Source organism: Anopheles arabiensis, chromosome 2, assembly GCF_016920715.1.
Source record: "Anopheles arabiensis isolate DONGOLA chromosome 2, AaraD3, whole genome shotgun sequence".
NCBI lineage: Eukaryota > Metazoa > Arthropoda > Insecta > Diptera > Culicidae > Anopheles > Anopheles arabiensis.
The window spans coordinates 60,385,301-60,457,389 of NC_053517.1; the positions used below are offsets into that span (position 1 = coordinate 60,385,301).

General features: G+C 42.8%; 1 protein-coding gene and 1 long non-coding RNA gene across 2 annotated transcripts; both read right to left on the minus strand.

The window, feature by feature from the left end:
• Positions 1-27,700: 27,700 nt before the first annotated feature.
• LOC120896917 lies at positions 27,701-27,989 on the minus strand. The gene is made up of 2 exons (XR_005738474.1): positions 27,919-27,989; positions 27,701-27,853 (listed from the first exon to the last, which is right to left on the minus strand). It is a non-coding gene; the product is annotated as an uncharacterized LOC120896917 (long non-coding RNA).
• A 24,074-nt stretch (positions 27,990-52,063) lies between these two features.
• On the minus strand, positions 52,064-53,356 carry LOC120908824. The gene is made up of 4 exons (XM_040320220.1): positions 52,926-53,356; positions 52,756-52,863; positions 52,539-52,694; positions 52,064-52,476 (listed from the first exon to the last, which is right to left on the minus strand). Exons 1-4 carry the CDS (start codon positions 53,005-53,007, stop codon positions 52,064-52,066), a joined length of 759 nt encoding a protein of 252 aa, XP_040176154.1. The 5' UTR covers positions 53,008-53,356.
• Between the last annotated feature and the right edge of the window lie 18,733 nt (positions 53,357-72,089).

Genomic DNA, 72,089 nt, shown 5'->3' on the forward strand with positions numbered 1-72,089 from the left:
CGCGAATGAACTGAACTGGAATTGCGCTCATCATGTTGATCCATATTTAAGTAGTTTTTTGTAGAATCCTTGAGTGTGTATAAGGCATAGGGTACAATATATGCTGGAGACATCTATGCTCGTATTAGTTTTATACATGCTAGTTTTTGGTCGGTTTTTCGATAGCTAGCCAGACAGCAGATGGGCCGAGTGTTTAATGTTTTTAAATTATTGGTGTCAACCGCAGAATGAGTACTTCTTTGGCTACAGTATGCGGTTATGGCGAAATACATTTGATTGTGCGTTTCGAAATACTTTCCCTCCATTCCCTCCTTTCCCTCTTTTCCCTCCTTTCCCTCCTTTACACCATTTCCTTTATTTCCCTCCTTTCCCTCCTTTCCCCCCTTTCCATCCTTTCCCTCTTTTCCCTCCTTTCCCTCCTTTCCCTCCTTTCCCTCCTTTCCCTCCTTTCCCTCCTTTCCCTCCTTTCCCTCCTTTCCATTATTCCCTCCTTTCCATCATTCCCTCCTTTCCCTCCTTGCCCTATTTTCCCTCCTTTCCAACATTTCCCTCCTTTCCCGCCTTTCCACCTTTCCCTCCTTTCCCTCCTTTCCCACCTTTCCCTCCTTTCCCTCCTTTCCCTCCTTTCCCTCCTTTCCCTCCTTTCCCTCCTTTCCATCCTTTCCCTCTTTTCCCTCCTTTCCAACCTTTCCCTCCTTTCCCTCCTTTCCCTCCTTTTCCTTCTTTCCGTTTGTCGCTTACGATAATTTAGCCTTAAAAACAAAGCGTTGCTAGGTAGCAATACTTGCTGAATAGCTACGTTATGCAACGCGCCAGCGATGCGCGCTTTTTTAACGATTTTGTGGAAAACATAGGCTAAGAAGAAACTGCTGATCGACGACGGTCAGCATTTTTAGAGTATAAATTCAATTGAAAAAATTAATGAAGGCATTATTTGCCAATAGCCATTTGGTGCTTTTATTATTGTGCTTAAGTCGGCGTGTACTGTGCCTGTCTTGGGCTGCAGCTCCGAAAGACACTTTCGTGTGCGCGACAAATGGTGGCTCCAGAGAGGATGCATTAACCAACGGATCGGCAAGTAGTCCAATGCCCTTCTTTCCCTCCTTTCCCTCCTTTCCCTCCTTTTCCTCTCTTCACTCCTTTCCAACCTTTCCCTCCTTTCCCTTCTTTCCTTCCTTTCCCTCCTTTCCCTCCTTTCCAACCTTTCCCTCCTTTCCCTCCTTTCCCTCCTTTCCTTCCGTTCCCTCCATTCCCTCCTTTCCCACCTTTCCCTCCTTTCCCTCCTTTCCCTCCTTTCCCTCCTTTCCCTCCTTTCCCTCCTTTCCCTCCTTTCCCTCCTTTCCCTCCTTTCCCTCCTTTCCCTCCTTTCTCGCCTTTCCATCCTTTCTCGCCTTTCCATCCTTTCCCTCCTCATTCCTTTCCCTCCTTTTCCTTCTTTCCGTCTGTCGCTTACGATAATTTAGCCTTAAAAACAAAGCGTTGCTAGGTAGCAATACTTGCTGAATAGCTACGTTATGCAACGCGCCAGCGATTAAGCGATTAGTGGCTCCAGAGAGGATGCATTAACCAACGGATCGGCAAGTAGTGAAATTAATTTAGAAAACATAAATAGGCTGCAAAAGCATCTGAAAGGTTAAGCACTTCGTGCAGTTAGCGGGTCAATGCTTAACCCAGAAAACCGTTGCGCTCGTAACAACCAAGCTCGACAAAATGGTCGGGAACCCTGAAAGCATTTACAAGTCTTTACTGCTAGAATTACTAGTGAAACATATAACGACAGATAATCCTTCAGCATTTTTAGAATTTCCCAACGCTTTGCGCAATCTCATTGACAACATGGTGTTGTTGAAGCAAGAAGGATTTTTGAATGACCAAAGGCTGCTAAACGATTTAACATCAAGGTTTTCAACCGAACTTCGGAACGAAAGGTTGAACGAGAATCGAACCGTTCGAACAGTTCGGTAAAGTGCACGAACGAACGAGATTCTTAACAAAAAACGACCAGGACTTTTGGAAGAAACTGACTACACCGAACACGTTCGAACGTTCCGTTCATTGTTCGACGACACACATAAATGTGGTAATGAAACGTGCAAAATCATATTGTTTTCTCGCTCTTGCTCGCACCGTGCGAACGGGTCGTCAGAGATCAAAATGTACCCTGTTGGTGTTGAAATCGTACCCATACAACTCAATTCCTCGAACGCCGTCGAATTTGTCAGGCAGTGTTCGATACGTGTGCTGTTGGTTTGGAAATCGTATCTATACGACTGAATTCATCGAATGTGTTCGAACTGGTGTTCGATCTGTGTTCTGTTGGTATGTAAATCGTACCTACACAACTGAATTCATCGAACGCGTTCGAACTGGCTCATTTGTGTTAGATCTGTGCTCTGTTGGTGTGGAAATTATACATATACAATTCAATAGATCGATCCCGTTCAAACGGATTATTCATTATTCGCGAATGAACTGAACTGCAATTGCGCTCATCATGTTGATCCATATTTAAGTAGTTTTTTTTTATAGAATCCTTGAGTGTGTATAAGGCATAGGGTACAATATATGCTGGAGACATCTATGCTCGTAGTAGTTTTATACATGCTAGTTTTTGGTCGGTTTTTCGATAGCTAGCCAGACAGCAGATGGGCCGAGTGTTTAATGTTTTTAAATTATTGGTGTCAACCGCAGAATGAGTACTTCTTTGGCTACAGTATGCGGTTATGGCGGGTAAATGAAAAAGATAACGAACGTTCTTTGTAAATAAAAACCCCATGAAAAAAAGAACAAAATAATCGTCGTTCACGTACGATTCTTTTTGGTGAGCGAACTAGTTCGTTCGCGTTCGGTCAAAAGAATCGTTTTGCCCTTGCCTAGTTGAAACTCACGATAAGTACGAAACAAGATAACAAGAATCTTACGCTACAAGACCTAGCAGAATGGCTGAAACCCTCTGAAGAACTAGCCATTATGCGGCCGCGAACGAAGGAGTATCCAAGCAAGAAAGGTCGAAACATCAAAATATACAGCATCGTCACAAAGGGCCAGAAAAGGAAACAATATGTATAATTTGTGGATTTCCTCACGAAACCACTCGTTGCAGGCAATTGAACGGTAAGACACCCAATATAAAATTAACTCTTTTTATTCGGCATAGAATTTGCACCAATTGCTGCAAGTACAGCAACCATAACACCAAAACTGTCGCCTATCAGCACAATGTAGCGTGGTACGGTTGCGGCAAAACGCATCATAGTATCTGTTGTGTACTGGATTGCCAAACTACGATGAGTTTCAATCGATAGGTTTATTCAAACTGAACGTGTTATTTGCATTCCCTACTTTTTATAGTTCAGAATGTAACAACGTGAACTATGATCAATTAATAATAATTACATGTGTGCTATGATCCAACATCTCCCCCCTTATAACCGCAGGACTCCACACAGCATTACACGGAGCGCAACATAACAACTGACAGCTGCTTAACGCTTCAGAAAACGCTTTATTGCCGGTACCATGTTATGAATATCCGTAGTAGGCCGCTCATTTCTCATTGAAAAGCTACCAACCTACTGCGATTACCGACAATTAATGAAACGCTTTACCTCCTTTCCCAAGCGTTTTCTTAAGCGTTTGGCAGCTGTCAGTTGTTATGTTGCGCTCCTGCGGTAACTGAATGATCCAACATCTCTCCCCTTAATTGGTACTTCTGGAATGAATTGAATGTTCGGTAGCTGTTTGGTAGCTCGGAGATGCCTAATCCCGGAAACAATGTTTGAAGGTGTATATTGTGGATCTGGTGGTTAAAACATCTGTCTTCAAATTCAACCAGTTGGTGTGTGCTCGTATCGATTCCGGCTCAGCTCCTCCGTGCTTACTTGGGCTGAGAAGCGACGAAACAGTTTGAAACGGTATGGAAATATACCTGCAGTAACTTTTTCGTCCCAATTGGTGGTTCGAAATACATTTGATTGTGCGTTTCGAAATACTTTCCCTCCATTCCCTCCTTTCCCTCTTTTCCCTCCTTTCCCTCCTTTCCCTCCTTTACACCATTTCCTTTATTTCCCTCCTTTCCCTCCTTTCCCTCCTTTCCCTCCTTTCCCTCTTTTCCCTCCATTCCCTCCTTTCCATCCTTTCTCTCCTTTCCCTCCTATCGCTCCTTTCCATCCTTTCCCTCTTTTCCCTCCTTTCCCTCCTTTCCTCCTTTCCCTATTTTCCCTCTTTTCCCTCTCTTCCCACCTTTCCCTCCTTTCCCTCCTTTCCCTCTTTTCCCTCTTTTCCCCCCCATCCCTCCTTTCATTCTTTTCCCTCCTTTTTATCTTTCCCTCTGTCGCTGACGATAATTAAGCTTTAAAAACGATAGCTACGTTATGCAGCGCGCCAGCGATGCGCGCTTTTTAACGATTTTATGGAAAACATAGGCTAAGAAGAAAATGCTGATCGACGACGGTCAGCATTTTTAGAGTATAAATTCAACTGAAAAAATAATGAAGGCGTTATTTGCAAAGAGCCAGTTGGTGCGTTTATTATTGTGCTTAAGTCGGCGTGTACTGTGCCTGTCTTGGGTTGCTGCTCCGAAAGACACTTTCGTGTGCGCGACAAATGGTGGCTCCAGAGAGGATGCATCAACCAACGGATCGGCAAGTAGTCCAATGCCCTCCTTTCCCTTCTTTCTCTCCTTCCCTCCTTTTCCTCCTTTACTTCCTTTCCTTCCTTTCCCTCCTTTCCCTCCTTTCCCTCCTTTCCCTCCTTTCCCTCCTTTCCCTCCTTTCCCACCTTTTCCTCCTTTCCCTCCTTTCCCTCTTTTCCAAACTTTCCAAACTTTCCCTCCTTTCCCTCCTTTTTAACCTTTCCCTACTTTCCCTCCTTTCCCCCCCTTTCCCCCCTTTCCCTCCTTTCCCTCCTTTCCCTCTGTTGTAACCGTTGTAAGGTTCCGCCGAACTGTCAGCCAAGCGCATCGCGGATAGGACAAAATAGTTTAAATAGTAAAACGAACTCACCGAGAGAACAAGCCACAAAACGCCTAAAATAAAAACTATTTTTTTGGCACCACGCCTAAGCCTAAAAAATTCGGTTTCTTTGTTAGTTTCTAACACCCTCCTTTTCCTCCTTTCCGTCTGTCGCTTACGATAATTTAGCCTTAAAAACAATCGTAGCAATACTTGCTGAATAGCTACGTTATGCAACGCGCCAGCGATTAAACGCGCTTAACGATTAAATGGAATTTAACGATTCAATGGAAAACCTAGGCTAAGAAGAAAATGCTGATCGACGACGGTCAGCATTTTTAGAGTATAAATTCAATTGAAAAAAAAATAATGAAGGCATTATTTGCCAAGAGCCAGTTGGTGCGTTTATTATTGTGGGTAAGTCGGCGTGTACTGTGCCTGTCTTGGGCTGTTGCTCCGAAAGACACTTTCGTGTGCGCGACATATGGTGGCTCCAGAGAGGATGCATCAACCAACGGATCGGCAAGTAGTCCAATGCCCTCCTTTCCCTTCTTTCCCTCCTTTCCCTCCTTTCCCTCCTTTCCCTCCTTTCCCTCCTTTCCCTCCTTTCCCTCATTTCCCTCATTTCCCTCCTTTCCCTCCTTTCCCTCCTTTCCCTCCTTTCCTTCCTTTCCCTCTTTTCCCTCTTTTCCAAACTTTCCCTCCTTGCCATCTTATCCCTCCTTTCCCTCTCTTCCCTCCTGTAATGAGTTCGGACGATAGCTACGGTCGCCATGTAATGCGATGATCGTACAACTGTACTTCGAGTACCGTCGCGGTAGGTCAGTTTTTACTGACATGAGCCGAGGTGGATTAAAACTTCGAAGCGGACGTTCGACACTTGATCGTCCAGGCGATCATAGAAACCTTTAGGAGGTTTCCCTTACTAGAAACGTTGGAGTTTAGAGGCCTTACCTTGGGTAGGGGGACATAACTAAACTCTTTAAATGAGAAGTCGATAGATGTAGGATGGGCATAGTCCTATCCTGACGTTGCGGTGCTATGATATGATCTGATTTACTGAATGTGTTATAATGAATGTGTTACAATGGTGTGGTTTGGCTTTCTAAAGTGTGTTACAATGTGTCTATAGCTGATAGTGTGTATTATAATAAGTTTTGTATAGCAGATATGCTACACTCCTTTCCCTCCTTTCCCTCCTTTTCCTCCTTTCCATCCTTTCCCCCCTTTTCCTTCTTTCCGTCTGTCGCTTACGATAATTTAGCCTTAAAAACAAAGCGTTGCTAGGTAGCAATACTTGCTGAATAGCTACGTTATCCAACGCGTCAGCGATGCGCGCTTTTTAACGATTTTATGGAAAACATAGGCTAAGAAGAAAATGCTGCTCGACGACGGTCAGCATTTTTAGAGTATAAATTCAATTGAAAAAATTAATGAAGGCATTATTTGCCAATAGCCAGTTGGTGCGTTTATTATTGTGCTTACTAGTTAAGGCCCGGTAAAATCTACCGGATGTCCTCAAATTAAGAATTATTTTCAAACTCTACACGTTCAGTGGCAACAACCATAACTCAAAGACCTATTTGTTCTTATGCGTTACACCACAAATGTGTTAACCTTGTAACTTCTTGGACAGTTACTGTACTTTGCAGGAACGTTTAATATCGTTGAGGCTACTTTTGAGCCAAGTCACGCAATTTTGTATTTTCGAACTGATACGTTCCATGCCTCTGTTGACACAAATGTATAATTTTTTGATTATTATTTTTTAGTTATCGGTGTAATTTTATGGAAAGCATAGCTAAGTAGTAACCTCAACAACGCGTTCATTGAATAACGTATTGATGTGCAGTGGATTAAAAAAAATAGGATGCCGCTAATACATATATAACATGTTTAGATCCAATCCCAATTGCGTACTTAAAAACATACAATTTTTGAAATGCTTATTTCTGCTTCAATCCATTTTGTGTTTTTTGTGCCCATAGATGTGAGATTGAACTATAAAAATATGATATTGCACGTGGTTCGAATTCCATTTCTACTCTTTTTTTTCGACTTATGTTTCATACGTTAGGTAATACGTAATCGATGCTTAGAACATTTTCAATGTAAATTTTCCCGGTCTTAAATTTCAAAAAGGTCATTTCCAAAAACGCCGTCAAAATTTTATTTTATTATCCTGAAACTGGGTTTGAAGTATTCAATGGAATGGGTATTTAGGTATGAGACAATTGTTATCGTTGTGCCAAATATCAGATTTCGACAACATATCCCCTCATATAACCATTCCAAATGTGTAGTTCTAATATTCCGATCTATACTTTTATAGAAAAGAATATAGAAATGGTTCAACACTGTTATAGCCTTTCCAGATCAATTAACTAAATTCACGTTTACTTGCAAACTACTTTATTTACTCTTGCCACCCCACATCTTTCAGATTTTGCTTCTAAATTGACATGTCCTTGATTATAACGTGGTTGTTCTTAATCAACACCATAGTACGGTGATAGCATCACATGATAGATATCGCCATCACTCTTGATAGATACAGTCAGAATCTTTTCAGCCTTCTTGGGCACGTTACAGTGAGCATAGTTTCATTGTTGATCATTCTGTAGTTGATGCTGATCCGGCTAAATGCAGTGCGCACGGTTGTCTCACCTAACGCGCAGTGTATTGCAGTCATGTTGCACAATGAACCATCTCTCCCTTTAGTGCTTTGTTCCGGAGTGCTTTGTTTTCAAACATGTTTTTTTTTTATATTGCCTTGAATATCTTGATTAATAATGGGAAGGGGTATGAGATGGGACACTTTATCATCAGGTGGCTAATTTGCAACTTTAATTATTAAAAAAATCATTAGGGGAAGGTAGGTAAAGACGGACACTGCGGGTAAGATGGACACTTTTCATAAATGCATGAAAAAGGTAATTTTGCAAAAATCAACAATGCAGTATTCTAACTTAAAGTTTAACAACATGTTTGAGAACATTTTTACATAATATATGCAAAATTGGTTAAATCCACGAACAAAATAAATTTTCAATCGTGTGCACCCTTGTGGATCTAATATGACTACTACGGATCTTAAGCTCTACAACTTGTATCGTTTATATTTCCGGAAGTTTTATTTCATGAATGAGTTGTCGTGATCATTAATGAAAAAACTGGCGAAAGAACGAGAATGAAACCAATGCAAAATATGGTTTTCTGGTGGTTTAAACATCCTGGCACCAAAGCGGGAAAGACGGACACTTTGTTGTAGGGAAAGATGGACACCGAATTTATTGATTTATTTTACTTCTTATATCAATTGGTGATGAATAGATTTCTTCAAATACCTTAAATAAAGGTATTCCAAAGCTATACACCAATCAGCAACTAGATAAAGTATTGAAATTAACGAGAAATGAAACAACGGTCAAAATAGTAGCCATTCATTATGCTATTACTCGCTTGACGCTGAAGAGGCGCTTCAAGAAATCCAATATCTTGTCACGACTTGGACAACTTTAAGCAATAAAAGATGAGGCATCGATACGACATCGTTCAGGAATAAATGAGAAATTCTGTGGGATTACAAATATCAAATGTTGAATTGCGACATGGATTATGGACATGGAAAATTGATTAAACTATTAACAAGTCCCTCAAAAATTACTGGGGTCATGGTCTTTTCGCGGAGTAATTTCCTTAAAGGAAGTTCTAGGCAGTTGTTCTGTAAGCTGGAGCAACGTCAGCTGTAAGTGCGCGATATTTCAATAATGCTTTAGATCCTGCATTCTACGATATATTACAAGCGCCGTTTACAATTCCTAAATTCATGGCTGAATGAATCGCCGTTGCAATAGACCAAGAATTGGTTTATAAACGTACCAGGACGTGGAAAGCGATAGAATTTGTTAAAATGCTGTAAAACTCTTCATTTTCTAACCTTTTCTACAGGTGTCCATCTTACCCTTGATGGTGTCCATCTTTCCCATATCAGGTGTCCGTCTTACCCGAACATTTAAAACCGCACGAAAAAATCATGTTTTTCATTCATGAAAAACGCAAAATCGATGGAAACTTAAAAGTCTCAACACATTTTCTGATAAAACATGAGTGTAAGATAATGTATGCACATTTTCATGGTCGTTGAACTTATATATCCCAAGATTTTTACCATTTCCCTTAACGTGTCCGTCTTTACCTATCTTCCCCTATATCCAATACCATGTGTTTTCAAATCGGTTTGTGTAAACAAAAAATCTATGTAACCATTGCCCTCATTACTTGCGGCCTAGCAGTGGTGCATGCAACGCGCGTTGCTTAGAGAGCTCTGCTCTCATCTCTTTCTCTCTCTCTCTCTCTCTCTCTCTCTCTCTCTCTCGCTGAATGTTTACTCTCACGTCATTGTGGCGATTTTCGATTTTATATATAGTGAGAAGCCGGCGTGTACTGTGCCTGTCTTGGGCTGTTGCTCCGAAAGACACTTTCGTGTGCGCGACAAATGGTGGCTCCAGAGAGGATGCATCAACCAACGGATCGGCAAGTAGTCCAATGCCCTCCTTTCCTTCTTTCTCTGCTTGTCCTCCTTTCCCTTCTTTCCAACCTTTCCTCCTTTCCCTCCTTTCCCTCCTTTCCCTCCTTTCACTCCTTTCCTCCTTTCCCTCTGTTCAGGCACAGCCCTGTCACTTCATATCGTGCTTAACGAAACACGAACATTCTTCGTTCAATTTCGAGTGTTCGGCTCGATCGAGTAGTTTATAAATAACAGTGTATGTCGCGAATAAACTCTCTCTTCCAATTTTGCTGCACAACGAATAACTGCTGGTAAATATTTGTTGTCGGCGGAACTCGGGCCAGGCCACGCGAAGGAAAGGCCTTCAGTGTCCTGAGATTCAACCGAAAACAAATTTATATAAAGATGCCCGAAAGGAGTTACCAAAATAAATTGTACATTAAACCTTCGGCTAGTGTTCGCGGTTCGTGGGAACCTATGCTTCGAAAGTGGCACAATTCATTCAATAACTTTTCGGATGGGGGCAGAGGGACCCGGATGAGACCTAAAGAAAAAAACTTAGGAAAGACCAAGACGTTCAAAGAAAATCGAGACGTTTTCCGTTCCGTTTCTAAATTAGATCTGCTGGTTTATTTGACAAAATTGGTTCTTATATGCTAACATTTTTGATGGTGTTAAACGTGTCCGTACACGTCGTTTAATTGTATTGGTGCCAGTGTGTGAAAGTACCGTGGCCCTTTTTGTCAATGCATGCAGCAATTTGTTTATAATCTTTATGTTTTCGTATGGTGTTTTGTTTATACTTCAAGTCTACGCCTTCTAGATTGATCCTACAAACACTTGACCGTGGCCCTTTTTTGCAATGCATGCAACAATTTGTTTATAATCTTTATGTTTTCGTATGGTGTTTTGTTTATACTTCAAGTCCACGCCTTCTAGATTGATCCTACAAACACTTGACCGTGCACGTTGTGGCTTATGCTTATCGATGAACTCAAGAAACGGGCCGTTCCAATTGTATGTTTAGGCCAGCGATCTCGTTCTCATACGATAAGTTACAATAGCTTCGAATTTCTATCCAAACTTAGCCGTTGCAAATGAAATATTTGTTAAACTTTTGAATCGTACCAACCTACCCGTTGCTGTCGCAACAATATTAAAGGTTTGAAAGTTACACCGAAACGCGGAAAATAAATTATCCGAAATAGTGAGATTAAACATTGGTGCCGTGACCAGGATTAAGACGAATCTGGTTTTCTGAATCTTAATTATTCTCGCGATAATCACTGTTTGCGCGCGTGTAACTGTGCTTTAGTCGCCTCACAATCGACCAAGTTCACTGTGTCCGCGAAATTTAGCGTTTTTGTCAAACCGCACTATGACTGCTCCGATAAACGTTTTGTCGTCCAGAAGGACAGTTTTACTAGCAGTATTGGCTAAGCACGAACAATTTTTGGCAGAATTTGACCCGGAACGGGATGCAATCGAAATCAACATTCGCATTGCAAAGGTCCAGAAGCTTTCCGTTGATTTGGAAGCAATTCAGGCCAAATTGGAAGATGCGGCGGCCACCGAGGAAGTGATAAGTCACAATGCCGCGTTACGAGACGATTTTGGCTCGCGTTTGATACGCCTTGAAGCCCATTTGAAGGCTAAACGGGTGCACGCTCCGCGATCCGCAAGCACAACACCAAACACTAACCCGTTGGCAGGTATAAAGCTTCCCACCATCTCACTTCCTGAGTTCGATGGTGATTACATGCAATGGCTCACGTATAGGGACACTTTTGAGGGATTAATTCACGAAAACATGGAACTACCACCGATACAAAAGTTTCATTATTTACGAGCTTCCATGAAAGGCGAGGCCGCAAAGGTGATCGAAGCAATCACGATCAGCGCAGCCAATTACGAGCTAGCATGGCAAATGCTCACCGAACGATACTCGAATGAGTATTTGTTAAAGAAACGACATCTTCAAGCACTTTTGGTACGGCCACCGTTAAGAAGGAGAGTGCATCAACCCTTCACCATCTTGTGGACGAGTTCGAACGTCACAAGAAAACGCTCAATCATCTAGGCGAAAAACGGAGGCATGGAGCTGCTTGTTAGAACACTTAATGTGCACAAAATTGCCTACCTCCACATTAAGAGATTGGGAGGAAAATGCCTCAACTAGCCAAAATCCTAGTTACGAAGGATTAATCGCATTTTACAGCGCCGTTTGCGAGTGTTGGAAACCCTACAGGTAAACATTACCGAAGCTCCCCTACCGTGAACCAAACGCACTACGCACATAAACATGCTCCGCCTATGCGCTTAGTAAGCTTTCCGTCAACATCACACGACACACGCACATGCCCTTTATGCCACTCCGATTACAATTTAACGAAATGCCCCCGTTTCATGCAAATGTCACCGGAGGAACGGTACCGAAACACAATGACACTGAAATTGTGCTTGAATTGCTTGCGCGACAATCACCGTGTGCGTGATTGCTCATCGCAATACAAGTGCAGACACTGCAATTCAACACACCACTCGCTTTTACACTCTTCACAAAATTACGGCACATTTTCCACTGCGAACACGTCAGCTGCGCAAAATGCTTCCGTACGCAACACACACAACACAGACGATCACACGGCAAACACGCAACGCACTTATGCAGCAGCTTTGAGGCAAACTACGGAACAAGTTCTGCTTCAAACTGCACTTGTAAACATTGTTGATGCACATGGCATAATGCATCCTGCACGCGCACTTTTAGATAGTGCCTCCCAGCCAGATTTGATGAGTAGCCATTTTGCTAACCGGCTAGGTATCAAATCGGGCACGGTCGACATCACGCTGATTGGTGCTGGTCAATCGTCCACCCCGGTGCGGAAATCGATGCGCACCACGGTATCATCCAGAGCGAGCCCTTATGCTATTAACGTTGAGTTTTTGATAGTCGAGAAGCTTATTGCTGATCTGCCCGCACATGATGTGCCCACCAGCGGCTGGAAATTACCGCCACATATTATATTCGCCGACCCCCATTTCGAGAAGTCGGCACCGATCGACATTATTCTCGGTGCTCGGCACTATCACACGTTCTTTGTAAGCGGGGCGCAATAAAAATGTCATCGAATCTACCAGTCCTGATGGAGAGCGTATTTGGCTGGGTCGTGAGTGGATCAGCATCTACCTCTCAGCCAGCAACATCCAATACTTTTCACACTTCATCCGTGGTGTGTATGGTTTCACTAGAAGAATCAATAGAGCGTTTCTGGAAAGTAGAAGAACTACAGGTTAACGATGGCTATTCTCCTGAGGATCGCAAATGTGAGCAATTTTACAAGGATACAACACAGCGAGATGAAGCTGGTCGTTATATGGTACCCCAGCCGCAAAATCGGGTTTTCGCCGCGATTTTCGACCAAGCGAAAATAAAAATTATGCCATTTGTATGGGGCGAACACACACACACACGAATTATGGTTGTTGATTATGGGTGGGAAGATTATGGTTATGACTTTTGTTTCACTCTCGCTCACAGACGATGATGTCCCGTCGCTTTCTCACCAAGTTATTGGCGCAAATCTGTGGTTGTTGCTGCTCTTTCTCACACGTGAGGGAGTTTTCGGCACTAAACTTGCTGTTGGGATATTGAACAGTAAACTTGAAATGCCGTCGGGGGCCCCTTCGATCATCAGTTATAGGTTCTAAAATTTTTGCTGACGGGGGTGGGGGGGGGGGTTCAAATGATTCGCCAGCCTCGGGGCCCCAACGGCCATCCTTCCGGGTGCCTCTCTGTCCATACGGCATACTATAGAATGGCGATCTACGGGGCCCCTAAATTGGCGGGGCCCCTAAATCGGCGGGGCCTCAGGCGACCGCCTAGTCCGCCTACCGTTAGATCCGCCACTGACTGGTTAATCCGCCCCTGCCCGCATCTTACTATTGTTTGCCTTAAGGCTTTACAGTTTACAGTTTACTTTAACAAAAATACAGTTTACATTTGTTATTCTAAACTATGCTAGCATTATTGAACAGCAATATGAATGATAACGAATGGGGAGGAAAGAAGGGGAAAGGGAGTAAAAAAATGGGGAGCTAACAAAAGCGGAAGGGAGCGGAGGAGCAGGAAGGATGATAGTCGAAGAGGTGAGATGAGAAGATCAAAGCGGGGATTGCGTGTAGTAGCGTTTACTGTTCCGAAGCGACGATGGGTTCTAAACAATGGAGGACGAAAGCGAAGCGAATTGGAGGGAGCATACAGGAACGGGGAGGACATACAGGAAGGGATCAACATGCATTTTTTTAAGTCGATTTTCTTCCTTCTGTATTGTCCACATTGTACACATCAATCAAAGCTTTTTCTTATTTGACACAGTAACCATTGCTTTTCTGTCTGCCTCAACCACTCCTTTCTTCTTCTTCGCGCAACGACCTACGGTCATGCCGGATAGTTAACCGTTGCTACGAGAGACGGTCCATACGAGGCTTGAACCCATGGCGAGCATGTTGCTAAGTCGTGCGAGTTGACGTGACCTGTTACTAATTGGTTTACCCCTAGCGAGATAGGCAGTCCTGGGCCACTAGGATCAAACGGGGCTTGAACGCAGGACGGTTATGTTGTTGTGTTGTGTTCGGGTAGTACGACAACGAGGGGCAGCCAAATCCAGCCAAGCCATCCATAAAATGCGGGGGCGCGTGGAGCAGCTTTGCGAGTGAAAGGACCGGCTGCATCACCGGCAATTGAGGCTCCCGGGTGCCAGTCGCCACAGCCAATCCTCGAGCGCAGCCGCAGTGCTATCGACTATGCATGCAGCATAAACGCCACTTACGCATCCTGCGTCAGGCGAGAGTTGGAGCAAGCAGGGCAAAGCGAGCGAGGCCAAGCCGGGGCGGTTCGCTCCTCGCTTACAGCATCGAGCGAGAGGTGTTACTGTTTCTCTTCCGAACAGTAGACCCCGGTAATTAGGATTAAAAGGGTACACCATGGTGGGTAAATCCTAACCTTCAATCCGTGGGAGGAAGAGAGGAAGGGAGGAGGGGTGGGAGAAGATTAGAGGGTTTGTACATTATTAAAGAAAAAATAATGGAAAGACAATATGTGTTCAATGCTATACCTCATTTTAATATTTGACCTTCCTTTGGCTTTAACTAAGCATCGGTTGGCTTAACATGAGCGGACTAGTTCATTGAATGATCTTTTGTTTGAAATGTTTTTTTTTTGCTCAAGCGCAACTAACTGCACTAGCAAATGACATAAAACCAGTACGAAGCATGCATTCATTCGATCCGGAAAATAGCTCGAACGGTAAATCGATTCCATCCACACGACAACTTGCGCGTTGATCAAATCCAGATTCGAACGACGGCGCTCTAGCCAACGCGCAATGCATCAGCAGCCAAAAAAAACGGGAAGGAAAAAAACAATAACCCCAAGTCAAGCGCGCTCACACAAGGTCAAGCATTTGCCAATAACTGCTGGGAAAACGAAGGAGGTGGGGAAGGACGTCACAGAAAACGCGTATGATCTGGTAGAACGGATAAAGAAGACAGCAGATAAGCGATATCACTCCCACCACCATCATATGAACAGCTGGTGTGATCGCAACTACCGACCAGCAAGGAGTAAGGGGGAGGGCAAGATTCTTTTTTTTTCTAGCCATCCATAAAATATATTTTTTGTGGCTGCTATTCGATACAACAACCCTGGGAAATCTGCCACAATTTTTGCCATAAAACCCGTCTAAAAAAGTTCGCTTGGTCGAGTAACCTCTTAAACCGGACGTCGTGTGGACGTCGGGTGGACGTCCACACGACGTCCACACGACGTCCGAAATCTTCAATTTTGCGGCTAGGGTATGCTTACCTTGTAGTAGGTTTGGAGATAGCTATGGTCGTCATATAGTATGTTCGGTTTTTGATACGGTCGCCATGTAATCTGATGAGCGTACAACGGTACAACTGATCAACGCGTACCATTGCGGTAGGTCAGTGTTTCGCTGACAAGTATCGAGGTTGAATAACACTTTGTTCGAAGCGGACTTTTCGACACTTGATCGTCCAGGCGATCATAGAAACCTTTAGGAGGTTTCCCTTACTGGAAACGTTGGAGTTTAGAGGCCTTACCTTGGGTAGGGGGACATAACTAAACTCTTTAAATGAGAAGTCGATAGATGTTGGATGGGCATAGTCCTATCCTGACAGTCCGAACGAATCTGACTTGCCATGGTCGGAATTGGTTTTATTTATACTCAATGGGCTTCGTACATTTGGTTTTGGAATGTGTTTTTGTCCTAATTAAAGGTTATTGATATGAAGTACAATTCATACATTGTATTGGAGTGAGGTGTCTATCAATTTGTGCCTATGTTGCGCTTTTAGTGTTTTTACAAAGGTTCTGGAAAGTTTCAACTGTTCTAGCCAAGGAACGGGTGCGTTGGTCGATCTTTGCCTACACTGCGCTTTTTAGCAATAAGTTGCTATGCGTTCTCTGTTTGTCCACTTTGCCGCAGTAACGCTTGAATTGCTTATGTTGCGCGTTTCGGTTGTTTTCGATAAATGTGTCTCAATTGTTTTTCTATGAACGGTATGGTCTGGATGTGTTGCTATGGTGTGGATTGATTTGCTGATGTGTTATAATGAATGTGTTGCAATGGTGTGATTTGGCTTTCCGAAGTGTGTTACAATGTGTCTATAGCTGATAGTGTGTATTATAATAAGTTCTGTATAGCAGATATGCTACAACCTAAACAAGCAGACTTCGATGATAAGCTTGGCCTTTTGAAGGCAGCAGCATTAAGGCGGTTTAGTTTGCTAGAAAAGAGGTTAGAACGAGATCCAAACGTAAAAGCGGCGTACCATGATTTCATGCGTGAGTATCTGGAGCTTGGGCACATGTCACGCATAAAAAATCCCTCCGACGACGAACGCGCGTATTATCTGCCTCACCATCCCGTGTTCAAAGCCGCTAGCTCCACAACAAAGGTCCGTGTGGTATTTGATGGTTCAGCTAAGACGTCCACCGGCTTTTCGCTAAACGAGGCGTTATGCGTCGGCCCTGTCGTGCAGGACGATCTGTTCGACATAATTTTGCGCTTCCGCACATATAAGGTAGCCGTTGTTGGAGATATTGCGAAAATGTATCGACAAGTATTGCTCCATCCTAACGACCGGAAATTTGTACGCATTTGCTTTCGATTTTCGCCTCACTCGCCAATCGAATATTTTGAGCTGAATACGGTTACTTATGGCTTAGCCCCCTCATCATTCTTGGCAACCAGAACATTGCTGCAGCTTGCAAACTATGAGGGCACCTCTTGTCCCAATGCTGCAGCTGCTTTGAAAACTAACTTCTACGTTGACGATTTCATCGGTGGTGCTGATTCCATCGGAAATGCTCGCCAGTTGCGAATCGAGCTTTCTCAATTGCTCGCCAAAGGCGGCTTCGAGCTGCGAAAGTGGACATCCAATCAGCTCGAGGTGCTCGCCGGTTTAAATGCGGATCAAATCGGCACACAGTCAGCGCGGCAATTCTTACCACACGAGACGGTAAAGGCTCTTGGTGTTTCATGGGAGCCAGAGCATGACGTTTTATCCTTCGAACCGCAACATCCAGTGATGTGTGCATTCCGACAAAGCAATCCATTCTATCTAACGTAGCTCAGCGAACAGCAGCACAGCACCCCGCACCTTTAATCGTCACACCCGAGTACATGGAAACAGCAAACACTGTGTTAAGCCGCCTAGCACAGCAGGATGCATTTTCAGCTGAACTCGGGCAGCTCAAAAAGGGATCGAAGTCATGAGGCAATCACCTTTACGTGCACTAAGTCCATTCCTTGACGAACAAGGGATTATCCGTGTAGGGGGACGTTTACGGCTATCTCAACTTCCCTACCAAGCGAAGCATCCTGTTTTGCTTCCCAAGAAACATCCGTTCGCGCAATTGATCGCAAAGTATCAACACGAGGAGCTTCGTCATGGAGGAGGAAGGCTGCTCTTATCTCGAATTCGCGAAGAGTTTTGGCCGTTAGATGGAAGGCATCTTGTTAAGCACATTGTGCAGAATTGTTTTCGGTGCATTCGACAGCGACCGACACTTGAACAGCAACAACTTGGACAGCTTCCAGCGCAGCGCATCACTCCCAGCCGGCCTTTTAGTGTTACCGGAGTGGATTACGCCGGTCCATTATACCTGAAGCCAGCCCATAAACGAGCCGCCCCGGGAAAATGCTACCTCTGCGTGTTTGTTTGTTTTCCCACTAAGGCCGTACACTTGGAGCTGGTAAGTGATCTAACTACTGCTGGTTTTTTAGCTGCATTACACAGATTCACAGCAAGACGCGGTTTACCGGCACACATACATTCGGACAACGGGAAAAACTTCGAAGGCGCGGCGAGGGAGCTTCACGAGCTGTTCGAAATGTTTCGCGATGAACTGCAGCTACATCTAATTGTGACAGATTGCACTAACCGCGGCATCAATTGGCACTTCACCCCTCCCAAGGCACCACATTTCGGCGGATTGTGGGAAGCAGCTGTGAAGACCGCCAAGCGACACCTTTTTCGGCAGTTAGGCAGCACGCGACTATCCTACGAAGGCTACACAACTGTCCTACATCAGATTGAGGCGGCGATGAACTCGCGTCCTCTCCTACCTATGTCAGACGACCCTAACGATCTATCGGCACTTACCCCAGCGCATTTCCTCGTGGACACATCGATGCATGCTGTCCCCGAGCCGGACTACACCCATCTTCGTTCCTGCACCCTCAGCGACTTGCAGAAGTGGCAAGTAATGGTGCAGCGCTTCTGGAAGCACTGGACGACGGAATACCTGCAAGAGATGCAACGCGAACACCATGGCGAAGAGGAACGACAGCATCTTACCTGGCAGACTGGTCATTCTAAAGGACGATTTCCTCCCCCCAACCCGTTGGCCACTCGCACGTATCGTACATGTGCACACCGGAGACGACAAGCTGACACGGGTAGTAACACTGAAAACATCAAAAGGTATCGTAACTCGTCCGATAACAAAAATTTGTATCTTACCTGTGGCAGAGGCCGACGAGAGCACATGCACATAATTTCTGTTTATTTTGATTGTTTTTGTTTTGTTTGTTGACTTGCGTCAAGGAGGGGAGGATGTTCAGGCACAGCCCTGTCACTTCATATCGTGCTTAACGAAACACGAACATTCTTCGTTCAATTTCGAGTGTTCGGCTCGATCGAGTAGTTTATAAATAACAGTGTATGTCGCGAATAAACTCTCTCTTCCAAATTTGCTGCACAACGAATAACTGCTGGTAAATATTAAAGGTTTGAAAGTTACACCGAAACGCGCAAAATAAATTATCCGAAATAGTGAGATTAAACACCCTCCTTTCCCTCCTTTCCCTTCTTTCCCTCCTTTCCCTCCTTTCCCTCCTTTCCCTCCTTTCCCTCCTTTCCCTCCTTTCCCTCATTTCCTTCCTTTCCCTCCTTTCTCGCCTTTCCATCCTTTCCCTCCTTTTCCTTCTTTCCGTCTGTCGCTTACGATAATTTAGCCTTAAAAACAAAGCGTTGCTAGGTAGCAATACTTGCTGAATAGCTACGTTATGCAACGCGCCAGCGATTAAGCGATTAGTGGCTCCAGAGAGGATGCATTAACCAACGGATCGGCAAGTAGTGAAATTAATTTAGAAAACATAAATAGGCTGCAAAATCATCTGAAAGGTTAAGCACTTCGTGCAGCTAGCGGGTCAATGCTTAACCCAGAAAACCGTTGCGCTCGTAATAACCAAGATCGACAAAATGGTCGGGAACCCTGAAAGCATTTACAAGTCTTTACTGCTAGAATTACTAGTGATAAAACATATTTGTCAGGCAGTGTTCGATACGTGTGCTGTTGGTTTGGAAATCGTATCTATACGACTGAATTCATCGAATGTGTTCGAACTGGTGTTCGATCTGTGTTCTGTTGGTATGTAAATCGTACCTACACAACTGAATTCATCGAACGCGTTCAAACTGGCCCATTTGTGTTCGATCTGTGCTCTGTTGGTGTGGAAATTATACATATACAATTCAATAGATCGATCCCGTTCAAACGGATTATTCATTATTCGCGAATGAACTGAACTGGAATTGCGCTCATCATGTTGATCCATATTTAAGTAGTTTTTTTTATAGAATCCTTGAGTGTGTATAAGGCATAGGGTACAATATATGCTGGAGACATCTATGCTCGTATTAGTTTTATACATGCTAGTTTTTGGTCGGTTTTTCGATAGCTAGCCAGACAGCAGATGGGCCGAGTGTTTAATGTTTTTAAATTATTGGTGTCAACCGCAAAATGAGTACTTCTTTGGCTACAGTATGCGTCTATGGCGGGTAAATGAAAAAGATAACGAGCGTTCTTTGTAAATAAACACCCCATGAAAAAAAGAACGAAATAATCGTCGTTCAAGTACGGTTCTTTTTGGTGAGCGAACTAGTTCGTTCGCGTTCGGTCAAAAGAATCGTTTTGCCCATGCCTAGTTGAAACACACGATAAGTACGAAACAAGATAACAAGAATCTTACGCTACAAGACCTAGGAGAATGGCTGAAACCCTCTGAAGAACTAGCCATTATGCGGCCGCGAACGAAGGAGTATCCAAGCAAGAAAGGTCGAAACATCAAAATATACAGCATCGTCACAAAGGGCCAGAAAAGGAAACAATATGTATCGATTCCATCCACACGACAACTTGCGCGTTGATCAAATCCAGATTCGAACGACGGCGCTCTAGCCAACGCGCAATGCATCAGCAGCCAAAAAAAACGGGAAGGAAAAAAACAATAACCCCAAGTCAAGCGCGCTCACACAAGGTCAAGCATTTGCCAATAACTGCTGGGAAAACGAAGGAGGTGGGGAAGGACGTCACAGAAAACGCGTATGATCTGGTAGAACGGATAAAGAAGACAGCAGATAAGCGATATCACTCCCACCACCATCATATGAACAGCTGGTGTGATCGCAACTACCGACCAGCAAGGAGTAAGGGGGAGGGCAAGATTCTTTTTTTTTCTAGCCATCCATAAAATATATTTTTTGTGGCTGCTATTCGATACAACAACCCTGGGAAATCTGCCACAATTTTTGCCATAAAACCCGTCTAAAAAAGTTCGCTTGGTCGAGTAACCTCTTAAACCGGACGTCGTGTGGACGTCGGGTGGACGTCCACACGACGTCCACACGACGTCCGAAATCTTCAATTTTGCGGCTAGGGTATGCTTACCTTGTAGTAGGTTTGGAGATAGCTATGGTCGTCATATAGTATGTTCGGTTTTTGATACGGTCGCCATGTAATCTGATGAGCGTACAACGGTACAACTGATCAACGCGTACCATTGCGGTAGGTCAGTGTTTCGCTGACAAGTATCGAGGTTGAATAACACTTTGTTCGAAGCGGACTTTTCGACACTTGATCGTCCAGGCGATCATAGAAACCTTTAGGAGGTTTCCCTTACTGGAAACGTTGGAGTTTAGAGGCCTTACCTTGGGTAGGGGGACATAACTAAACTCTTTAAATGAGAAGTCGATAGATGTTGGATGGGCATAGTCCTATCCTGACAGTCCGAACGAATCTGACTTGCCATGGTCGGAATTGGTTTTATTTATACTCAATGGGCTTCGTACATTTGGTTTTGGAATGTGTTTTTGTCCTAATTAAAGGTTATTGATATGAAGTACAATTCATACATTGTATTGGAGTGAGGTGTCTATCAATTTGTGCCTATGTTGCGCTTTTAGTGTTTTTACAAAGGTTCTGGAAAGTTTCAACTGTTCTAGCCAAGGAACGGGTGCGTTGGTCGATCTTTGCCTACACTGCGCTTTTTAGCAATAAGTTGCTATGCGTTCTCTGTTTGTCCACTTTGCCGCAGTAACGCTTGAATTGCTTATGTTGCGCGTTTCGGTTGTTTTCGATAAATGTGTCTCAATTGTTTTTTCTATGAACGGTATGGTCTGGATGTGTTGCTATGGTGTGGATTGATTTGCTGATGTGTTATAATGAATGTGTTGCAATGGTGTGATTTGGCTTTCCGAAGTGTGTTACAATGTGTCTATAGCTGATAGTGTGTATTATAATAAGTTCTGTATAGCAGATATGCTACAACCTAAACAAGCAGACTTCGATGATAAGCTTGGCCTTTTGAAGGCAGCAGCATTAAGGCGGTTTAGTTTGCTAGAAAAGAGGTTAGAACGAGATCCAAACGTAAAAGCGGCGTACCATGATTTCATGCGTGAGTATCTGGAGCTTGGGCACATGTCACGCATAAAAAATCCCTCCGACGACGAACGCGCGTATTATCTGCCTCACCATCCCGTGTTCAAAGCCGCTAGCTCCACAACAAAGGTCCGTGTGGTATTTGATGGTTCAGCTAAGACGTCCACCGGCTTTTCGCTAAACGAGGCGTTATGCGTCGGCCCTGTCGTGCAGGACGATCTGTTCGACATAATTTTGCGCTTCCGCACATATAAGGTAGCCGTTGTTGGAGATATTGCGAAAATGTATCGACAAGTATTGCTCCATCCTAACGACCGGAAATTTGTACGCATTTGCTTTCGATTTTCGCCTCACTCGCCAATCGAATATTTTGAGCTGAATACGGTTACTTATGGCTTAGCCCCCTCATCATTCTTGGCAACCAGAACATTGCTGCAGCTTGCAAACTATGAGGGCACCTCTTGTCCCAATGCTGCAGCTGCTTTGAAAACTAACTTCTACGTTGACGATTTCATCGGTGGTGCTGATTCCATCGGAAATGCTCGCCAGTTGCGAATCGAGCTTTCTCAATTGCTCGCCAAAGGCGGCTTCGAGCTGCGAAAGTGGACATCCAATCAGCTCGAGGTGCTCGCCGGTTTAAATGCGGATCAAATCGGCACACAGTCAGCGCGGCAATTCTTACCACACGAGACGGTAAAGGCTCTTGGTGTTTCATGGGAGCCAGAGCATGACGTTTTATCCTTCGAACCGCAACATCCAGTGATGTGTGCATTCCGACAAAGCAATCCATTCTATCTAACGTAGCTCAGCGAACAGCAGCACAGCACCCCGCACCTTTAATCGTCACACCCGAGTACATGGAAACAGCAAACACTGTGTTAAGCCGCCTAGCACAGCAGGATGCATTTTCAGCTGAACTCGGGCAGCTCAAAAAGGGATCGAAGTCATGAGGCAATCACCTTTACGTGCACTAAGTCCATTCCTTGACGAACAAGGGATTATCCGTGTAGGGGGACGTTTACGGCTATCTCAACTTCCCTACCAAGCGAAGCATCCTGTTTTGCTTCCCAAGAAACATCCGTTCGCGCAATTGATCGCAAAGTATCAACACGAGGAGCTTCGTCATGGAGGAGGAAGGCTGCTCTTATCTCGAATTCGCGAAGAGTTTTGGCCGTTAGATGGAAGGCATCTTGTTAAGCACATTGTGCAGAATTGTTTTCGGTGCATTCGACAGCGACCGACACTTGAACAACAACAACTTGGACAGCTTCCAGCGCAGCGCATCACTCCCAGCCGGCCTTTTAGTGTTACCGGAGTGGATTACGCCGGTCCATTATACCTGAAGCCAGCCCATAAACGAGCCGCCCCGGGAAAATGCTACCTCTGCGTGTTTGTTTGTTTTCCCACTAAGGCCGTACACTTGGAGCTGGTAAGTGATCTAACTACTGCTGGTTTTTTAGCTGCATTACACAGATTCACAGCAAGACGCGGTTTACCGGCACACATACATTCGGACAACGGGAAAAACTTCGAAGGCGCGGCGAGGGAGCTTCACGAGCTGTTCGAAATGTTTCGCGATGAACTGCAGCTACATCTAATTGTGACAGATTGCACTAACCGCGGCATCAATTGGCACTTCACCCCTCCCAAGGCACCACATTTCGGCGGATTGTGGGAAGCAGCTGTGAAGACCGCCAAGCGACACCTTTTTCGGCAGTTAGGCAGCACGCGACTATCCTACGAAGGCTACACAACTGTCCTACATCAGATTGAGGCGGCGATGAACTCGCGTCCTCTCCTACCTATGTCAGACGACCCTAACGATCTATCGGCACTTACCCCAGCGCATTTCCTCGTGGACACATCGATGCATGCTGTCCCCGAGCCGGACTACACCCATCTTCGTTCCTGCACCCTCAGCGACTTGCAGAAGTGGCAAGTAATGGTGCAGCGCTTCTGGAAGCACTGGACGACGGAATACCTGCAAGAGATGCAACGCGAACACCATGGCGAAGAGGAACGACAGCATCTTACCTGGCAGACTGGTCATTCTAAAGGACGATTTCCTCCCCCCAACCCGTTGGCCACTCGCACGTATCGTACATGTGCACACCGGAGACGACAAGCTGACACGGGTAGTAACACTGAAAACATCAAAAGGTATCGTAACTCGTCCGATAACAAAAATTTGTATCTTACCTGTGGCAGAGGCCGACGAGAGCACATGCACATAATTTCTGTTTATTTTGATTGTTTTTGTTTTGTTTGTTGACTTGCGTCAAGGAGGGGAGGATGTTCAGGCACAGCCCTGTCACTTCATATCGTGCTTAACGAAACACGAACATTCTTCGTTCAATTTCGAGTGTTCGGCTCGATCGAGTAGTTTATAAATAACAGTGTATGTCGCGAATAAACTCTCTCTTCCAAATTTGCTGCACAACGAATAACTGCTGGTAAATATTAAAGGTTTGAAAGTTACACCGAAACGCGCAAAATAAATTATCCGAAATAGTGAGATTAAACACCCTCCTTTCCCTCCTTTCCCTTCTTTCCCTCCTTTCCCTCCTTTCCCTCCTTTCCCTCCTTTCCCTCCTTTCCCTCCTTTCCCTCATTTCCTTCCTTTCCCTCCTTTCTCGCCTTTCCATCCTTTCCCTCCTTTTCCTTCTTTCCGTCTGTCGCTTACGATAATTTAGCCTTAAAAACAAAGCGTTGCTAGGTAGCAATACTTGCTGAATAGCTACGTTATGCAACGCGCCAGCGATTAAGCGATTAGTGGCTCCAGAGAGGATGCATTAACCAACGGATCGGCAAGTAGTGAAATTAATTTAGAAAACATAAATAGGCTGCAAAATCATCTGAAAGGTTAAGCACTTCGTGCAGTTAGCGGGTCAATGCTTAACCCAGAAAACCGTTGCGCTCGTAATAACCAAGATCGACAAAATGGTCGGGAACCCTGAAAGCATTTACAAGTCTTTACTGCTAGAATTACTAGTGATAAAACATATTTGTCAGGCAGTGTTCGATACGTGTGCTGTTGGTTTGGAAATCGTATCTATACGACTGAATTCATCGAATGTGTTCGAACTGGTGTTCGATCTGTGTTCTGTTGGTATGTAAATCGTACCTACACAACTGAATTCATCGAACGCGTTCAAACTGGCCCATTTGTGTTCGATCTGTGCTCTGTTGGTGTGGAAATTATACATATACAATTCAATAGATCGATCCCGTTCAAACGGATTATTCATTATTCGCGAATGAACTGAACTGGAATTGCGCTCATCATATTGATCCATATTTAAGTAGTTTTTTTTATAGAATCCTTGAGTGTGTATAAGGCATAGGGTACAATATATGCTGGAGACATCTATGCTCGTATTAGTTTTATACATGCTAGTTTTTGGTCGGTTTTTCGATAGCTAGCCAGACAGCAGATGGGCCGAGTGTTTAATGTTTTTAAATTATTGGTGTCAACCGCAAAATGAGTACTTCTTTGGCTACAGTATGCGTCTATGGCGGGTAAATGAAAAAGATAACGAGCGTTCTTTGTAAATAAACACCCCATGAAAAAAAGAACGAAATAATCGTCGTTCAAGTACGGTTCTTTTTGGTGAGCGAACTAGTTCGTTCGCGTTCGGTCAAAAGAATCGTTTTGCCCATGCCTAGTTGAAACACACGATAAGTACGAAACAAGATAACAAGAATCTTACGCTACAAGACCTAGGAGAATGGCTGAAACCCTCTGAAGAACTAGCCATTATGCGGCCGCGAACGAAGGAGTATCCAAGCAAGAAAGGTCGAAACATCAAAATATACAGCATCGTCACAAAGGGCCAGAAAAGGAAACAATATGTATAATTTGTGGATTTCCTCACGAAACCACTCGTTGCAGGCAATTGAACGGTAAGACACCCAATATAAAATTAACTCTTTTTATTCGGCATAGAATTTGCACCAATTGCTGCAAGTACAGCAACCATAACACCAAAAACTGTCGCCTATCAGCACAATGTAGCGTGGTACGGTTGCGGCAAAACGCATCATAGTATCTGTTTTGTACTGGATTGCCAAACTACGATGAGTTTCAATCGATAGGTTTATTCAAACTGAACGTGTTATTTGCATTCCCTACTTTTTATAGTTCAGAATGTAACAACGTGAACTATGATCAATTAATAATTATTACATGTGTGCTATGATCCAACATCTCCCCCCTTATAACCGCAGGACTCCACACAGCATTACACGGAGCGCAACATAACAACTGACAGCTGCTTAACGCTTCAGAAAACGCTTTATTGCCGGTACCATGTTATGAATATCCGTAGTAGGCCGCTCATTTATCATTGAAAAGCTACCAACCTACTGCGATTACCGACAGTTAATAATTAAAAGTTAGAGTATAAATTCAATTGAAAAAAATAATGAAGGCGTTATTTGCAAAGAGCCAGTTGGTGCGTTTATTATTGTGCTTAAGTCGGCGTGTACTGTACCTGTCTTGGGTTGCTGCTCCGAAAGACACTTTCGTGTGCGCGACAAATGGTGGCTCCAGAGAGGATGCATCAACCAACGGATCGGCAAGTAGTCCAATGCCCTCCTTTCCCTCCTTTCCCTCCTTTCCATCCTTTCCCTCCTTTCCCTCCTTTCCCTCCTTTCCCTCCTTTCCCTCCTTTCCCTCCTTTCCCTCCTTTCCCTCCTTTCCCTCCTTCCCCTCCTTTCCCTCTTTTCCCTCCTTTCCCTCATTTCCCTCCTTTCCCTCCTTTCCCTACTTACCCTACTTTCCCTCCTTTCCCTCCTTTCCCTCCTTTCCCTCCTTTCCCTCCTTTCCCTCCTTTCCCTCCTTTCCCTCCTTTCCCTCCTTTCCCTCCTTTCCCTCCTTTCCCTCCTTTCCCTCCATTCCCTCATTTCCTTCCTTTCCCTCCTTTCCCTCCTCATTCCTTTCCCTCCTTTTCCTTCTTTCCCTCTGTCGCTTACGATAATTTAGCCTTCAAAACAAAGCGTTGCTAGGTAGCAATACTTGCTGAATAGCTACGTTATGCAACGCGCCAGCGATTAAACGCGCTTAACGATTAAATGGAATTTAACGATTTAATGGAAACATAGGCTAAGGAGAAAATGCTGATCGACGATGGTCAGCATTTTTAGAGTATAAATTCAATTGAAAAAAATAATGAAGGCATTATTTGCCAAGAGCCAGTTGGTGCGTTTATTATTGTCGGCTTAAGTCGGCGTGTACTGTGCCTGTCTTGGGCTGCTGCTCCGAAAGACACTTTCGTGTGCGCGACCATGGTGGCTCCAGAGAGGATGCATCAACCAACGGATCGGCAAGTAGTCCAATGCCCTCCTTTCCCTTCTTTCTCTCCTTCCCTCCTTTTCCTCCTTTCCAACCTTTCCAACCTTTCCCTCCTTTCCCTCCTTTCCAACCTTTCCCTCCTTTCCCTCCTTTCCCTCCTTTCCCTCCTTTCCCTCCTTTCCCTCCTTTCCCTCCTTTCCCTCCTTTCCCTCCTTTCCCTCCTTTCCCTCCTTTCCCTTCGTTCCCTCCATTCCCACATTTCCTTCCTGTCCCTCCTTTCTCGCCTTTCCATCCTTTCCTTCCTCATTCTTTTCCCTCCTTTTCCTTCTTTCCGTCTGTCGCTTACGATAATTTAGCCTTTAAAACAAAGCGTTGCTAGGTAGCAATACTTGCTGAATAGCTACGTTATGCAACGCGCCAGCAATTAAACGCGCTGGTTTAATTTGCAAATAGCCAGTTGGTGCGTTTATTATTCCCGCTTGGCAAAATGTCGCGTGACATGCATGCTTGAAATCGATGTTTGTTAACATTTTATTTCAAGCATCGTGAGTGTCCCAGCGTGAGCGCTGAGCGCACCTCCCTCATTCTCAATGGCGCGTTTTTGGTTAATCCTCGCTCCCACCCTTTCTTTCCTTCTCCTCAACGAACCCACCATTACCGCGAGCGTAGACGCTTCAAAAAATTCCAGGATATTCCGACAGTAAGTGTGCAGTTTTTTATTCACAGTACTGTTTGGCAAAATATCAATTCTTGATGGCGCGTACTGGCGATCAAATCGTTGGCTGATTGCTCCACCGATAGCGCGTGCTGTTGGAAGAGAAACACTTGGTGTTTGATGCGTTTGCCTGAGGAATGAAAGATTAATCGAGCATTAGAATGGCGAACAAAACTAGTACTGTTTATAACTTACCGATCAAGAAGATATTTAATGTTAAATGGCGACACTGTATGCCCGATCCATCTGCTTTGATCTGTTATCAGGAGCTTTGACAATGAAATAGCTAGGTGTGATGGAAAATAATAGAAGAATAAACAAACATTAAAAGCAGTACGATTGTTAGAACACAAACATCATTTGCAAGATTCTTCTTCTTATGCATGCACTTACCCGTAGATCATGTAACAAAACAAACTGCATTTACGCCTGCGTTGACATCTTTCACGATTTACTTAACCACTTTTCTATTCACATTTAATGATTTTCGCTGCATCTTCCAGCACCAATCCTTCCCAAATGAAAATTGCATTCGTTCTGGCAATGAGTTTCGAACGATCACAACACAGCGCGAGAGTGAAGAACACAAAGTAAATGGCACTATGTACAAGTGTTGATCATATGGTCAAAATAGAGTATAATGGAATTTATTTTACTTCAAATGAATTTAATTTATTCTGATTTACATTTCAACTATTGTTATCAGCCTAGTTGTTAATGTTTTAAATTTTGATGAAGTGAAAACATCATTACCAGATAAATGAAACGATAATCGACGCTGTTTGACCATATCGAATTATGATCGTCTTTACACATAGTGTCATCTCTTGCGCTTCAGGGTCTCACGCTCAGAGCAAAAATTCTCGCAACTTCGCAACGGTGGGAGCGATCGGCTATGGAGAGGTGGAGGAGTGCGAGTGTGTGTCTCATGCACACAGCGAAATTTTGGTCAACACCTCGATGGTGGGAGCGTTTTTCCATGGGGGTGGAGTGCGAGTGTGTCGCATGATTCCTTCAAAACTAAGGCCAGGGGTAGCGAGAGGCATTAAAATGAGTTACTCTTTGCCAAGCGGGTTCATTAGAAATATGATTTCATGCCGGAGCGCAAACAACACGAAAAAAAAAGGAATCTGTCGGAGAACAGAAAAGAAAAAAATGGAGAAAGGGTCAGATGGGTTTAGAAAAAAAAAACAAAATGGGTGGACAAACAAAAGAATGAGCACATGTGCTAATAATGTATAATGGTTTCAAGGAATGGACACTTGGAACATTTCTCGTTTCTTTTTTAGGTCAATGGATCGGAATTCTATCAAAAGCGAATGGGTTAAGTACAAAAGAAATTTTGACTTCATCATTGCGGCAATCGAAGAGAACAACAGAACTAAGATACGGAACATTTTTTTGGCAAAGGCGGGACCAGATGTGCAGGAAATCTTTGCCACTATACCAGGCGCGGATGTAAAGGAAGACGCGAGCCAAGGTATCGATCCTTATCATGTGGCTATTCAAAAGTTGGACGAATACTTTTGTCCCAAGCAGCACGAGGTTTTTGAACGGAATCAATTCTGGACGCTAAAGCCGGAGCAGGGTGAAACGATTGAACAGTTCACGTTCAGGTGTAAAAGTTTGGCCCAAAAGTGTTGTTTCGGCAAGACCGAAGAGGAAGCTAGAGCGAATAGTGTCATCGATAAGGTAATATTATTCGCGCCAAATGAACTAAAAGAAAAATTGTTACAACATAAAGCGATGAATGTAGAACAAATGATTCAAGTAGTTAGCTCGTACGAATCAGTTACAAGGCAGGCACGAGAAATACTCGCACCAGGAAAAATCGAAACAAGGGACTATAATGCAAGCGAACAGGTTGGTTCCGGCCAAGAGAGAGTGTTTCAGATGCGGGAAAAAGGATCATTTGGCGGCTGATCCAAAATGTCCTGCACGTAATAAGGAGTGCTATAAATGTAAGAAGGTCGGACATTTTGGTTCGCAGTGCCGCACACCTGGATCCACCAAAAGGCAAGGAGGAAATGACAATAATGGGGCGAAACGTTACCGACAGGAAAGAGTTAGGACTATTGAAAACCGGACTGAAGAAGAAGAAGAAGGAAAATGAAGCACAGAAAATTTCATCTACAACATCAGCGATAGGGGAGAGATGCTGTGGATTAAAGTGGGAGGTGTGATGCTGCATGTTTTAGTTGATTCGGGATGCAACAAAAACATAATAAGCGAGAAAGCATGGGAATATCTCAGAAGAAATATTATAGAAAGAGGGGTAAATCTAACAGAGTGCAAGGAGATATTTTTACCATATGGGGAAAAGGCTAAGCCGTTAACGGTATTAGGAAAATTGGAGGCGTAGGTTGAAATTGAAGATGAGGGGAGACGGATATGCAAGCCAGCTTCATGTTATGTTATAAAAGGAAGCCAACAGTCGCTACTAGGTCGAATTACGGCTAAGGAGTTAGGAGTGTTATTTATAGGGTTGCCGAGCACCCACGGGGTTAAGGCTATAGAGCATAGTGAACGGAACGTTTTCTCGAAGATAAAAGGGCTAAAGGTAAAAATACCTATTGACTGCGATGTACAACCCGTATGCCAACATCCGCGACGCCCACCAATAGTACTGTTAGATAAGATAGAAGAGAGGATTAAGTATCTGCTTGAAAAAGATATTATAGAACCAGTGGAGGGAGGCTGTGAATGGGTTTCACCACTAGTACCGTTCGTAAAAGATAACGGAGATCTAAGACTATAGGCCCGATTATTAAACACAAATTGTAAAGACAAGTTGTCAAAATCAGAAGATTTGTATTATTCCGTTTGTGTTGTGTGTTGGAAAAAAAATTGACGAAACTCAAACTCACAAGCATACTGCCAAGATATGTATTATGATACACAAACGGAAATCCAAATTTGTCAAACTGCTTTCCGTCAGCTTTTTGTCACGGAAAGGCGCCAATCTCAGATTGTTTGACCGACAAAACACAACAACAGAGTTGTTGCTGTTGCTTTCACGACAAAATATAAGTATTTTATTTCAGAAATAATCAAATTTTATCATTTTAAACAAAAATATGTGGACTGCCATATCCATACAAATGGCGATAAGCTGGAGATACTGGTAACGTGCTGCTGTTTTGGGTTAAGTAGCTGCTGTTATTTCCTTCCTCTGTTGTTCTTCGATGGTAGTCGAAAGATGAAGGGCTCACGCACCCGGTTTGCGTTCAACAGTATTGGATTCCAGCAACTTCTTCAGTGAGTGGCTGCTTCAACAACCAACAGCATAGGCACATATAATTATCACATCTAATACTGCATACACTTTTAGTAATAACAAATAATCGGAGGGCTCGATCTCCGCAAGAATTCCAAGGAAAATTTCCTTCGACACACGATTTTTTTTCTTAAATCTGAAATTAACAACCACGAAATGAAACATGTATAACACGGTTTGCACAAATGATCCGTATGCTTAACTCACACTTGGTTATAAATCTGTAACGGGTCGAAAACACTTCGAAGCAGTCGGCGCTGTTTTGCCAGATCTACCGTTGTTTCTTCTTCACTGCTGCTATCACTCACGAAGTAGGATAAAATCATTTCGATTCTTTAAACAAGGATTGTTAGCTTGATAAACGATCGTGTCTTAAATAAACTTGTTTACGTTTTTTTTTTATTTTGATTTTGAACATTTTGACACATCGACACAGCTTTAACGAAAGAAAATTTTTAACGAAACTTGTCTGTCACAAGAACAGTTTCAAAATGCATACCTAGTTTCCGTTTGTGTTGACGCACTTGTCTTGTGACATTTCCGTTTGTGTTTAATAATCGGGCCTTATGTGTTGACATGCGTAGAGCAAATGCGGCGATTGTAAGAGAAAGGCATTTTATGCCTACAATAGAAGATTTTTTGCCTAGATTTACATCGGCTAAAATCGTTAGTAGATTAGACATAAAGGATGCATTTCACCAGGTGGAACTGGATGAGAAATGTAGGTACATAACAACATTCATAACCCATATGGGCCTATTCAGGTACATACGACTGATGTATGGTATTGTGATAGCACCGGAGGTTCAGAAAATAATGGAGCAGGTGTTAGCAAAATGCAGTTCAAATGCAATCAATTACATTGACGATATTTTGGTTTCCGAAAAATCTGAGAGGGAACATGATGAGGCCCTACGAGCGGTTCTGGACGAGATACGGAAACAGGGCATATTATTAAACCAGGAAAAATGCATATTTAAAGTACCGGTGATCGAATTTTTTGGCCGGTCTCGTAGTACAGTCGTCAACTCGTACGACTTAACAACATGCCCTTCATGGGTTCAATCCCCAAACAGACCGTGCCGCCATACGTAGGATTGACTATCCTGCTATGGGGGGGAATCAATTAGTCACTGAAAGCCCAAGCCCACAAGTGGGTACAGGCAGGCCTTGATCGACATCGGTTGTTGAGCCAGAGAAGAGAAGAGATCGAATTTTTAGGGCATAGAATTTCGAGTCACGGCATCGAATCCACAGAAGGAAAAATTGAGGCGTTGCGAAAATTTCGGGCACCTTCTTCCGCAGAAAAAGTTCGAAGTTTGTTAGGCCTAATCTGACGTCTGACGTCTAACTGCCTGGTTGCATATCGCTGTGCTCTGCATTTTTCCAAAAATATTTAAGTGTATTTTCTAACATACCCAGTTAATACTCGTTCAATTGACTACCAAACTGCTTCCTGTTACTGTTGCGCGTTAGTGTGTTATTTCATTGACCCACGACTGTGTATTAACGTTTTTAATCCGGGTTAACGGTGCTGTGATCAAAACCACGCATAATTTCGCGATGGCGGCTATCTGTTTCGCGTGTTCTGTGCCACTGGATGCTGCCGACTGTATCGTCGGCTGTGCGTACTGTGAGGCTACTTTTCACCGCGGTTGTTGCAGGCTGCCTTCCGAGCTGATTGATGCGGTCCTGACTCACATCGATCTGCACTGGAGCTGCACTGGGTGCACCAATATCCTGAAAAATCCGCGATGCCGATCAGTCAAAGAGATCGGGCCTCAGGTCGGTTTTCAAGCTGCTCTCACCTCAACTGTTGCGGCTGTGGGGAAGCTTATTGAACCGATTATCGCCGAGGTGCGCAGCGGATTTACTCTACTGCAAAATGCACCCATACCTCAGCTTTGCAATACCGATCCTCGGCCCGTTGCGGGTAGAAAGCAGCGGCGTATCATCGAGGATTCTATGTCCCCTGATGTCAACAAAAACGTAAACACTCGTCAAAATAACATGTATGCAGCGTCATCGCCAAGCGCGTACACTAACACTACAGTCGGCATCCCACCCCCGTCTACGCTACCGGAAGAACTCATGGGAACCGATTCGCTATCGTCATCGCTTCGAGCAGCGATTCCCCAGCCGGCCACAAACAGAATATGGATCCGACTATCTCGCTTGTCCACTGCCGTCACCGTGGAGCAAGTGGTCGCTTCTGTGAAACGCCGTTTAGCCACCGATGACGTCCTAGCATACTGCTTGCTGAGGAAGGGAGTCAGTGTTGACTGCGTAAACTGGCTTTCTTTCAAAGTGAGAGTACCGGCCGCCCTTCGTGACGCAGCACTCGCCCCATCGTCCTGGCCTGTAGGTATTGGTGTACGTGAATTTGTACAATCAGCATGGACACTCATCGTCACCAATCACCATCAAACGCCGTTCTCTCACACGCACACCTGTTGTCATCGATCGCCGATCGATGCCTCGCACACCAACATCCACTGTCTATCACGCACCGGCACACGCATCAACTTCACAGGCTCAAACACTAACATCACCACAATTGGGAGAACACACGCTGAACGACACCACTCATGGTCCTAATTCAACACTCAAAGCGGGCCGTCGCTTTTAATTCGCCGCACTTCCAACACCAACTTACAACAGACCACACTTGACCGTTTCTTTCACGAATAGACGAACCTCTGTTAAGTCTGCACAAACACCTACCTGTTTTGTTCCTGCTGCTAATGCGCTTCGCACTGCCCGTTCCACTGCCTCTGTTTACTATCAAAACGTGCGGGGACTGCGCACGAAGGTCGATGAGTTTCGCCTGTCGGTGTTGGAATCCAATTTCGATGTAATAGTGCTTACGGAAACCTGGCTCGATCCTAGTCTACCTTCGGCTTTGCTGTTTGACGATAGCTTCCGAGTCTACCGATGCGATCGTAGTGTTGACAACAGTACATGTTCCCGCGGTGGAGGTGTGTTGATTGCGTGCTCTCAGTCTCTGACGTCACGGGAACACACAACGGTGCATCCATCGCTTGAGCTAGTGTGCGTTGTAATACAACTAGGCAATTCCCGACTATTCATCATTGCTGCATACCTCCCGCCTAGACTTGCCTCAAATGCTGCCACGCTCCGTGAAATCGAAAACTGCATTCGCTCATTATGCTCAACTATGCATCCCGGAGACGGTTTACTCCTGTTAGGAGACTTCAATCAACCTCCCGTCTCCTGGTCAACCGCTCAGCATGATCCGGATTTGCCATTTCTGCATTATGAGCCACGTACGCGATCGGCTCTCTCCGCTCTGTTTATTATTATTATTTATTAATCTTCAACGGGCCGTATGGCCTAATTAAGATGTAACAGTTCAATAAAAAAAAAGAAAAAATACATAGAGAAAAAAAGATTTGCATCGCAATTCACTGCGGCCACGGCAAAAGCCGGAGACGTTCCTTGAAGCACTGAGTTGAGATGTCGAAGTCGAAGCAATCCGAGACAGTGTTGAAGACAGCCGACATGCGGAACATAGGGTCTGACCGACCAGCACTGGAACGGGGTTGAGCGAGCCGTAGAGTTTCTCTAGACCTAAGTGTTCGGGATGGTGCATAGATATCGACTCGATGCAACAATGGCGATGAGTCGATAGAGCCATTTAGCAATCCAGCGATAAAAGAACACTGTGCATTGCGTCTTCTAAACCGAAAAAAGGTTCAAGGCCTAGAAGACGGCACCGCGCAGCATACGGAGGAAGATTATTGCGAGCCTGCCAGGGAAGTAGGCGTAGGGCATATCTCGTGAGCTTACGTTGAATCGCCTCAAGTCGAGCAATTGAAGAAGCTGTTTATGGACGAGATGCATCATAGCGGACTTTTCCAGATCAATGGTCATCTTAACACCAGCGGACGCGTCTTAGACCTGGTGTTTGCAAATAATGCTGTTGCTTCTGTTTGCCTTCCGCTTGAACTTTGCCTCACCCCGCTGTTAGCAATTGACACCTATCATCCTGCGCTCACCTCCGGCCATCCCGCTACCACGAGAGGAATCAGCCGTTCCTGCGCTAACATCTCGCCTTGACTACGCGCGGACGGACTTTAACAGGCTCCTGCCGATGATCGCCTCGTTCACGAATGTCTTCGATTGTTCCCGTTACGCCACTCTTGACCTCGCTGTGAAAGATTTTGAGCGGTTCATGTTGCAAGCCCTGAATGAATGCACGCCGGTGAAACGACCTAAACGAGGCCCCCCTTGGGGTGACAGAACGCTGCGCAGGCTCAAAACGGCTAAAGCTGCCGCGTATCGCGATTATTTGTTGCGTAGGTGTCCCGCAGCATTGCGCAACTATAATACTGCGCACTCTCTCTATCGGCGCTATAACAGGTTCCGCTACCTGGGGCACGTACGGCGTACGGTTTTGCGCTGCCGCGGCAATTCACGTGTACTGTGGAACTTCGCAAACAATCGTCGGAAATCCTCTGGTTTTCCTAGCTCCGTCAGTTACAACGGGCGCAACGGCAACAATCCGTCTGCTGTATGTGATATTTTTGCCTCGCGCTTTGCCGCCACCTTCCTTCCAGCTGTAACTGATGAGAGGCAGATAGCCGACGCATTATCAAACGTACCGGTGGATGCTATGGCCCCAAACTTGCCGATCATCGATGAGTATTCTGTCTCGAAAGCGATTGACAGGCTGAAATCTTCGTTTGCTCCAGGGCCTGACGGGATCCCGGCTTCCACGCTTAAGCGTTGTGGCACCACCATCGCGCCTATCCTGGCCTCGATTTTTCGCGACTCACTGCGTTCGGGCATCTATCCGGCCTGCTGGAAAACTTCGTGGCTTGTTCCAGTGCACAAAAGGGGACAAATCAAATGCATGTAATTACCGTGGCATTACATCGCTTTGTGCCTGCGCTAAGGTCTTCGAGCTCCTGGTGTACGAACCTCTCCTCGCAGCTGCCTCGAACTACATTAGCGCAGCTCAACATGGATTTGTCCTCAGCGTTCAACCACCACCAACCTGGTTGAGTTCGTTAGCCTCTGCCACAGGACCATCGATGCCGGCTCGCAGATCGACGCAGTCTACACGGACATCAAGGCTGCCTTCGATAGCGTTCCGCACGCTTTGCTGCTCGCAAAGCTCGAAACGCTTGGTCTGCCTGTGCAGCTGCTGGCCTGGATGTACAAGTCAACACTGGTCGCACATACTGCGTGAAGATGGGACCCCATACGTCGCGCCGTATCGATGCTTCTTCGGGGGTGCCGCAGGGGAGTAACCTTGGACCGCTGCTGTTTGTCATTTTCCTGAATGACGTAACACGGTTGCTCCCTCCTGACGGCCACCTACTGTATGCAGACGACGTGAAGCTGTTCCTGCCTATCCGTGACCGGTCAGACCAACTCCGCCTTCAAGCCACTCTAAGTGCCTTCCAGTCATGGTGCTCTTTGAATGGTCTTTAATTGTGCGTCGAGAAGTGTGTTGTCGTTACGTTTGCGAGAAAGCGGTGCCCCTTAGTGAATGACTATGCGTTAAATGGATCTACCATTGGTCGCAAAAGCTGTGTCACGGATCTAGGAGTGCTCCTTGACGAAAAGTTGAGCTTCCACGACCAGCTAGAGCACGTTGTCACTAAGGGTAACCAATTGATCGGCTTACTAAAACAAATAGCACGAGACATCACTGACCCGATTTGCATCAAGACGCTATACTGTGCTTTGGTGCGACCAGTGTTAGAATACGCTTCAGTAGTATGGTGGCCTACAGCTGCTCGCCCCCTAGCTCGTTTAGAATCGATCCAGCGCAAATTCACGCGGTTCGCTTTGCGCTCCTGGAATGTCCAACTTGACTATGAGGGATGCGTTGCTTGGCATCGAGACGCTGAAGCAGCGGAACTGCAACGCTCAGAGGCTGTTTGTCGCGGGACTTCTTGACAATCGGATCGACTCGCCCGCGCTTCTTTCGAGGCTCAACATGTATGTCCCGCCGAGATCGCTCCGAGCTAGATCGCTACTTGACGTGGAGGAACGCCGCACCCGCTTTGGCTCCTCTGATCCGTTTATTCGTATGTGCCGTGAGTTTGATGTTATTTGTGATCGTCATCAACCTGACATGTCGCGCACCGCATTGTTAAATAGTATTCGTGTCGTGCGACCTTTTACATGTTTATTATGTTACTTAAGACTAAGCGTGACAAATGAATGACTGAAATGTGACTATGTTATAATGAATGAATGTAAATGAATTCGCTTCAAGTGGGCCACTTGCGGTCCGTTGAATTTTAATTAATAAATAACAAATAACAAATAACATATTTAGGAAGATTTCTACCAAACCTGGCAACAATAACGGCACCACTACGTGAGTTAACACATAAAGTGTCCTTAGTCCCTTACTGTTCATTCTCTTCCTCAATGACTGTACTTCGATCCTTCCTCCTAACGGCTTCTTGCTATATGCGGATGACGTTAAAATTTTTCTTCCTGTATCTTCTACAGCTGATTGTCTAGTCCTTCAATCCTGGCTCTGTAAATTCTCTACATGGTGTGCTTCTAACGGTTTAGTCCTGTATCCTGAAAAATGTTCTGTCTTGTCTTTCTTCCGATCTTCTACAAGTATAACTCATGCTTATAGTGTCTGTGATGCCCCTATTCCCCGTGCGTCCTTGTCTAAGGATCTTGGCGTCTTCTTTGACCCGAGTCTTTCTTTCAAGGAGCACACGGACTATGTCATCAACAAGGCCAACAAAAGTCTTGGTTATATTTGTCGCATGTCCACTGAAAATCGTGATCCTTTTTGTCTTAAGTCCCTTTATTGTTGTTGGGTCCGTTCCGTACTGGAATATGCCTGTGTCATCTGGTCTCCTGTTCAACTATCTCTGCTCCAAAGGATTGAGAGGATCCAGAGACGTTTTACAAGGATCGTATTTCGTAGGTCGCTGGGTTATCACTCTATTCCGCTTCCTTCGTATGACGATAGATGCACTCTATTAGGCCTTGCCAAGTTGGAGCACCGCCTCTCGGTCGCTCAGGCTTCTTTCGTCGCTGGCATATTGCTCAATACGATTGATACTCCTTCACTTCTGTCGCGCTTACATTTGTATGCACCTTGTCGCACCTTACGTTATCGTTTTCGTCTCCAGTTACCTATATGTCGTACACGTTTTGCTCGCAATGAGCCTTTTGTAAGAGCTATGTCGTCTTTTAATAGTACTTCTGATCTGTTCGATTTCAACATATCCTATCCTGTCTACCGATCCCGTCTTCGCTCCTTTTCCGTACCATAAACTCCTTCCAACTCCTTCGTGAATAATTGTATACTATAGTCAGTAAGCACTATTGCTGTAACCCAACGTGGCCGAGCAATTAATAAAATAAAAAATAAAATAAAAATAAAAATAAAGGAAACAAGTTCGAATGGGGGAATAGCCAAAAAAGGAGCATTCGAGAAATTGAAAACAATGGTGGCGGACGTAAAACTTTTACATTTTATTGATAATTCCATGAGAACAAGAGTTATCGCTGACGCTACGCCGATTGCATTAGGTGCAGTACTAGTTCAATTCGAAGGCTCACAAGACGATCTACCTAGACCAATAGCGTATGCTAGTAAGAGTTTGACAGATACTGAGCAGCGTTACTGCCAAACAGAGAAAGAAGTTTTGGCATTGGTTTGGGTGGTAGAGAGGTTTGCTCCGTACTTGCTAGGGCGTACCTTTGAATTGGAAACGGACCATAAACCGTTAGAAGCCATTTTTAAGCCCTCATCACGTCCATGCGCCCGTATTGGAAGATGGCTGTTGAGATTGCAGTCTTTTAATTACGTGGTAAAATACAGGAAAGGCTCCAATAATATAGCGGATCCATTATCGCGTTTAGTGGATAATAAAGAGGGAATTCCATTCGAGCAGGAAAATAAACATATGATATGGGCCATAATGAAATCGGCAGCCATAGACGTACAGAAGTTAGAAGACGCTGCCAAGACAGATGAAGAATTGTTGAAGGTTAGAGATAGCCTCCAATCTGGTAGCTGGAACGAGGTAGAAACCAAACCATATGCCCCTTTCAAAGAAAAGCTAGGTATGGCAGGGGATATGATTATTAGGGGTAACAAACTAGTTGTACCGAAAGCGCTACGGCCAAGGATGTTAGAGCTAGCCCACGAGGGACACCCGGGAGTCCGTCATGAAACGCCGATTAAAGAATAGAGTTTGGTGGCCCGGAATGAATCAAGAGGTTGCAAAACACGTTGTTGGATGCGAGAGATGTCGTCTGGTAGAAAACCCGGGAAAGCCAGAACCAATGGTTCATATGGTTCATATTTATTGGTACTCGTAGATTATTTCAGTAGGTACAAAGAAGTGGAAATAATGACCAGAATAACATCCAAAGGTACGGTAGGGAAGTTGGCAAAAATATTTACGCGACTAGGGTTCCCGAGAACTATAACATTAGATAACGCGAAACAACTGGTCGGAACGGAATTAGAATCGTACAGCCGGGAGCATGGCATACATCTAAATCATTCCACCCCGTACTGGCCTCAAGAAAACGGTCTAGTTGAACGCCAAAATCGATCGTAACTAAAAATACTAAAGTTAAGTGCAGGTTTAGGAAGGGATTGGAAAAAAGGACTTAGAAGAATATCTTATGATGTACTACACAACATCGCACTCCACAACAGGGAAAACACCTACCGAGCTATTATACGGAAAAACCATTCGTTCAAACATACCGGCATTGGAAGATATAGAGACCGCCGTAATAAGAGAGGAAATAAGGGATCAAGACCAAACGCGGAAATGGAAAGGAAAAACAAACGAAGATGAAAGGAGACGAGCACGCAAGTCGTCCATCTCAGAAGGAGATATAGTGCTAGCGCAAAATATGCTCCCGGGTAACAAACTGCAAACAAACTTCAACCCAAAGGAGTTTGTGGTGATAGGAAAAGAAGGATCAAGGGTAACGATTGAGGACCAAGAAACGAGCAGATGCTATAAGAGAAATGTAGCCCACTTAAAGAAAATTGAGAAATTGGTTGATAAGGAATCGGGAACACAGGAAGCGCAAACATCGGGGGAAACATTGAGTAAAGACATAACGCATTGTCAGAGAAAGAGAAATCCACCAGCTAGGTTGACAGATTATGTAAGAGAAAAGGAATTTATTAAGAATTTAAATTGCACTCATAGGTGATGGCACATGGGAATCCAATGGGAATAAAAACAAACAAAAAGAGGAGTGATGTGGTATGCCAAACAAGCATGCCCATCACTAAGGCATGATGACAAACAGGGATGACAAGTCCGGATGGGATGACGACACGGCACGATAATCCGGTGCGAGGTGCACCATCCCTATTGCACGGCAAACAGGATACGACAGGTTGAGTTGGTACGGTGACATCAAGCGAAGCGCCACATAGAGCATGAGAATGGTTTAGGTTAGTAAACTATTGGGGTAAGAGGAAAGGAGAATAAATTCAGTGGCGATGTTTTTTCTTCGATGGTTTGGCAGTTGGCGATCGTTGTTCGGAGGGAAGAGTGGGAGAAGCGATGGTTGCGATTTCGTTGGATGCCATGTTTTTTACTGCATTTCTTAGTTTTTCTTCTTCCGATTAGACGTTTTCCAGGTTGTGGTTTCGTTTGCGGGATTGTGCTGAGATGACTGATGTGGCCTAATTTTCTAATTTTGTGTCGGAATTAGACATTGTTTCTTGGTCATTTGTTTCGTTGTCGGTTTCGAGGTTTTCCGTTGCTTCAGCATTGTTGTTGCTCTCGCAGACATTGTTGGATTGTGTCGAGTTTTGGTTTTCTTCGATTTGTGCAGTGGCTTCGTTCGTTGAGTTATTCTTGTTGTTATGTAAATTTCCATTTGTTTCTTTCAATTTCTTCAGAAGAGCTTCGACGAGCTTGCTCTGTGTATCCATCTTTTCATCTGTTCTTGGATCATTTTCTTCAGTTCATTTTGTTCTTCTTCGAGCCGCTTGATTTTCATGTCTTTTTCATCCATCGTTGTAGTTTGTTGCGCAAATGTGATTCGCTGCTGTACCGCACTTGTTCGCTGATGTTGTTGGATGGCCATTTTGTATATTTATTAAATGATCGACGGACCTCATAAGCCCTCTCGATATATTAAAGGGTACAATAGGAATATAACATAAATAGTCACACGCTTTACAATAACACAATAATAACAACAATAACAATTACAAGGACGCTAAAGCTTCTGGCGAGAGGCGCGAAGTAAATTAATGCGACTCAACACATTTGCCATCGTCATGCCGGACTCATACGCATCAGATTCGCATTCAGCATTCAGAGCAAGACATATACGCAAAAACGGGTCTCGGGAGGCGAAGGCGGTCCTTGTCTCTGGGATGGCCAGCATCGCCCGAGGCCGGAGAGTTCTTGCAGGCACGTACAGCTGTATCGACGAGAGCAAAACCGGACAATCGATGCTACCATTAAGAAGCCCAACGATAAAAGCCAGCCTAGCATTTCGTATTCGGTCGTCGAGTTGGGGTAACCCGAGCAACAAACACCTTGTTGTGTAGTCGTTGTTGCTGCCCCACGAACGGAGCGCGAAACGGGTAGCCCTACGCTGGATGGACTCCAAGCGCGCAACCCCCCGAGCAGAGGAGGGCCACCACACAACGCTGCCATACTCCAGCACTGATCGAATAAGAGCACAATAAAGAGTTTTGGTGCAGATTGGGTCAGAGAGCTCGCGAGTCATGTTAACGACTAAACCTAACAATTGACTGCATCTTGTCACAACGTGATCTAGGTGTTGCTCAAACGTGAGTCTCGCGTCGACGAAAACACCCAAGTCCTTGACACAATCGACTCTCTGCAAAGTTTGGCCGTTTAGCGTGTAGTCGAAATGCACTGAAGAGCGCGAACGGCTGATGGTGATGGCAACACACTTATCAACACAAATGGTTAAGGAGTTTCGCGTGCACCAGTTATCGAATTCTTCTAGTGAAGCCTGGAGTATGCGATGGTCGTCTGGTCCCTGGATTTGCCGAAAGATTTTGGTGTCGTCCGCATAGAGCAGACATCATTTATATAACTTATATTTATATAAGATCGTGGAGACATCATTTATATAAAGGACAAATAGTAAAGGTCCCAGATTGCTGCTTTGAGGGACGCCAGAAGAAGCACAGAGGGATCTAGATAAAAGGGGCCCCATCCTAACGGAATAAGTGCGGCCCATTAGGTATGATCGTAAAAGTCGCTTTCGCATATCGCTCAGTATATTTTCTTGAAAATCGCGCTGTTTATCACACTATTTTTCGGTTTCTGTATAATCACAGTATTTTAGAACACCGTTCGTATATCGTGCAATAGTGCGTTTATCTCTGTGACCCAAAAACTCGCGCATATTTCGCATTTCGGATCGCGTCTGAGTTCACACGTCCTGACCGCCATCGCTCTTGTTGCTGCAACGACAACCTGCACCGTTTCCCGTAGAATGGCCCGTATTTGCAACGCCTGCACTATGGAAATTGCGGAGGCATCTATCAGCTGCTGCCTGTGCGACTCTCCATTTCATCAGCGCTGCACTTCGGTTCCCGCTGATCTGTTCCTGCGCATTTCGGAATATAAACAATTACATTGGTGCTGTATTGGCTGCAACAACGTCTTCATGAATCCGCGCACCAAGTTCGTAAAAGACGCAGCCATGCAATCTGGATTCCAGGCGGCAATAACGACAGTAGCCGAAAGCATCAAGACCGTTATGGAGCCATTGACTAACGAAATTCAAACTGGGTTTGCACGGATGAGCCAACTTGACCTAAAAACTCCATGTAGCAGTCACCCTCCCGCAAAAATTCGTCGCATAAATCCATCCAAACGTTTGTTTTCCGATGTCATTAAGGACAATCACGCATTGTTTACATTCGGTGCTACGAGCAATCAAAGAAATAGCCCAAACAACAAAACGAAGCGAATTGACGATGTTCAACGCAAAACTCATGCACCACCTGTGATAACTGGCACAAAAAAGGATATAGCAGCTTTTCCGATCAAAATAGTTCCCGCTCATTCCGCGGTGCAAAAATGCGCGTTGTATATTTCCCGGCTCTCTCCCGATACAACCAGTGACCAAATTGTACAAATGGTCAAACAAGCTTTATCCATTGACGATGCTACAGCATACTGTCTTATTCGCCAGGGTACAAATACGGCTACACTCTCATTCCTGTCGTTTAAAGTGTTAGTGCCTTTATCACTACGTGACAAGGCTCTTTCCCCTGACACCTGGCCTCTTGGCCTATCAGTACGTGAATTCATTGATACTGACGAATTATTGTTCCTGTACCAAAACATTAGAGGATTGAAATCTAAATGCAATCAAGTATTTGACTATGTTTCTACAACCCACTATGGCGTTCCTGACTGAAACATGGTTGGATTCAACGATTGATTCCTCGGAATTGTTCCCGGATAATTATACAGTGTATAGAACAGACCGCAGCAGCAAAAATAGTAAAAAATCAATCGGTGGCGGGGTTCTCATTGCCGTTGCTTCACACCTACGTACAATACTTTGTCCTACACAGGATACCGTTGAGCAACTCTGGGTAAGAGTTTATGGTAATATACGTACTTTTATCACGGGTGTAGTGTACATTCCTCCAGATTTAGTAAACAACACTACTACCATGCAAACTATCTGCTCCACCATAGATAATATTGCTTGTGCAACCACCGATACGTTTCTCCTATTCGGGGACTTTAACTTCCCCAATCTTTAACATCTTGATCATCCCAATCCTGGAACACCGATGATTCTAACGTTCCTGTACTGCGAATCAATTATGAGAATTCACGAATCAGCAACTTATTTGCTGATCGTTTCAAGGACTGCTTTACTACGGATGATGCAAGCTTATCATTAGAAGCAGCTTTAAATAATGTGCCCCGTGATGTTGTTGACATTGATGTACGCGATATTATTATCTCGGTAGATACTGTACTACGTGCTCTGCAGCAGGTCAAAACCTCATACAACCCTGGACCCGATGGTATTCCTACGGCAATCCTTGCCAAATGCCGCGAATTTTTAGCAGAGCCTCTGTCTCAAGTCTACCAACTCTCTTTTGCACAAAGTACTGTACCCACCGCCTGGAAATCCTCTGTTATGTTTCCGGTGTACAAAAAAAGAGATAAAAACTCTGCTGAGAACTACCGCGGTACCGCGGCCAAGGTGTTTGAGATCGTCATACAAAACTCGCTAATGTATCACTGTCGTTCTTATATTTCTACCAGCCAGCATGGTTTCTTTCCTCGACGCAGTGTTACCACAAACTTGGTGGAATTCGTCTCCAACTGCCACGCAGCCTTTACTTCCGGAGCTCAGATGGATGCAGTATACACTGATCTTAAGGCTGCGTTTGATTGTGTGAACCATCGCTTGCTGTTGCTGTACAAATCGATGGTGTCTCCTCTAACGTTTTCGAGAGTTCATCTGGCGTCCCTCAGGGCAGCAACTTGGGACCACTGCTGTTCTCGCTTTTTATTAACGACGTCACACTGGCCATTACGGAAGCAGATTGTCTGCTTTATGCGGATGATGTTAGGCTGTTTCGTATCGTACGGAACACTTCCGACTCTCTTTCTCTGCAAAGATCGATTGATGTTTTCTCTGACTGGTGTATCAACAACGACCTGTTAATTTCTGTTAATAAGTGTACGTCAATGTCTTTCTTTAGAATAGCTAGTCCGATAAGGTATATCTATAGCATATCAGGGACACAACTACCGCGGTGAAATACGGTCAGGGATTTAGGAGTCACCCTGGATCACAAACTAGATTTCCGACATCATTACTGTAATATTTTAGACAAAGCTAACAAAATGCTAGGATTTATTCGTCGACATTCGAGAGAACTCAATGACCCACACTGCCTGTTAACTCTGTATAAGTCTTATGTTCGTTCCATCCTCGAGTTTAGTTCTACAGTTTGGTGTCCGTTCTCTAGTGTTTGGTCCAATAGAATAGAAGCTGTCCAAAAGAGAGTTACTCGTATTGTCCTACACTTCACTCCGTGGCGTAATGTAACCCCTCGTCCATCGTATCATACTCGTTGTTTGTTGTTTGGTTTGGACACACTTGCTAGGAGACGTGATAATACCCAATGTACGTTTTTGTCCAAACTTATTGTCGGTGAGATAGATTCGCCAGAACTACTGGCTAGAGTCAACATAAATGTCCCTCCTAGAGTGTTCCGTAACTACAGACTAATAAGAACTGACCTTACAAGACGTGCATACAGCGAGAACGACCCAATGACTGCGATGGCCCGTAAGATTAATCAGCGTTACATTTTATTTGACTGGCACCTACCTACTAGATTCTGTTGATTTGTCTTGTCATTGTACACTGCGTTAGTTATTTAAGTTTTAGTTTTAATTCAGTGATAAGGCCGCTTGTTTGGCCAATCACTTAATACAATAAACAATACAACAATACAATACAACAACAATCTCAGCCAAGCAACTAGGGGATCTGGGAGACCAAGTCTGTCGAGTTTTGCTAGTAATATGACGTGAGATATCCTATCGAAGGCGGCTTTTAATATCTCGAGCTTAGGCAAATTAATACGACTAAAATCGAGCCGCCTTTCCGCAACATTAGATGGTAGTTGGGCGGTAGGAGTATCAATGTTGAGATTGAACTCCAATGGTGGATGGTGTTGGTCAACCGGTAGTAGGGGGGTATCAGAGGTCCGTATGGACGATGAGGCTGAAGCAGCTGGCCAATTTGCATAAATCAGATCAAGAGTTCTGTTCAGATAGTTTTTGTTGTTGTTGAGTTGATATAAAGCGTTCAGGTGCAATCCGTCAATTAATTGGGCACATCGTGCTGATTGAGTATGAGGCTCGAAAAAACTAAAAGCCGTATCTTGTTCGACAGGTACAGGTGACCAAGAGAGAGTAGGCTGATTAAAGTCACTGATGAGTAAAAATATATCATCCGGACATAAGGAGGCGCAAATTTCATTGACCCATTTTAGCAATTCATTAATTTTTTTCTCGTCTGTGCTGTGATTTGATAGACTGCAGCAATATACAAACGATGGTTGCTTAGCTGAATGCAGATGCTTGTTTGTACCTCGAGTGTCTGGGACAGCACATGATTCGCGTACGAGAGGGAAACACTGCATGCAATTAGAACACCACCCCCGCGAGAGTGAGCTATTGGTGGTATCTCGGTCGCAACGGTAAATACGATACTCATCACCAAACAAGAGAGCGGCGGGAATAGAGGGATCAAGCCAGGTTTCGGTAAGCACCAATACATCGTATTCAGTCTCCATTAACGATGAGCGGAACTCATCGGCTTTAGAGCGCAGACCACGCACATTTTGATAAAACACGGTTATTCGCGTCGCTTGATCGCTGGGTGCCTGATGTAATGAAGTGTTAGTAGCTGGTATGTTGGAAATGACGGAGCTTATCGTAGATGGTGAGTGTATGGTGAGTGTCTGTGTTGTCGAAGGGATTGCTCGGACCGTGTGAGTACCATATGACTGCGCTGCTGTGGTGCGGTTACTTCGGAAAAAATTGAGCCATTGTAGTTTGACGCGTTTTTGCTCGTGATGTGGACGGAAGAGTAGGTGAAATGAGAGTGCGATTCATATCGGTTGGTGAGTGTTCAGCTTGTGTCTGCGAAGGTTCACGGATAAGTGCAGGTGAGTAAGGATTGTTGTGTTGGATGCGAGACTGTTGTGGTAACGGTGAGAGCTGAGTGCATTTGCCAAGCTTCCTTGTATGTGCAGTTGTGGTCGACTTTTATTGTTATGACATGTTCTTCAAATTGGAACGCAGGACATTCGCGAGAAAACTTGCTGTGTTCGCCTTTGCAGTTCACGCAAGCGGGATGGGTCGAATATTCTCCGTGTGCTGCGGTTCCGCAGTTTCCACACACCTGTCCCTTTTAGCAGCGTACTTTTGTGTGCCCATAGCTGGCGCATTTGTAGCACAGCATTGGTTTTGGGTAGTATGGTTTTGTTCGCACCTGCAACAGCTCTATGCGAAGGGATTCCGGTATTTTTCCAGCTTCTACGCGTATCAGGAAAGAGTTCGTTGGTTGTATTTCGTCATTCACCTTTCGGGTGAATCGTCGGACTTGCTTGACGTTTTGACTTTCCATGTTGAGCAAAATTTCTTCGTCCTTTAGTCCTTTCAGCTCCGGGGCGAATATTACGCACTGGACTGTGTTCAGCGTAGCGTGAGGGGTGATCGATACTTTTGTACCATCGATGAGTTGCGTGATGCTTTGCATTTTTGTGTACTGCGCAATGTTACGGGTTTTGATCAGATATTTCTGCCCGAATTCCATCGAGTGGCTGCTTTCGGTAAGCTCTCCAACCACATTGGTAATGCTCTTTGAAATTATCCATGGGTTTTGCGGGAGCTTAAAGTCTTTCAACGGCTCGAGAACGAGGAACTTCATGTCCCCAAACTCGTTATTACGGTCCATCCATGGTGGTAGTGATCGAGCTCTCTGGGGAGGCTCGGGCGGAAGTGCATCCCGTACCGGATGCGAGAGTCCCGGCATTTTGCCGGGTTGGTTAGTATTATTTAGTTCAATGCAATGTATATAGTGTATATAAGGTTATGTGTAAAAGTATGAAATAAAGTAAATAAATGTTCCTGAAAAGCGAAAGTTCAATTAATCATAAGACTAATATTTACAATTTCGGAATAGTAAAACAAAAGAATTATATTTCAAGACAAATAAGATAAATTCACTCGTTACTCTCCCGAGTAGCGGGGTTATGCGCCACGAAACACCGGCTTCACTGCTTACGCTGCGAGCGACGTTTTCGGCGCCAAAGCGCTGTGCTTGTCGCACGTTCCAAACTGTGTCGTGTGTGCGTGTGTATGTGTCACTCTCACTGAAAAAATATCAACGCGCGCAGCTGGCACTGTGGTTTTATCTCTCCCGACAGCAGCGGGTTAACAATGGATACAATGGAAGATCGGATTTATCCGAAGTACTGTGAAGTTTTCAAAAGCGTAATAGTTCGTTTAAAGTGAGCTTCAATTAACATAGTGTAATATCATAATAGCGATACACGAAGTGAAAGTGAGTTATGAGACCGGCAAAAGCTGCAGCACGCAAAAAAAAAAGTTGGAAATCCGTAGCATAAATTGAGACCGAAAAATCAATACGATGTTAAATTGAGTCTGTTAAAACGTAATAGTGAGAGAGATTGAATCATGAGACCGGCAAAGCCGCAGCATGTACAAAAAGTTGAAAATCCGTAGCAAAAATTGAGACCGGAAAACTAGTACTATAATGGGTTGAGTCCGTTAAACGTAGCGCCCAAATGAGTCCAGAAATAATTTCTGTAGCAAAATATGGGACCGGTTCAATCCGTAGCATAAAACGAGTCCGGGAAAACCGTAGCTAAATTGAAGTTAAGGCCGGTGAAATACCGAAGTAACTAAAAGAGTCCGGGGTTTCCGTAGCAAAATTCGTGAGGCCGGTCTTATCCGCAGCACCAGAAAAAAGGGAGGTAAAAAGGGCCGTGAAGTTATGTTCGAAAGTGATGAAGCAAATGAAAATTAGTATGGCGTTCTAATGAGACGACAAAAAGGTGAAATTAACCGTGATCAGTGCTGCAAAATGTCACCATCAATATCACAAAAAAAAACTGAGTGAAACAAAAATCTTGTCAGCGTCACGTACTCAATTGCGATTATCACAGGTGAAATTCTCAAGTAGTTGTAACGAGTGATATGATTGGTGACAATTTGGGAATAAACTTTTAGTCAATCACTTTCTTATGACATTTTCTGAACCAGGAGCAGCACTGTAAAATATCACTGTTTCATTCACCAACGCTCATGACTGAAACGAACCTCAAATCAGCTCACGTACACAAGTGCGATGATCAGACGCAAGATGAACATAGCCCAGGCTGCAAATAACGGTCTGAAAGACCAAAACGCCTAGTTTATACTGCATGGTTAGCGGTTTGACTAGCCATTTATGCATTTTCGTAACAAAATAAGAAGAAAAAATCAAAATAAATGTTTTATTTTGAGTTTACATTCAATAATAAACGCTTTACGACTACATTCAGTTATATTTTCTTCAATTTTCAAAATGTGTATCGAACAAAACCCTAAGGCGAACTTCGATAGTGTTTCTTCTTCTGGATGTTTTTCTTGATTATGGTGGTATTTTTCGCAGCAGTCGTGTTGTTTTCAATTGTCATGTCAAAAACGTACCAATTGCCAAAACAACAACAACAATCCTAAAAGCAGCGGTGATTATTAAACAGATTTTATGCCAGATGTTTGGATGGATAAAAGGTTTTCCAAGCGGATAAAGTATAATTCGTACCTGTACCGCCACCGTGATCGTTTGGAACAAGAAGAATTGAATGGAGAAGGTGCCGGTTCTACTGAAATTTCCAATGGTATGGGATTGATTGTGTAATTGTATATTAGCACATTCATTTGATATATATTTATTGCTAATTACAGTAGTTCAACGCGAGTCGAATAGCTTAGAAGATTATGAGACATTTGCACCTGATGATGAAATCATTAGAGGAACTGTCGAGTTTGATGAAGCTGCATATGAATCAGAAACTGATGGTGATGTTGTTGATTATTTGATTGAAAATTCGGATGATGACATTGAACCAGGAACATCCGATGAACCATACTCTGCAGAAGGTGCTATACGCGACTGGGCCATATCAACAAACCAAACTTATGGCTCAGTTGCTAAAGTAATGGAGATCGTTCGGAATCTGAGCTCTTGTAAGCTGCCTAAGGATGCACGAACTTTGCTGAAGGTAAAACGAAATATTTCGACCGATTTACAGATAGTTGAAGGAGGACAGTATTGGCATCGTAAATTGCAAGAATATCTTACCAAGCAGCTAAGGTATGTATTCAGAACAGTGACCGTGTTCTGTGATGATGATAAATTCAATGACAACTATTTACAGTGGCATATCTCTGGATCCTGACGTCAAACTTGAGCTGAATGTGTCTTTAGATGGTTTACCCTTATTCAAAAGTAATAACCTACAGTTCTGGCCTATATTAGTTAACGTCCATGACAAACCAGAAATTCCAGTTATGGTTGTTTCAATTTATTGTGGAACTACAAAACCCGCTAGTATTGAGCATTTTCTTAAACCGTTTGTCGAAGACTTAAATCTTTTCATGAAAAATGGAGTAGAAGTCGACGGTAGGAGGGTGAACTTTAAAATACGTGCTATAATTGCCGATTCACCAGCTCGTGCCTTCATCAAAGGTAAACAAAAAAACAAAATACTGTTTAAAACATTTATCATTAAATATTAATTAAAAAATTATAATTTACAGGAGTTGCCAACTTTAATTCGTTCGCAGGCTGTTTAAAATGCACCACCGAAGGGATCAAACTGCGAGGAAGGGTTACATTTCTCGATTGCAACGCATCCGAACGAACGAATGAAGCCTTTCGGAAACAAATGTACGGCGATCATCACAAAATTGATTCGCCATTACTGTTATTAGATAACTTTGATATCATCCTTCAAATAATTGTTAGTGATCAGTTGCATTTAATTGACTTAGGCGTAACAAAACGATTTTTGATAGGCTTGATTGAATGTAAATTTGGCTTTAAAAAAAGACTTTCTCCTTCTACACTTGCACAATTATCTGGAATGTTGATGAACATACAATTGTCAGCAGAGATTCATTGAAAATTCCGCTCATTTCAAGATTTGCGTCATTGGAAAGGATCAGAATTTTCATCGTTTTTATTTTATGCAAGTGTTGTATGTTTCAAGAGCGTGATGAGCTCTGAGCAGCATAAACACTTTATGCTATATTTTTGCGCTATAACATTGTTTTCATCAGATGTCTACAAAGAACATTGGCCGCTTGCTAATAATTTGCTTCAATTATTTGTAAAAAAGTATGCAAATATTTACGGACCTCAATTCGTTTCAAGTAATATTCACAATCTGCTACACGTTTACAAAGAAGTGCAATATTTTGGTCCACTATATACGTTATCATCCTATAAGTTCGAAAATCGACTACAGCAAATGAAACTTCTATTGCGCAATGGGTACAAGTGCTTAGAGCAAGTAATCAACAGATTGTTAGAACAGGACGAATATTATGTCCATAAAAAGAAAGATAGCTTCAATTATCCTTTCATTCATCAAAGGGGTAATATTATCACTCTTCATATCCGAAAAGCATTCTGCTTAAAATATGGACAAAGAAATTAATGGTTTTTAACCAAATCCGGATATGTTTGCCAATATATAAACGCAGTCTCACACATCAAAAACAACCAAACAAACTTTAAGATAACGGCAAAAAAGATTAATCAATACATCAAACAGTTTTGATTATCCTTTTGATTCAAGAATTATGCATATGCATCGGGGTAATCTCAGTAATTTGGAGAAAAACGATATTTCTATTGATTTGGATGATGTAAAATGTAAATTAATTGCCGTTCCTCTTTTATCAGACAAGGAATTTGATTTTGTTCCCTTAGTTCATACAATTGTAATGTAAAATATAATTAATAAAAAAAAATAGCAAGAACTTATTGAGTACATTTCTTTATTAAATCATTTCATTAACAAAATATCACACTTCAAAGGTTATTCTTTAAGTAAGTGGAAGCATAAGTTTTAGAAGAATCAGAAAAAATATATGAAAAAGTCCTAACACATAGATGAAAAATGTAATTCGATAAGAATCTTATGGAAGGTATTGAATTGAATTCAATGGAAGGTATGGGTTAGTATGAACCGACGATCATAAAAACGTAATCATTGCCTATGGATGCCTATTTCCTATGGCGGTGATGAGAAGTCTTCACTAACCCTACCAGATCAAGTCTGATGTCCATGCTTAAACTTGTTTTGAAATAAATCTTTCAATTTCTGATTTGTTGGAGTCACACCACCGAATGTACCTAACTCTTTAAATTGATTAATTACGTTGACGTACTTTTTGAAACAAATTTTTGCATTCGGCCGTCCAATACCAGTCCAACTTAGTTTAGTTACAAACTCTCTGTTGAAAAAATATCCATTGCGTCATGTAAGCGGTCATCTGAACCTTCTGTAGAAAGCTGATTGTCCAAATATTTAGAAAAGTTTTTCTTAAATTCGGGTTCAGCCAATCTGCACTCCAGATTATCTAAATCCTCTTGATTTTTAACTGGTTCCCATTCAAAGTATGTTTGCTGAACAAATCCAGATCGTGTAATCAGCTCATCAGTCACGATGTTGAATTCTGATCGTATTAACTTAATTTGTCGATCCATAGCAGCAAATTTGTTGTTCATCATTTCTGCTTGTCGTTTTTGCTCCTCCTGTATATTTTCCAGTTTAACTAAAATATCCGATAGGATTTGTTCACCACTGTTTAAAAAGTTGGTTTGAGTAGCAGTTGATTGAAATGTTGGTAGAAAATCTGATGGAATGAAAAATAAACACAAATAATGTTATGTAACATTGTATCTTGTAATCACTTACGTTTTGTTGACTTCTGGCAGGAAGGCATTGGAGTATTTTGTTCGATATTAGTAATGCAATCCAAATGCTCAATAGAATTACATGATAATTCATGTAGCAACTGAGGGTGAAGGTTTAACGTTGAGCTTTCTTCGCCTGTGGTGCTCGTTTGTAAAACTATTGAACAGAAGATATTGCATAATATTTTCAGAATTCTGTAGACAAAGTTCACACTTACATTCTGGCTGCAATAAAGTTGATGATATGTTCTTAGGTATGTTTTCTTTCTTGTGTATTATTTGACTCATGGTGCTTGTAGACGAAGTTTCGCAGCTGGCTGTATATTCTGCATGTCATGAAAAACATTATTTAATTTCATATACATCGAGAAAAAGAAATTGCTCTTACCTCTTTGAGTTGACGCAATCACGAATTTTCCATTTTTTTTTTTGTCAGCATCAATTTTGGTCGCTTCACGCCTGCAGCGCATTGTTGTTCCATTTTGCCTCTTTATATTGCAATAGTTGCTGTGACATACGCAGAGCAGCGTATCATCTAACACTAACGCCCTAACGGAGAAATGAACAACTTCACGAAAAATGGCAGGTTCGAAACCAATCTACAAGCAGTCTGATAATCCCAAAATATCTCGAAGCAACCAGCAATCTAGAAAGATCCAATGCAAATGGCGCACACAGTGTGTAGCGTCCTGCGATGACGTCAAAGAAAAAGGCGCAAAGAAACAGATCGAAAAACAGTGTTGCCGATGAGTACAGGCCTTCAAGAACAGAAACAGCGGTCTTTTTTTAATTGTTTGGCAACACTGTTTACTTTCAGTATCATCGTTTTACATAGAACCAAAAAAAACATCGCACTTAGGTTCCATACCGGTCTAAAATGGTGTTATATAGACGTCTTTCGGCGGACTTTCGGTGACCCGAAAGACCGCCGAAAGACGTCTTTTCAGCTGTCATTTGCAGCCTGGGAGTCGTTGTGACGTGTGACCAGATTGGTGACATTGCAGCAACTACCTCTTGGTCGGTCACTTTGACGTGACTTTGTTTGTCTGTGATCAATTTCGAAATGTCACTGGTTCTATCACCAGCACTTGTGATTGAAATGAAATTCATTTCGGTTCACGTACACATGTGCGATGATCAGGGGTAAGACGCACATGGTCGTTGTGACGTCTGATCTGATTGGTGATATTTTGGTAACCAACTCCTGGTCAATCAGTTTGTCGTGATTTTTTGGTATCTTATTATCGCGATAGAATTAGAACATACGTGGCGCGGGCGAGTGGTGTTTTATTAACCATGTGCATATGATTAGAAACAGTAGTCGGTTCTGCTAGCTGGTTAAATGATCCCGCATCCTACAGATATTGCCAGACTCAGTTTGCTGATCCAAACGTTTATGTATGAACTCTCGTAAGCAGTGCACATGCAAGGATTACCGCTTCATAATGTATTTATTAATTACTCTAGAAAAACACTTTAGACCCACAAACAGCTGGCACTGGAATTTGAGGCGATTTGGAAGAAGGGAAGGAAGAGTCAGCACGACTTTTAGCGGACATTACCTAAGTTTCTTGTCCAGATGACCAATTTTACGCTGTTTGATGGTAACGGGAATCCTATGTTAATGATGATCTCCGGGGGCGGATACACGGACTGTTGTTGGTGGCAGTGGATAGACGCTAGGTGTCAGCATGCCGTGTCCGTTAGAAAATCCGTACCCGTGCGCGGTGTCAATTGCGCCAAAGGTGGATTATGAAAGGTGCTGGAATTTGGTGACTTTGTCTAGAGTTAGTGCTTTCGGATATGGAAATAATAAAACCAGGATATAAAACAAAAACTATCCACCTTTTCATCCATCTACAAAACATCTTTTTATATTTGCACTATGGAGAAACTAACAAATTACACGCCTCGTATGCTAAGAATATCGCCGATTCGATTAAAATTATTACACTAACAACACAGTGAATGAGGAGGTGTCGCTGAAGTGAGTTCACATCCGAGGAGCTCTGCTTGATCGTTTTCCAACCGAAATCGAACGCCGACGCAAGTACTGGAAAACTGCCTACTTTATCTTTTTGAGTCGACAGGATTCTTAGGCCGGTTCCTTGGCCAGACGCTTTACTTCATTTTGCCAAAATTCTCGATCGGACCGACCATGTAAAAGGCAATCTCCGTCAGTTGGTCGAGTTTGCCGTTCATGAGCATGGTGTAAACCTTGATAATGTTCTCTTTGTTCACCAGCTTGCCGGCATAGCCCATGAACACTTCTGTGACCTGAAACGCCTGCAATTCGAAACGCTGGAAACGGCGCATCATGCGCACAGCACATCATATTATGCGCACATCACATCGTATTATGCGCGCATTACAACACAGCGCTTAAAGTACGCGACTGTGCGGAAAGTTTTACATGGACGTGGAAAAAAATGGAGACCAAACCTCAAGAGCTCAAAGAGCGGACAGGGCTCAAAAACTCAAAGCGCATAGCACTTCAAGAGCACAAAAAGCGCACCGTTCTCGTAGACCAAACTGTGCGAAAATTGCTAGCACAATGCACTATGTGCAACACTACGAACAGCTCATTCATTGTCAGGATGGAAATTATTTCCTGGAGCGTCCTGTAGTTCTACAGGATCCGCTGCACGCCACGGTAAATGTTATAATGCTCAGCGTCGGTAATGTTTTGGGTTCATTATACGCGATATCGAATCCAGTGGATTCACAGCCAAGTAGATGCTTATCTCGGCGATGGCATGCAACAACATGGTGACATCAAAGCGAGCAAATGTGATAGTCAAAACTGGATCGGTCAGAGAATCAGCCGGCACGTCAAATGGCCTGCACCGTCGTAATCGTGGCAATGCACTCCTGTATACATCCATCGTTGGTTAGTAACCGACAGCGAGCGGGTATCCTTTGAAACCGGCAACACTCGGAGAAAAAGCTACATCACACAGTAGAAGCTGTTGAGACGCAATCTAACTAAACTGGAAAAACTTCGCTCGAGTTTATTACATTATAAACCATTCCTAAAAATAGCAAAAAATAATGTTTATCAATCAATCGAGTGAAAGAAAGAAGCAAAACTTACCATGAATTAAGTATGAGTGCTAAGTATGACACCAGCATCCAACGCTGGTGCATGGCTCCAAAATATGAAGCTGTTACTTCGATTCCATTCTACGTGTGGTTTGACTTGCTGATATGTTAAATGGTATGAAACACGAACCGTTTGAAATTTCATCTCCTAGCTTCGAATAACAAACCAAATTGTTTTCCGCTTGCTATGCCTCTTGAAATGTAAATATTAAACACACATCAACAACAATCGTTCTCCAAGCCCAATGTGTATGGAGACCAGGTTGCTCATAGCCTGTTTTTTTAATTTCCAAATTTGTACGACACATCTTAATATTAGTGACTTAATAGAATAGCATATTATGGTTGAAACACCGACAAACCGACGTGACACTGACGTTACAAAAGTGTCCCACACGAAAGTACTGCATTTACCAGTGAGGCGATCACTTCTGTCAAAGTAAGCGCTGTTCACTGCTGCTTCGATGTTAACAACTTATCTAAATACAAATTGCGAAGGAAGTGTGAGGCAAGATTTTGTGAGAATTATTGGATAAAACACACAGGAAAATCATTTTATAAGTTTCCAAATTAATGTAAAAGATGTGAGAAGTACATACAACAATACGCATTGGAATTTGCGAAGAAAAACAAAAAGGGGATTTAGCAGTTTCAGTTTCTGTGTCAGTGTAGTAAGCGAATAATTATAAAGATGGCGCTAGTGTTTAACGTATTTTCATTTGAAATAAGGAGACAACTTTTGAAGCTCATTTTGTTCGAAGTGTCGGTGGTTGAAACCCGTAACCGTTTAAATAGACTTAAAGCGACAACGTTTTCTGCGACAATTTCGCTCTCGTTTTTGATGAATTGCATTGATAAATTTGACACCGAGTAGATCAAAGTAGCTCAGTTTACCCAGTCAACCTGCTTTTTTTGATAAAAAACAAAAAAAAAAGTTGAATTGTGCTCAATTTTATTTTCCTTTTAGCTTGGCATTAATCTGGCTGGTAAACAAACTGGATAATTTGATTCTATTTGGTGCAGCAGAACTATTGCGCGAGGCAAGTAGCTCTGTTTGCAAAATTGGGCTACTTTCTGTCACACTGCTTCTAGACAACCCACAAAATCTTCCGCGACAATTTTTTGCGAGCTCTTTGTTCTAAAACAACTTCTCAGTTTTAGAACAGTTTTAGAAGCTTCTAATCATATGCACATGGCTAATAAAACACCACTCGCCCGCGCCACGTATGTTCTAATTCTATCGCGATAATAAGATACCAAAAAATCACGACAAACTGATTGACCAGGAGTTGGTTACCAAAATATCACCAGTCAGATCAGACGTCACAACCATGTGCGTCTTACCCCTGATCATCGCACATGTGTACGTGAACCGAAATGAATTTCATTTCAATCACGAGTGCTGGTGATAGAACCAGTGACATTTCGAAATTGATCACAGACAAACAAAGTCACGTCAAAGTGACCGACCAAGAGGTGGTTGCTGCAATGTCACCAATCTGGTCACACGTCACAACGACTATGTTCATCTTGCGTCTGATCATCGCACTTGTATACGTGAGCTGATTTGAGGTTCGTTTCAGTCATGAGCGTTGGTGAATGAAACAGTTATATTTGGCAGCACTGTACACAGCCAGCAATAGTCATGATTATGCTTATGCGGGCATTAAGCTAAGCTTGTCAGTCAGAGTATCGCGTTGGACACAAGAATTCACATGTCGTGTTCAGCATGTCATGACGCACTTTTATTGACTATCAACAATGAGCATCAAGCTACCACGGATACGTTCATTGTTTTCGCTGGTGAAAATTTCGTGATACTCATGACATTTTGCAGCACTGACCGTGATTGAAATAATATGAAAAACAAATAAGTTGGAATTGGTGGCAATCGAAATAGTGCGTGTGTAAGTGAGTTAGAAAAAAAGAGTTAAAAAAATGTTCACGTATACATCCACATTATACCATTGGAATAGCCTACAATACAAAAGAGGAGAATACATTTCAACGGAAACAAAGAAGTGGTAGAACTGAGTTGAAATTCGAAGTAAGAAAAGACAATGGGTCAAAAACCAGCTGCTGCTGCCGAGTCATGTGTGGTCGAATATGGTGGCAAAGAAGACAAAGAATAAAAAGGAGGAGGAGAAGCCGGTGACAAAATAACTAGTGCAAAACAAACTGCGGTAAACAACTTGGTGCCAAAATCTGGATGACACGGAATAGGAAGAAAAGAAGAAAAGCGGCACGTGCGGTACAAAGGAACTGTGAAGTGTGGGGGATAAGAACGTTGGAGACAGATAACAAAAGAACATTAATAATGTATCAATTTTGGACACAGTCTTTTGTACTGGCTTGTCATTTGGGAATAATCAGATAAATCTGGGAACAGTTTTACGATGTGTGTTCTTGGACACACATTATGTGTGTTTTGAGGATATGTGTGTATGCGTGTGCGGATGTGTGAGTGTATGGATTTCGTGAATAATTTATTTTATATTGTGTGTGTGTTTTTTTTTCTGCTCCCCATGCTTATAGCGGTTAAAAAAAAATATTTTTTTCATGGGATTAGTTATTGTGGCATAAAGACAGTAAAAGGGGATTTTCCTTTTATTTATTTATTTTTTTTCTTTCTTTTGGTTTTTGTTAAAGTTATTTCTATTTATGGTATAATTTAATTTTTTAATTTTTTTTCCCGTTGCATTGTAGATGGAAGAAAATTGGCCATTGCAACCGTTCAATGAGTCGGTGGATGCTTCGGATTTACGCCGTGAGTGGGAGGAGTGGCACCGAGCATTTGAGCTAATAATAATGCTTAAAAAGATCAATACACAAGATGAGAAGTTGGCGTACATGCTGGCACGTGGAGGTCGATGATTGCAGAGAATTTACTTCAATTTGGCTCCGGTATCAGGAGAAGAACAGCCAAGTCCAGCAGTAGTACAGTATCGGACATTAAGATAGAACCCTGGTGTTTCCAACGCACCGTGCACTTGTTTTGCCACGTTACTTGTGTTTGTGTGTGTGTATGTGTGTGTGTGTGTGTGTGTGTGTGTGTGTGTGTGTGTGTGTGTGTGTGTGTGTGTGTGTGTGTGTGTGTGTGTGTGTGTGTGTGTGTGTGTGTGTGTGTGAGTGAGTGAGTGTGTGTGTGTGTGTGTATGTGTGAGTGTGTGTGTGTGCATGTGTGTGTGTATAGTAGTAGAAAGAGAGTGTGCTTTTTAATGTGTATTTGCAAGTGCGCGGGTTTTTGTCTGAAGAAATGTAGCTTGACATGGTTTCATATTGCGTTGAAAGCATTCTGTTTATGTGTGCTATCATGTGAAACAGCGTGTGTTTACACTTGGATATAAGCTAAAGTTTGCATCGACAGCAGCGCTTGTTCCTCGGACGAGAACGCAGGTGTGCTGTTTCATGAATGTGAATGCGACACCGGTGCGAAATGGACACGCGCTCAATAGCAATGAACTCGGCATTCCTTCACAGGTGTTTCTCCAGTGCACGCCATTGAAAGGCCTTCGTGCATCCCTGCGTTGAACGTTGTGTGCGCATGGAAAACTTGGTGCGTGCATGGAGCTGGTGCGCAGTTGTTCTTTTCAATGGGCGTTTTTTTTTCATGAGCGCGGCAGTATTCTGTTCTCAATTTTGAAGGGAAGACGCTTACTCGCGTACTCGTTGATAGTTTTTATCCATGCGATGTTTTCGCTGCTCGACAACGATTTAATTCATCGCGTATATAAGTAGAACGCAGGCAGAGCACGGGATCAGCCGTGTCCAAGTTTTTATCCAGCCCGTTCTTGACGGTCCAAGCAAGCAATGTTAGTAACAATGGGTCAAGGTAAACATTGTACCGATTATCAGCGCCATATGATAAAGCGAATGGCGGCTGCTGACATTAAGCGCAAAACGATCGAGTTCGTAATGGAACGATCGCGCACCTTTGTGGCAAACGCGCTTCGGACAACCGAAACGTGCTTGGACAACCGAAACGCGCAAGAAAACCGGACGTCTTCAGAAGACCACGGCGAAATAAGACCGTAAAATTGTTATTATATCGAAAAAACACTGATCGCGAGGGCAGTGGTCCTGCTTATTACATCAAAAACCTAACCCAAAACACAAAAAACTACTAACAAAACTATCCGAAACGACCTACTTGTGAAACAAACACACACACCAATACACATTCACACACACACACACACACATACACACACACACACACACACACACACACACACACACACACACACACACACACACACACACACACACACACACACACACACACACACACACACACACACACACACACACACACACACACACACACACACACACACACACACACACACACACACACACACACACACACACACACACACACACACACATGAACACAAACACATTCACACACACACACATGAACACACACACACATGAACACACACACACATACACACACATGCACACACACACAAACACAAACACACAAACCACACATAAACCTGTCCCAACGGGTGCATGCTGCGTTGAAAACACTAGGGTCCTATCATTCTGTCCGATACTGTACCCTTTCAGCAACCACAAGTTCCGGAGTACGACAATGCTATTAAACGTTTGAATCATTTCTTTTTGGGAAAGAGAAACGAACGCATCGAGTTGGAGCTTTTTCGTTCTCTAAAACAAGAAAATGAAGAATCGTTCAACCAGTTTGTGTTGCGACTAAGGACACAAGCTGCACGATGCGATTTCCACGAACGAATAGTAAAAGAAATAGCACACCAAATAACTGTAGGAGCAAAGGATGAGCGAGTAAGAGATAAAGGGTTAGAAAATACGATGGAATTGGATGAACTCATTAATTACGCAATCAATAGAGAAATTCTGATAGGCCAAAAGATGAAGATCAAGGATAAGGAGCAGGAATCATCAATAGCGTATGTAAAATCAATGCCAGTAACAGAAAAAAGGAAATGGCGTGAGTCTAGCTGCTATCGATGCGGTTCGTGGCGACACAGTGGGGATTCAAGTGAGTGTTATGCGCGTAAAGCACGGTGTAACTCTTACGGACGAGTAGGTCATTTTGGTAGAGTTTGTAAGAAAGACGGACGGAACTCGGTCAAAAACCATTATTAATGGAAGAGAGCAAAGAATGAACCAACGGATCGACGAGAACAAAATCAACGAAATGAAATGAATGAAAAAGACAGTCTTAATGAGGTATTGGCTGGCGGGAACGTACGGCGCTCACATGAAATTCTAGTGATGGCAACACATTTCTTGAGCCCGGTCCTATAACGCTGCGGTGAAAAACTGTAGCAACCATCTAGTACGTTAGGAAAATGAGTGTCGGGACGTACGCCGCCGCTACGAACGGATTCAATAATATCAGCCATTATATCACAATTGAGAGGGCTAGTAGAATCCTGTATGGGTGTTTGTAATGATATCTTATTTTTCTTATTAGATTTTTACCACGACGCGACTATTGGAGAACGGTATGGTTAAATGCATGTTAGATACGGTTCATGTAGTTTTCCTAATAGATTCCGGTGCATCAGTAAACACAGTGACAGAACAAGTATGGTTAGAATTACAAAAATCAAAGGCAAACATTCAAGATATATCTTACAATTGCGATAAGCAAATCACAACGTACGCCAGTAATCAGCCTCTGAAATTAGTTTTAAAGTTTAAAGCAGTAATATCAATTAATCAGAGTAAACCTACAACTTTCGCTGAATTCATTGTAGTGCAAGGCAGTAATAAGTCGTTGTTAAGTAAAGTGACGGCCGAGGAATTAAAAGTTTTGAAAGTAGGCTTGGAAGTACAAAATATTGAGGAAAGATGTCAACCGTTTCCGAAATTCCCCGGTATTCAGATTCGATTATCTATTAACAAAGAAGTTCCGCCGAAGAAAATATCCTATGTTCGCATTCCCATTGCTATGGAGAAAAAGGTAGAAAGTAAAATTCAACAGATGTTAGAAACTGATATAATAGAACCAGTTGATTCCCCCGAATGGATATCACCAATGGTGGTGGTACCAAAGGGCAAAGACGATATTAGAATTTGCATAAATATGAAGTATCCAAATCAAGCCATACAACGAGAGCATTTTCCACTTCCAGTTATCGAAACTTTATTGAACAAATTACAAGGATGTAAGATTTTCTCAAAACTTGATATAACTTCGGCTTATCACCACTTAGAACTCCATCCAGACTCGAGAGGAATCACCACTTTTATGACAAACAAAGGATTAATGCGTTTCAAACGATTGATGTTTGGAATAAATTGTGCACCAGAGATCTTTCAGCGGATTATGACGCAAATGCTTCTGGGAATAGCTGGTGTAGTAATCTACATAGACGATATAGTCATTGCAGGAAAAGATAAAGTGGAACATGATAGTCGATTAAATCAGGTGTTAGAAATACTAGGTAAGAATAATGCTACACTGAATAAGGATAAATGTTCTATAGAAGTAAAAGAATTGGAAATCCTCGGCTATAATATAAGTGCGTCAGGTATTGGTCCCACAGAAGCTAAAATAGAGGCTATAAAGAACTTTAGGAAACCAATAACAAAAGAAGAGACTAGAAGCTTCTTAGGTTTAGTTAATTTTGTAGGGCAGTTTATTCATCACCTTTCAAGTAGAGAATTATTACGAAAATTCATCAGAGGAGAAATAGAAGTATTTGGAAAAGAGCAAGAAGCAGCGTTTGATGATTTAAGACTGGAATTGTCAAATAATGTACGTAATCTGGATTTTTTCAAACCGGAAGAGAACACGGAACTGTATATTGATGCTTCTCCAACAGGATTAGGTACTGTGTTGACCCAGAGGAATAAGAAAGGCATGGCTAGGATTATAAGCTTTGCATCAAAAGGCTTGACGAAACCTGAAAAGGTCTATCCACAAACGCAAAGAGAAGCGTTAGCAGTAGTATGGGCTGTTGAAAAATTTTATCCATACTTGTTTGGTACTACATTTACCATCTTTACAGACCATAAAACATTAGAGTATATTTTTGAAGGAAAGCATCAAAGCGGCAAACGAGCTAGTTCTAGAGCGGAAGGCTGGGCTTTAAGACTGCAGCCATATAATTTTGTAGTAAAATACATTCCAGGCTCATCTAATATTTCAGATAGTTTTTCAAGATTATGCCCTAATTCAGATAAAGATAAATCGTTTGATGAAGCTTCTAAACATTATGTATATACCATTGAGAGCGAGTCTGAGGCAATTGCGTTAAACGAAATTAAAGCGGAAACAGATAAATAAAGATAAAGATGAAACAATGAGAGAGGTTATTAAAGCAATTGAAAATCAATCTTGGAAACCAAAACTAGCACACTATCAGGCATTTAGTAAAGAACTAGGAATAGTGCAGGGTATTGTAGTTAGGGATGATAGATTAGTTCTACCAGAAAAATTGCGTCAAAAGGCCCTAAAGATAGCTCACATAGGTCACCCTGGCGAAGAAACTATGAAAAGAAAACTTAGGGAAAGAATGTGGTGGCCATATATGGACCGAGAAATCACATGTTTTGTAAAAGCTTGTGCTGGTTGTGCAGCAGTGAGAACTATGGGTCACGCAGAACCAATGATTAGAAAAGAAATGCCAGATCGTCCTTGGCAGGATATTGCAATAGATTTTTTTTCGGTTAAGGAATATAGAACGTTCCTGGTAGTTGTCGATTATTACAGCAGATTCAAAAAAATCATTGAGATGAAAATTACATCAGCAAGTAAGACTATCGAGGCCTTAGAGACAATATGCAAGGATCAATCATATCCAGAATCAATTAGATGTGACAATGGGCCACCTTTTAGTAGTGAAGAATTTAAAAACTATTTTAAACGTAAAGATATAAAAATAATTCACACAATACCGTATTGGCCACAGATGAATGGACTTGTGGAAAGGAATAATAGAGGTATAATTCGTGCTTTGCGAATTGCGAAAGCAGAAAAAACAGATTGGCGCGAAGCAATTATAAAATATGAAAAGATGTACAACACCACTCCACACTCCATTACGGGAAAAGCTCCGCTTGAACTACTCACTGGAAGACCAATCAAAGGCCTATTGCCATCGTTAAGAACTACAGAGGCTTGGAATCGGGATAGTGAAGTTAAGGAAAGAGATGCTATAAAGAAAATGAAAGGAAAACTTTACGCAGATAGATCAAGGAAATCCAAACAGTCTGGAATTATAGTAGGAGATAGAGTACGGGTATGGAATTACCAGCAAGGAAAATCGGAGCCAAATTATGGAATTGAGATATTTAAGGTGTTAAGAAAAGTAGGAAATGATACGGTAGTTGTAAGTAGTGCAGGTGTAAAATATCGCCGGTCCGTGGCTCATTAAAGTAAGGTTTGTGACGAAGAAACGCAACAAAACAATAAGTTCACAACATAAACAGCAACAAAAGGATAAGAAGGAATTTAAACGTCCCACGCGCATTCGAAAAATCCCAAATAGGTATAATGATTAGTTTTTTTCTTTTCTTGCTTTAAGTAATAATAATTAAAATATATTTGTAATGTACATATTTCACTTCCGAGTAGAAAAGGGATGTAGAGTTGCGTACAAGTTCAGCAAGAGAGAGAGGATCGCATGAGTGGATGAGCGCTGAGCGCACTGGCTCAAAGAGAGAATTGTGAGGGAGAGGAGTTGATGAGAGCGTATATAAGCAGGTGCTCAAAGCAAAGAAGGGGCTTTTTGGGAATAAACAGTTGGACAGACAACTATTGACAGCACCGAACTAACGGACAGGATTCTACAGAACCTATGGACCATGTTCATTTATACATGGTTTTTATCGACTATTTCAATTATTGCAAATACAACAAGACCAAAAAACCGTTACAGCTGCATTTACATACAGCCATACACAGACATAATACGAAGAACAATCTCCATTGCCTCGGCCATTTGGGGCCCCGTTGATGATCCCTTCGATTGATGGGCCCCTTCCATTCGGTGTTGTCAACCCAATATACTCCCATTTTCCCCCCGGGTTATGTTTACAATCAAATTTACTATAACTACCAGACCTATCAAAAGCATATTGATATTATTTAACAGAAGTATTTTACTATCAGAAGCAGAAAACATTTGCCTTTTTAACATGTGCAATATTTTTACCTTAGTTGGAAGCGCAGAACGCTGCGATACATGTAAGTTCCTAGAAGGAGATAGGACGAACGTAAGAGGAACGAAGCGAGCGATGACGAAGGACATCAGGAGAAAGAGAAACGAGATGAGTGAGCGAGATAGGAGATGATAGGATAGCTATAAAAACGGGAGCGCGGATCAGTCAGTCGCGATCGGTTTGTTGTACTAAACACGTCTAAAATAAAGAACTTTGAACTCGTACATTCGTTTCCTCGTATTTTCATTCCTTACATTTGGGGGCTCGTCCGGGATATGATTGACTGTGGAATGAGGAATACGTTGATGGGATTGATTGTGGATTCGAGGATTGAAGTGCTGATCGCCACGCTAATAAAGAGGCTTTTCTGTGTGTGAAAGCATTGACGCTGAGTGCGATGTGAAAACGCTGTGTGCGAGTAAAACTGCTGAGTGCGATACGCTGAGTGCGAAACATAAAACGTTGTGTCTTTTCTGTGTGTAAAATAATTAATGCTGAGTGCGATACGCTGAGTGCGATACGCTGAGTGCGAAACATAAAACGCTGTGTGCAAAACGTTATGCTGTGAGCATCGTGGTTTGATGCAAGCACAGCTAAGAAAACTGCTGTGTGCGGAAGTAAATGGTGAATGCGTATAGAAAGCGTGTGTCACGAATCACGAATAATTGAGTGCGAACGCGATATTCAGGTGCAAGTGTGCATAATAAGTACACGTGACGGAAGAAGTGCGTATTGCAGTATTAGTTGAAGAATTTACACGCTGTGGCTTAATAAAACGTTGCCAAGAAAAGGGATTACCGATCACGGGAACAAAAGAAGAAATGGCACGTTTGCTTGTGGAGAATCAAGAGATTCAAGCCGAACTCGACGTGTCCTCGGCGGAACGGTATCAAGATGCGGTGTTGGGGGAAGTTGCATCGGGACAGAGTGCAACAGCCATACCAAAACTTGAGCCGGCGGTAGAAACTTCGTCGCCCTACTTCTTCCGTGACGTTGAAGAAGGGATAGAAGCATACAGCGCAGATGGTTCTAGAGACCTTACCGCTTGGTTTGTAGAGTTTGAGGAAATCTCTAGTTTAGCGCGCTGGTCTGATGAGCATAAGTTTATTATGTGTCGGAAGAAACTGACCGGTGTGGCCAAGAGCTTTCTCGCTACATTGCGCGGAGTTACCACGTATGCTGCGCTGAAGCGAGCGTTATTAGCCGAATTTGCAACAGTAGTGAGAGCGAGTGATGTCTATCGGCAATTGGCTTCGCGGAAGAAAGGGAAAGACGAATCAGCGCTTGAGTTCATTTATTCGATGCAAAAACTCACGCAGTCTATCGATATCGAAGAAGAAGACCTTTGCGAATTCATCGTGGACGGGTTTTCGTCCGATGAAACAACAAGGGCGATTTTGTACGAAGCAACAACAATTTCGCAACTAAAGAAAAAAAATAGCGCTGCGAGAACGGGCAGACACAAAATCAGAGGATAAGAAAAAACGGCCCTTTGTTGAGCAAATGCCTAAGCAGCACAAAGACACACCAAATACACGGAAGCCCAAGTGTTACAATTGTGGTCAGCTGGGGCACGTGGCCACCAGCTGTGTCGAGCGAAAAAGGGGCGTCAAGTGTTACGGGTGCGGCGTGTACGGGCACAAAGCAAGCGAATGTGAGAAGAAACAAACAACCAACGCGGGTACACATTTGGTGACAGAGAGCAACGATACAATGGTAATTATTGTATTTGGCGATTGTGTTCTTCACGCTTTGTTTGACAGCGGCAGTGGTTATAATATAATTTCCAATAAAGCATTCCAGAGAATAGGCTCCCCGCCTTTAGAAAACACGTTCGTGACGTTCAACGGTTTTGGCGGTACACAAACAAAAGCCATCGGACGAATTTTTGTGGATGTGTGTGTGTGTGCCATATCATACAAAAACGTTCCTTTTTTCGTGGTGCCGGATGGAACGATGGTTTATGACGCTTTGTTAGGAAGAGAGTCTCTACAGTTTTTTAACGTCTAAGTGACAATAGATGGTGTAAAACTAATCCCACGGAGTGACGAAAAAAAGGAGCAGGTAGCAGAAAGCAACGTTTTTTTGGCTGATGTGTTTTCAACCTCCACCGACCCGAGAATAATAGTGCCGAGTGTTTATGAAGAACAAATAAGTGCGTTGATCGAGAAGCATTGTGTCAACGACGAGCAACAACCGCCCAAGGAATCGCCGATAACAATGCGGATCATCACCAACGAAGGGGCGGTGCCGTTTCGTCAATCACCGAGACGTTTCTCTCTGCCTGAGAACGAGATCGTGGAACAACAGATAGAACAATGGCTGGAGCAAGGAGTGATCCAGAAATCGTCGTCCGACTTTGCGAGCAGAGTGGTGATCGTCAAGAAAAAGAACGGCAAGTACCGATTATGCGTTGATTATAGGAAACTAAATTCGATCGTATTAAAAGATGGTTTTCCAATCCCAGTGATTGATGAGGTATTAGAAAAATTACAGAAAGCTAGGTATTTTACAGTTATGGATTTAACAAACGGATTTTTTCATGTTCCAATAGAAGAAAGTAGTAGAAAATACACCGCGTTTGCCACAAAAACGGGATTGTACGAATTTAAAAGAGCACCATTTGGTTTTTGTAATTCTCCCGCAGTTTTCATTAGATTTGTTAACACTATTTTTCAATCACTAATTAATCAAAATGTATTAGATCTGTATATGGACGATATAGTCATTCACGGTGTAACTCCAGAGGAATGTTTCAATAAAATGGAATTAGTTTTTGATAAAATAAGGGCGTATGGGCTTAAAGTAAACTGGGAGAAATGTGAATTTTTGCAACAGTCAATTGTCTTCTTAGGGCATCGTGTAGAAAAGGGAACAATTTCACCAGGTGAAGACAAGATAAGAGCCGTTAAGAATTTTAGCCTACCGAAAAATGTTAAAGCTATTCAAGCTTGTTTAGGGCTGACGGGGTTCTTTCGAAAATTTATAAAAAAAAATATGCTATTATTGCCCGACCATTAACAGATTTGCTAAAGAAGGATGTAGAGTTTAACATGGGGCAAATTGAAATAGAAGCTTTCCAGAAATTAAAACAGTTATTGATCAAGGAACCGATTCTTAGATTGTATGATCGGGATCCAGAAACAGAAGTACACACTGATGCATCGAAGTATGGGTTTGGTGCAGTCTTATTGCAAAAAATTCATGGAAAATTTTATCCGGTTTTGTTTTGGAGTAAAAAAACAACGCCAGGAGAGTCAAATCAACATAGCTACATTTTAGAAGCAAAGGCAATTTTTCTAGCGGTCAAAAAATGGCGCCATTACCTATTGGGGATTAAATTTAAAATTATTACCGACTGTATAGCATTCAAGCAAACCATAAAAAAGAACGACACTCCAAGGGAAATTACGCAGTGGGTAATGTTTTTGCAAGATGTTGATTACGAGGTAGAACATAGACCAGGTGAAAGGTTGCGTCATGTTGATTGCTTGAGTAGGTATCTGGAGGAAAATGTTCTGATAATTTCAGAGGTTTCGGCAATTATCAAAAAACAACAGCTCAAAGATTATTCATTAAAAGCCATTATGGAAATATTAAAAGAAAGGCCTTACGGTTCATATAAGATGAAGGAAAACATTCTTTACAAAACAGTGGAAGGAATTGATTTATTAGTTATTCCGAAAAGTATCGAGAAGCAGATAATTGTAGATGCACATAATGTAGGTCATTTTGGTAATACTAAAACTATGCATAATATAAAGCAGTTATATTTCATACCACATTTAGAATACAAGGTTAAACAGGTCATAGAAAGTTGTGTGAAATGTATTTTGCATAATAGGAAGCTGGGGAACAAGGAAGGTCTTTTGCATCAAATCGATAAAGGAAATAGTCCTTTACAAACAATCCACTTAGACCATATAGGACCAATGGATGCTACGGCAAAACAATATAAGTATATTCTGACAGTTGTAGATGCATTTTCCAAATTTGTTTGGCTTTACCCAACAAAATCGACTGGTACCGAGGAGGTAATTTTAAAACTAAACAGTTGGTCAGAAATTATTGGTAACCCTGAAAGGATTATTACGGATCGTGGAAGCGCGTTTACTTCGAACAACTTTACGGATTATTTAAAAAATCGACAGATAGATCATGTCATAAACACTACAGGAGTTCCAAGGGGAAACGGGCAAGCCGAAATAGTTAATAAAATTGTGTTGTCTACTTTGGCTAAGTTAAGTTCAGATGAACCGTCAAGATGGTACAAGTCAGTAGGATTAGTGCAACGAGCTATTAATTCAAATGTTCATGCTACCACTAAACGGACACCGTTCTTTGCGCTTTTCGGTACAACTATGCGAAATGGAGATGAAAAACAACTACAAAAGATAATTGAAGAGGAACTATACGAACGTTTCGATAACGATAGAACAGAAATAAGGGAACAGATTCAAGAAGAAATTAAAAGAGCTCAAACAATACAAAAACAGAACTTTGACAAAACGCGGAAGGAAGCCGTAGAATATAACATAGGTGATCTGGTAGCTAATAAACGAACCCAGTTTGTAGCAGGTAGAAAGCTAGCAAATGAATATCTAGGTCCTTATGAAGTAATAGAAACCAAGCGCAACGATCGTTACAAAGTAAAAAGAGCTGCTAATTGTGAAGGTCCTAATATAACTAGTAGTAGCGCAGATAACATGAAATTGTGGTCTTACGCCGTAGAAAATGATTTGTTAGACGAATGTGATGAAGAAATCCCTTGAGGGCAATGGATGGCCAGGAAAGGCCGAATGTAAGTTCCTAGAAGGAGATAGGACGAACGTAAGAGGAACGAAGCGAGCGATGACGAAGGATATCAGGAGAAAGAGAAACGAGATGAGTGAGCGAGATAGGAGATGATACGATAGCTATAAAAACGGGAGCACTTGCGGATCAGTCAGTCGCGATCGGTTTGTTGTACTAAACACGTCTAAAATAAAGAACTTTGAACTCGTACATTCGTTTTCTCGTATTTTCATTCCTTACATACATGCCCACAGCTCAAAACAATATCATTTCATCATCGTTGGCCCAAAGCGTTGGATCAAATGCATTGAACGTTACGCACGAGTTGGGTAAAGCGAAAATCCGTTACAAGAGATGCCTCACGCAAACTACATGCACATACGACATCAAAAGGCTCCGAAACCGATCTCAACACAACGGTTCGTAGCCGTAGAAATTAGCAATAAAAATTGGCTGACACCAAGCACGCTCTTTTTATCTGTTGAGGTTTCATTCAAAAATCGATTCCGATGTCGATGTGTGCGCTTTTTAATTTGGCCTGTGTCTATGTTATCACGCAAAAACTAAGAACTCGTGCCCTGGCTAACCTTTGAGGCCCCAGTCAAAATTGTGGTCTGGACGAAGTGATGGTTGAAAGGTAAGCTGTTGAAGGGTTTGGGTCAAATTCCGCGGTCAAAGGGCGGTCGGCAAAGTCCGGCCCGCCGCAATATGCAATCTGGCCCGAGAAAATATTTGCGCGATTTTGAAAAGATAGGAAGATCCTATTCATTAAAAATTAACTGAACATATTTTAATATTACAATTCATATCGAATATGAACTCTTCCAAATTTGATCACCATAACATGGATTGTCGGACCAATCAATATGGTCAAATTTGAGGAGTAATTAGAAAATAGAAACGAATAATTCTATAAAAACCTGACTGTTGATTTTACGAGAACAATAGTTGCACACTATTGCTTTTTAAGGATGGAACGATTTTCTAGGAGCTTTATTTTAAAGAAATGCGCTATCAATTTGTCTGACCTGGCCTTACTTGTCCGTGGCCTCATAATAGTACTGAACGATTGTACGTTTGTCTCGATAATTTTTCAGCTGTTAAGGTTTTTTTACCATCTTCAGATATATCCTGAAAGCAATTTGCAACATGGAAGGAAGGGTACATTAAGAAGCGATATTGCGGTTTTGCTTGATTCTTGGAACTTTTTATGACTTTTGCACACTATGCTGCTGACTCTTAATTGAAGAATCTTTACTATTGGAGGTAATGCAGTAAACCAGCTTGGTGTACGGTAAGAAACAGAATGAATTGTATTTCATACAAAAACTTATAACTACACAAATTCATAGGCTACTATAATTAAATTACTCAAAACCCAAATACGGCTTACTATAATTCCAATACTCCTCCTTAAGCCGATTGTTGTGTAATTCCCATAAATCGTCGATTACGTTTTTGTTTGATGCGTTGTAACGCTTTTGTAAGTCCATCTGCAGCTTGTTCTTCAGTGTTAATGTAATGGAAATTCACAACATTTCGATCCAAAGCATCCCTGATGTAATGATGTCTTATATCGATATGCTTCGTTCGTGGTGTATATCCTCCATTTTTTGCAATACAGATAGTGATCTGATTATCACAAAACATCTGAATTGATTGCTTCTTACCAAATTGTTCTAACAATCCTTTCCACCACGATGCTTCTTGTACCGCCGCTGACAATGCCATGTATTCCGCTTCGCAGGTTGATAATGCAACAGTTGGTTGTCGTTTGCAACACCATGACACCGCTCCTCCTTGCATCAAGAAAATATATCCACTGGTGGATTTCCTATCTTCTGTATCAGTGGCCCAATCAGCATCTGAATATCCAATTATTTGCTCGTTACCTTTTCTGGAATATTTGAGTTTCATCGATGCCGTTCCTCTTAGATATCGCATAAGATGTTTTACAGCTTGCCAGTGACACGATCCAGGATTATTGTTGTATCGGCTCAGCTGATTCACTGCAAACAGGATATCAGGTCTGGTGCATTGAGCTAGGTACATTAGGCACCCTACAGCCTCTTGATAAGGCACCGCTGACATCTCTTCCTTTTCTTCTTCTGTCTGTGGCGACATTTCCTTAGTTAGTTTTATGGAAGAGTTCATAGGAGTAGCAACAGCTTTGCAGTCTTGCATTTTGAACCGGGATAGGATAGTTTCTATATAGGCTTCCTGGTCAAGTGCAATTCCGTCATTTAAATAATTCACACGAATCCCTAAACAATGTTTAGCTGGTCCCAAATCCTTCATCCGGAACATACTGCTAAATTTCGTCTTCAGTTGATTCTTCATTTCTTCATTGTCACTAAAAATCATTAAATCGTCCACATAAATGGCTACAAACAGCATATTTCCTTTGCCATTATAGAAATATAAACATGGATCATACTTCGATTGCTCCAAACCCAGTTGTTTCAGTGCTGCATCTAGCTTCGTATTCCAGACA

Bases quoted from the DNA above. Each gene is read 5' to 3' on its own strand.
- LOC120908824 (XM_040320220.1), bottom strand. From the start codon at position 53,007: ATGCGCTGCAGGCGTGAAGCGACCAAAATTGATGCTGACAAAAAAAAA. The intron at 52,695-52,755 runs GTAAGTGTGAAC...TCTGTTCAATAG, and splicing joins AACTTTATTGCAGCCAGAAT to TTTTACAAACGAGCACCACA. The intron at 52,477-52,538 runs GTAAGTGATTAC...TCATTCCATCAG, and splicing joins CTGCCAGAAGTCAACAAAAC to ATTTTCTACCAACATTTCAA.